This window comes from Dermacentor andersoni, chromosome 8 (genome assembly GCF_023375885.2).
Source record: "Dermacentor andersoni chromosome 8, qqDerAnde1_hic_scaffold, whole genome shotgun sequence".
In the NCBI taxonomy this organism is placed as follows: Eukaryota; Metazoa; Arthropoda; class Arachnida; order Ixodida; family Ixodidae; genus Dermacentor; species Dermacentor andersoni.
In genome coordinates, this window is record NC_092821.1 from 57,909,403 (window position 1) to 57,981,491 (window position 72,089).

At 46.6% G+C, this 72,089-nt stretch overlaps 3 long non-coding RNA genes across 6 annotated transcripts in view; 1 reads left to right on the forward strand and 2 right to left on the reverse strand.

Annotated features, from left to right (window-relative positions):
* Positions 1 to 22,919: 22,919 nt before the first annotated feature.
* Positions 22,920 to 38,233, reverse strand: LOC140212869 (uncharacterized). The gene is made up of 3 exons (XR_011889834.1): positions 37,861 to 38,233; positions 35,227 to 37,205; positions 22,920 to 24,421 (listed from the first exon to the last, which is right to left on the reverse strand). It is a non-coding gene; the product is annotated as an uncharacterized lncRNA (long non-coding RNA).
* Positions 38,234 to 49,634: 11,401 nt separating this feature from the next.
* On the reverse strand, positions 49,635 to 51,086 carry LOC140219802 (uncharacterized). Its single transcript, XR_011896001.1, has 2 exons — positions 50,751 to 51,086; positions 49,635 to 49,831 (listed from the first exon to the last, which is right to left on the reverse strand). It is a non-coding gene; the product is annotated as an uncharacterized lncRNA (long non-coding RNA).
* The window catches only part of LOC126526341 (uncharacterized), a 23,053-nt gene continuing 832 nt past the window's right edge, over positions 49,869 to 72,089 (forward strand). The window contains exons 1-3 of one of the 4 annotated variants that reach the window (XR_011896000.1): positions 49,869 to 50,556; positions 64,474 to 64,515; positions 71,053 to 71,105. This is a non-coding gene — a long non-coding RNA (uncharacterized lncRNA). The remainder of the gene's footprint in view (positions 50,557 to 64,473; positions 64,516 to 71,052; positions 71,106 to 72,089) is intronic. The other 3 variants (XR_011895999.1, XR_011895998.1, XR_011895997.1) reach the window with 3 other exon arrangements.

A 72,089-nucleotide genomic window follows, 5' to 3' on the forward strand; every position in this document is an offset into this window, starting at 1 on the left:
AAGTCGCGTCATGTTCGGCCAATGAGAGAGTCCGTGCCGCGGTGCCACACCAGGCGGCTCCCTGCGGTCTTGCCTTCTGACTTGCAATGCGCTCTTCAAAGGCGGAGAAGGGGCCCCATTGTCCGAGAGCTCACCTACTCCCGGCGGTACGGCCCCGCTGTGTAGCAAATGCCTTCTTCAAAGGCGAAGAAGGGGGACGATTGGGCTCCATTGTCCGAGGGCCCACCTGCTCCCGGTGGTACGGCCCCGCTGTGGTAGCAAATGCCTTCTTCAAAGGCGAAGAAGGGGGACCCACTTTGCTTCCAACAGTGCCGGGCTATCCCCTCGCTTTCTGGAAGAGGCAAGCAGAGAATAGCTACCGGCGGCGTACGAACTTGTTGGCACGTGAACTTGTTGGCTCGAGCGCTCCTCTGGAATGTGCTGCGATTCGATGTGGTCCGGGGGAACTCGAAGTAGGCGCAGGAAACAGCTCCATATCTAACAGCTCGTCCTCGCCCCGGTTGTTCTGAATGGCCGGTGAACTCAATTCGCTGGCCATGAGGAACGCTGAAAGAGCCTGCAGGGTATTGGTGTCGAGCCTCGATTGACGAACTTCGGGATCCTGGGCCCTGGAGAACAGACGTCAAACAAACAAAACAACACAGCGCTGCACCACGTGCAAGCGCAGGCTCTTCACCCCAGACTCGCCAGGCTATTACTGAGTCAAAATGAACCCTGATCTTTTATTTCCCTAATTTCGACAAAACAGTTACAACCACCTTTCCAAACCGCTATCCATTTCTCCCCGAATGCCGACAAGACCAGAGTACTATTGTTGTTGCAAAACAAAGGGTCGTTGACGGTGCAAACAACAAATGAAAACAGCCGAACATAACTTAAGTGGCCTAACTACACGAACAGCATGTTTCCAATCTATCGCAGTGGCGTACTTATCGCACGTATTGGTGCCACTGAACAATCTGGTCAACCTCACAAGTACGTAATCACAAGCGCACTAGCCTTGTGGTCACTAAACAGAACGCGTACTTGCGTTGTAGGCAAACTTTTCATTTACACTTACTCACGTTTCTTCCTTTAGTCCCTCTAGGACACGTGACTTAAACGAACAATTAAACTCGCGGGACTTACACACTCCGCAGAACTATTAAAATGATGCGTCTTCTACTAACTCTTTCCACGCACGCTCACTAAAGAAGTCAGAATACGGCTGCCCTCAACACACAAGCAACCCAGTCATAAATCTGCTTCCTTCCGTCCACACAGAACACGCGCTAATGGAACTAAGAACGCTTCTCGGTGCAAATCATGCACTCACTGAAAACCCACGCGGTTAACCTTAGAAAAATAAAAAAACACATAAAATAAGAAGGTTAACTAAAACACACGCGCGTTATGATAGGCCTCTCACCGATAACCTTGACCCTCAGGTTACTCACACAGACAAAAAAGAAAGCCTATTTACTCATTAACTAACACTCGCGAGATTAGATGTATTAAGAAAAAAACCGCCTCTTTCAAATCTTGAGCTTCTCAATCGAAAACACAAACAAAGCTCAAACCTTACACATTCAAAGAAATCCTAGTCTCAATTCGCGAAAACTTTCCGACGCTCAAAATAAAAAAAACCAAACACTTCATTTCTACGGAAGTGCTCTTGGCCTCCCTTTCCAAACGCTTATGTCTGACTCATACTTTGAGCCGTACCCGAGGTGGTCGCGGTTTGAAAGCTACTCTGGTTGCCGAGGAACAACAAAAGGGCTGACTCACTATCAGCTCCCCCGAGACGTTACAGTCTCCCGCCAATTTGCGTCCTCGCGCCCCTCTTTCCTCACAAACTCGATTGACCGCGTCGCTACTCGCCACCTGGTTTCGTCTTGCCACCTTGCGCTTCTTTGTACTACACGCTGAGCTTCGAAGAGAACGACGGAACGACGAGGAATTTAACTGCCCCGTGCCCTTTGTCCGCGTCCGTGCAGAACATGCTTCGCGGTCCCCCTTTGACCGGTGGTTCGAACGTTTTGGATGCGTCAACATCGTCCGTGACGACCGCACCTTTTTCCTCGCGCCCTGCCCTTTTGGGTTTCTCGCCATCTTTGGCGGCGCTACATTAGTTACCGTCTTTCGGTCTTTACCGCGCTTCTTTTTACGGCGCTTTCTCTTTGCACTCGCTTTCATGTCGCCTTCTCGTGCCTCGTGCTGGCCGGTACACATTTCGTCGGCCCGGATCGGTCTCTTACCCGCACAGTCTGAGTGATCTACATTTAAATCTACTCTCACTTTGCCTCGACTGGCGGACAGCCCAACCGACTCTGGCACAATGCAGCAGCCTTTACTCGAGTTGTGCAACTCGCACTCTTGCGAACTGCCCTCTACTGCATTGCCCAGCTGATGCTGTGCATCGGCACACAGCCCGTCGGTATCGATCGCTGTCTCACGCGCACAGTCCGAATGATTAACAACTGAATCATCCCTATCTAGGCTATCTAGACTGGCGGAGAGCCGCACCGATCCCTGAACAATGCAGTTGTTCACTCGTGAACTACGGAGCTCGCCATCCCGAGAACTACTCTCAACTACATCGTCCAGTTCGCACTCCACTTCTGCACGCACATCTGGCTCTACATGGGTGTTCGCGTCTGTCGGGTCAGCAGTACCCTTTTCTTCGCTAGCAACCTCGCTAACATTACCAGCGACGCACACGCGCGGTAACTGTGCCAATTTGTTCGCAGCTGGCCTAGCTGTCTCTACAGACATCTGTTGGCACAGCACCTCGTCGCTCTCCTTGCGGCCTTTAACGGCCTCTGTTGCCACTAAGGCATCGTTAGCGGCTAGCCTTTTCCCTTCACTTATCAATCGGCAGCCAATCGCACAGGCACTACTGTTCTCGCCGGCTTTTGGCGAAAATACGCTCGATGCTGCCTCATTCTTTCGCTCTGTACTACTTACAGAATTCTCAGACAGCCGTTGTCTTTGTGCCATTAACTGATCACAATACTGTATCTCTTTGATCAGTGCTGCTTTCTCTCTCTCATACTTTTGCTCACGCTCACGCTTACGTTCCTGATACTCACGTTCGCGTTCATTCTCACGTTCGTGACGCTCACACTTAAGAGTAAGTTCTTGAAGCTCATGCTTCCGTTCATTCTTGCGTTCTTCACGCTTACGCTCACTCTTACGTTCACGACGCTCACGCACACGTTCACGACGCTCACGCTCCCGTGGTTCCTGTATCACTTCCCAAGCAAGCTCAATGCTTTTATCATCATTGCCACTATCGTTAATCGCCTTTATGATAGCTGGCGTTTTCATCCGTTCGTCCGCCTCAACTCCCAAGTCGTCGCACACCAACAGCAAGTCTAACCTCGTCAACCTTCTAAGATCCATAGCAGCTGCCCCGACAGGTGGTTAGAACTGTTTTCCTTAATTAATTTGTGCAAATACACAATGCATCAAACTCCCGATTCCCAGAACTATCAAAATGAACACACAACATTTGAGTCTGGCGAATCAAAAGGAAAAAAAAACCCCGCGCTCACTTACGGTTGCAGCACTCTGCCATCCGGTTCATTTGTCCGCTGTTCCCGGTTCCTCCGGACTCCCTGGGTCGAAGGCTCGCTCTTCTTCGCTACTCCCAGTTTCTTCGGACCTCTTTCGACGAAGGCTCTCTCTTCTTCGCTCTTCCCGGTTCCTTAGGATCTTTCTCGACGAAGGTTGATCCGTAGCGCTGCCACCAGCTGTTGCATTCGGAGGCGATCTCACCGCTGCCAACCAGTTGTAGGGGTTGAGGGAGATTCTACCGCTGGCACCAGTTGTAGGAGGTTGAGGACGGACTTTGCGACGAAAACAAACTTGGGAGTATTTATTTTACATTATTTACAGTGAGACGTCAATGAACAGTCGTACAGTCATTACGGGCCGGCAGCAACTCAGACGCTGCGGCCCGCGGCAAGAAGTTCGAGAGAGGTCAATCAGGGAATGCTCTGGTCTCTCTGGAATGCTTCTTTTAAACCCTTCGAGGACTGGAAGTCGCGTCATGTTCGGCCAATGAGAGAGTCCGTGCCGCGGTGCCACACCAGGCGGCTCCCTGCGGTCTTGCCTTCTGACTTGCAATGCGCTCTTCAAAGGCGGTGAAGGGGCCCCATTGTTCGAGAGCTCACCTACTTCCGGCGGTACGGCCCCGCTGTGGTAGCAAATGCCTTCTTCAAAGGCGAAGAAGGGGGACGATTGGGCTCCATTGTCCGAGGGCCCACCTACTCCCAGCGGTACGGCCCCGCTGTGGTAGCAAATGCCTTCTTCAAAGGCGAAGAAGGGGGACCCACTTTGCTTCCAACAGTGCCGGGCTATCCCCTCGCTTTCTGGAAGAGTCAAGCAGAGAATAGCTACCGGCGCCGTACGAGCTTGTTGGCACGTGAACTTGTTGGCTCGAGCGCTCCTCTGGAATGTGCTGCGATTCGATGTGGTCCGGGGGAACTCGAAGTAGGCGCAGGAAACGGCTCCATATCTAACAGCCCCTACACAATTCTCTCCTGCAATGCCGCTTCTGCGCAGAGCACGGGTCCCTCAGGCCCACAGAAGGCGGTTGCAGAGAGGCAACATTAAATCCTCCGAACCCTAACCACACCAACGAGCTTTGGGAGAGAGCCTTGGCCAGCTCCGACCTCGAGGATCAGCAACGGCTGATTGCGAGGGCCCAGGACGCGGCCCGAGCTCAATGCATTCTGGAATGAGGGCGCCTCTCCAATGCTGCATTTACGTAATAAAAATGTTTATTCTCTCTCTCTCTCTCTCTCTCTCTTTCTTGAGGTAATTACGGCACTGCAACAGTTTTTAATGCGATTTGCTTTCTTGGGATACATCACGAACATTGCTCTATGTAAGGGCCTAGCCATCTTTCTTTCAAACCGACTTAATGTCACTCGGTATGTTCGACTGCATACCATCTGTCCCAGCTAATGTTTAGCAAGGTGTTAGAAAAAAAGATTGAAAAAGAAAACATGGTGCAAGATACGTTTTCAACGACTAAGGGGTTCCGGCGTCAGAATTCTGCCGAGTGAACGCCGTAGGTCTAGAAATCGTATCTTGGACTTCGTTTTCTTTGTAATTTTTTTTCTTCGTTGAACAGCTTGAATAAATTTAGCCGGGACACCCTGTATATTTCATATAACGTCCGTGCTTCTTTTTCACTTACGACTAGCGTTGCCATTATTATGATGTAGGTATTTGTGATGGACCTTTTATTTTCTTGAACGTACCTCAGTAGCGGTGTTACAGAGGCTACCCGTTTATCTTCAATGGCTCTTGGTTGACATGGCACAATGTTCAAAGGAATGCCGTTTTCACCACACCGCTGTGACACACTGTCTTCAATATGTCTCTTCGTCGGCTTGTTTTGACGAGCATGTATGGTGCGGATAGAAAGGAAGCTTCGAATCCGGTGATCGCCTTTGCACCGGCGCATGACCTTCCCCTTCAATGACAGATGGTCCGGTTGAACTCTTTTCTTTTTTACACCACTATAACATTTCGCAGATGAGATGGTACTTGCCACGCAGGCGTGTAGAGCATACATATTATGCAGAGAACTTCCTCTTACTGCGTTAGAATTCCTGAGCATTCCGTTTCCAGGATTATTCAAGCCTTCGTCTTCGAAACAAAAAATTTGGAGCCGTTCCACTCTGGAGGTGGATGACCAGCGAAGCTGTAGCACATCGCACAGGTTGGACAAGGGTACATGCACTTATTTTGATAATTTTTACTCATTTTCATTTTATTGTATCCTCAAGACCGAAGTATTACATAGGGGAGTGGGTAAAAGCATACACATAGGTAAGTAACAAAGCAGCAAGAGGTGGTTAGTTATTACAGCAAGACTGATTACTTAATTTTATTCGGGAGGGATGATCTCGGATAAGGCCGAAGGAAACTGAGTTGTCCTTGATTGCGACAACTGTGTCCGGAAGGTGGTTTGATTCCTGAGAGGTCGTAGGAATAAATTATTTGTTAGATGGTCTGGTTTGGCATTGAATTATTCCAACCTTATGGCTATGATCAATGTGAAAGGAAATGTGGGTAGGAGATAATATAAGATTATCGCGCAGGTAGGAATTGTGGAAATATAGTTTATAATACTACGCAAGGCGAAAACACTTACGTCGGGCTGAGAGAGGCGCAAGTAGCAAAGAGTTTTTCAGTTTTTCAGCAGTTACGCTTGATGTGCGGTTATAATTGCTATGAATGAAACGCGCGGCATTGTTTTGGATTAGTTTAAGAGATTCAATAAGGGTTTCCAGGTGCGGGTCCTATATGGATGAGGAGTATTCCATTATGCTCCTAATAAGCGTTTTGTATAAGATTGATTTTAATTATGCAGGAGCAGAAGAAAAATTTCGGCGTAGGCAACCTAGCATGCGATTAGTATTGTTAATTACCTTATCGATGCGCAACGACCAGGATAGTGACGATGTTATGTGGACGCCTAGGTATTTACAGGAGGTTACGACCTCTAGGGAAGGATCATTCAGGTAATAGTTCGGCGGAGGAATAGTGCTGCGAGTTACACGCATACATTTACATTTATTTACGTTAAGTTGCATTAACCATAGGTAACACCAGTTAGAAATAGCGTTTATATCGTGAAAGACAAGGATAATCGTCCTAATGGTTGCAATGGCCGTGGCTATAGTTTGGGGATTATAGATACATTGATTGTTTCGGTTAAAACCTTGGAGAGATTAAATCTATACATGACCGTTGTTGAGTAGTTGAATCACTTGGATTTGTGTGGCACTTTGTACCGATCTCTTCTAGCGCTAACTGAGCGCGAACTGAGTGAACCGTTTCGTGTCTGGTTTTGAAACGTCCGCATTAAAGTCTCCAACGACAATCACAGGGGTAGTGTCATCACGGCTTACGCATGCAAAGTGCGTGGTCATCAAATTCTCGATATCGCACTTGGGTATTGCTGGAGATACATACACTGTGGATATCACAATTCAGTCTCGTTTTTACAGCACAAATATTTTTACAATCGGAGGCATTGTCCTCTTGCGAGACAAGGGTGTATGGTTGTACGTACATTGTGTTCTTTGCGTATATGGCAACGCCTCCTGCTTGTGAGTCCACGTGCTGTTCACAAACATTTCCAGCATAGCTATAGACTAGAAGCAATGCATCTTGATGTAATATTTTAAATTATTATTATTTAATATTACTATTATCAGGGGCAGAGTGCTTGGAGCCTGCTTCATATCCGCCGCGGGTCAGCTCGGAATTGCACTCCACGTTCAGTCTGCGCTCACCTTTTTTATTGTTGACGCACAAACACAAAGGACACATGCTTCCCTAGCCACATAAAGCTTCACTGTAAAATGCTGGCGCTTGTACATTATATGTGCACCTCGTCACGCCAGGAAATATTTATCCTCTAATTTTTCAGGTCCGACCACGCTGAGATAAAGTGCAACATTATATCAGTAATCGGGAGTGCTTTCACGCGCATCTTATTTCCTTTGTAATCGAACACCACGGCAGTTCGTTTGTCGAGTATCCTGGTCCTTCTATGATAGCTGTATACCTTGATGGGATTCCCACAAATGATTTGATGTGACAAAATTAGATTTTCAGTCATTATGGTTACTCAAGTCCTGCATCAATCAAAACGTGAATTCGCCGTTAATCTTCTAACATAGCATAAAACAAGCGCGTTGCCGAAATTGCCAAATTAATAGTCTCTTGTGGTGCCTTCGGGTGGGACTGAACATCCTCCTTTGCGCGTTTGTCCTTTGTCTAGCCACCTTCTTCCGACTTCAGACTCTTCGGTTGTCGACCCCACTTTGGCGTAACATTAAATACCGTTATGAGAGGAATAGTTACGGTCACCTGCTCTGCCAAAGGAAGTGCCTCGCTGACTGACGCCTGCGGGCTGGCTGTGCCAAGATAGTGAGTTTACGCACACGTTCATCAAGGAGTCCAGGTGTTGCTCTACATTTGCATGAGGTCTGGCAAGGACCTAGCGTTGGGCGTACTTCGTCGTCCCGCGGATTATTAATGGCACAAGTGGAATATCCTGGAAGGTCAGTGTCGGCAAGTAACAGAAACCGGTGCTTCTCATGGAAGCAATCGATGACTGTTCTTCTTCGATGGTTAAAGAACATAACTGTGTCCCATATTTCGATGGCGGCCGGAGCGTTCGCATCAAGACCTCTTGCAAAGTTAACTCAATGGCTCTCCAGCGTGCGTCAGGAGGTCCAATTCATTATTTTTCTTTTGCATTGCCAGCTAGGTACGGGGGCATATGCATCACATGTAGCATATGGCGCATATGTAGCATGCGTTACTAACGCATTTTATAAGGTAAGCCATTCACTGCTAGTACATAAACTAAGCGTGCTTAAAATTGATGCCGTCATAATTACCTACATACGCGCTTTCCTTACGTCTCGTGTTCAGTTCGCCTTTGCTAACAATGTATGCTGCCGTTGTTCTTTGAGAAATTATTCTTTGAGAATCTCGCCTCATCCATAAGCACAAGACATTGCAACCAATAGGCATAAACGTTTCAAAGGGGGCTTTAGAATGTTTTCGCTATGCTAAATTTCGAACTATAGCCAACGGCACTTCGTTATTATTCATTTGTCTTTTTTCTTTGTTATTAGTTACTGAATTATACTGCGGCCTCCTCACTTCCCTTTTCCGTTCTTTTATTTATATATTTAGTCATTTTTTTTCAACGAGCGCCACTTTCTGCCGCTACTTTTATTCTCTCTTTCAGAGAGGTGATAGTTCACTGACTTCCAGCGGAGCAGATAATCCCCACGCCCCCATCGTCCAGGCCGTTAAACAATGGTAGCATTAGTTACCTGAAGGGGCCACGAGTCAACAACTGCATCGATATATCCTTTGTGACAACGTCTGTTGTTCAAAGGTTTAGCTGTTGCACTGACTTCGCGAAGAGTGGCAGCTACCACTATCTGATTCCGGTATCGACTTCCGGTTTTCAGACGCCTTGTCTTAAAGTAAAAATAAAATGCACAGATTGGGATGCTTGTACAGGTACCTCTAGCCGAGGTATTAAAGCTGCAACTCGAGACAGCGAACTGGTGCCGACAATAGCGCATTGCCTGATGACAACATCGTGTCCTGCACCTTGATGCTCCTGGCCGCGATGAAAAGGAGCACCTTCGCGCTATCCGAGGACGTACGGAGCGAAAAGCCCTGCGTGCTAAGGATCTTGACGATTTAAAAAAATTAAATTATGGGGTTTTACGTGCCAAAACCACTCTCTGATTATGAGGCACGCCGTAGTGGGGGACTCCGGAAATTCCGACCACCTGGGGTTCTTTAACGTGCACCTAAATCTAAGTACACGGGTGTTTTCGCATTTCGCCCCCATCGAAATGCGGCCGCCATGGCCGGGATTCGATCCCGCGACCTCGTGCTCAGCAGCCTAACACCATAGCCACTGAGCAACCACGGCGGGTGATCTTGACGATTTGCGTGCCTCTCGACGAGCACAGCGCCCAATTAGACGCTATCTGACTAAATTATGTCGAGAACAGTGGAGGCATTCCTACGCGACGCTGGATGTTCATAAACCTGTGGCTAATATCTGGCATGTCATCAGATGATTGCGGATGAAAGCCCAGAAGTTATACCTTTTCATCGTTTTTTTTTTTTTCATTACACAAAGGACTATCCCTGAAGCAAACTGCAGAATAATACTGTAGGCTTATTTCTGGATGTGGGCGTCGCGGAATACGCAGCGTGTCTTCGGTTGGCAGACAACCTCCGCAAAAGTCTATGGATGACCTGGACCTACCCTTCACCATGGAAGAACTTTCAGCGGAGATAGCTGATACTAACAAATAATAAGTCTTTTCCCAGCATCGACGAAGCCAGCTATCAATCTATAGCGCACCTTTTCTGCCACTTCCGTCTCCAACTGCTGCAAATGCGCAAGAGTACCTGGACAAGTGCTGCAGTGAAAGCTGAATGGAAACTCGGAATGGAATTCGGAATGGAATGGAAACGTACGATCAAGCCTTGGAAACAGCCCACAGGCTACGCATCTTTCCTACCTAATGCTCTGTTCATCTGTGTTGGAAAAATAACGGGAAAATTATTAATACGCGAATAACGTAACTTCATGAAAAGCGAGGCATCTATACAAAAGAAATGAATGGGTTTCGGCAGAATAGATCAGCATTCGATCGGCATTATGATATCCCTGATTTCCTCTTTAGAAGAGCATCTAAGCACTGGGTCTATTGCAGTCATCTTTCTTGACATCAAAGCAGCCTTCTATTTTCTTTTACATCATTCATTTCTTGAGACCACTGAAGGCGTAGGCCTTGCATGACGCCTTTATATATGGCTGCCCAGCTATCTCGAAGGTCAACAACTTCGCATGGCAACTCCTGAAGGACTGACATCTTGCTATGTTCTCTAAAACGGAGTTCCACAACGGGAAATCTTTAGCCTTCTACTATTCAACATCCCTCTCGTTAACATGAAATATAGCCTACCAACTGGGGTCCATATTGACACGTGTACTTGTTTGTCTTAATCGGGCGACACGTTTCACCGCCGGACAAATGTTATCGCACAGCGCAGGACGCACTTGCATATGTCGGAAATTGCTGGAATGTTATCGATGGTTCCATCCGCTGTCTGTTGTCGCCGAATTGTGAAATCTGATGAGCGGGTCAAGCGCGTGGGCTTTTATACATTGTAAGATTTGGCAGTCGTAGCTGTAGGAAGGAGCTGGACCCTTCGTCGGGACTTAGGAGAGCAGGATTTATTTACATGTTATTTACAGTTGAACATGAGATACATCGACAGTCTAGCGTGACTCCCAAATGGCGCCCGCAAGATGACGCATACAGCAAACAGCTTACGAGCACACAGCTCACGAGTACATTTCGAGCACGACAACGAGCACCCTCTAGCAGCCGACCATCGCTGCTTATAAGCACTCCGCTCGGCGCCATAGTTCGACGTTACCGTTCGACGTCACCGTAGACGGTTTACACACGCACGCACACACAAGTTTCAGTGCCCCCTCCGAAGGCAGATGACCTTTGCACCGCGGCCGACGTCAGAGGGGCTTCGTAGAACTCTGAGCCGCACCGGGTAGCGTGGCCGGGTGGCACATTGTCTTGCGTCTTGGTCGGCGCGTGGGAAGGAACCCTCGTCGGCGTTTCCGCGGCAACACCCCCACTCATAGCAGAACAGGGCGGCGTTGTCGTGTTGCGCACAAAGCCTGCTTCGTCGAACTCGGAGCCGACCCGGGTGGCGCGCCCGGGTAGCACATTGTCTGGTGTCTCGAAAAGCGCATGGGGAGGTTCCGCCAATTACCTCCCCTCGAGAACTCCCCTGAGCTGATCCCTCGCCACGTGGCTGCCGGTTATCCGCAGTTCTCTGAAGTGCGCCACCGTCCCGGTTGGATCGGAACACGTGCAGCGGGCTGAAATAGCTGCAGGCCGATCCTAACAACATCAGTCGTCGAATGCTCCAGAGTAATCGCTGGGACCCGCGTGTCTTCCACAAAGTTCTACACTATTCACGTCGCGCATACATGCAATCAGATCACACAATTCGGCGAAAACAGACAGCAGATGGAACCATCGATAACATTCCAGAAATTTCCGACACATGCAAGTGCGTCCTGCGCTGTGCGATAACATTTGTCAGGCGGTGAAACGTGTCGCCCGATAAAGATCATCATCATCAGCAGCAGCAGCAGCAGCCTGGTTACGCCCACTGCAGGGCAAAGGCCTCTCCCATACTTCTCCAACTACCCTGGTCATGTACTAATTGTGGCCATGTTGACCCTCCAACAGCGCAGCGGTAGCGTAGAGGTAGAACACCCGCCTCGCGTGCAAGAGGTCCGTGGTGCGAATCCCGGTGCCGCGCAATTTTCCACCGGATTAAAAAAAAATCCGCGTGTTGATAAAATTGCATAAACAGGCCTCGAGTGTGGCCTGATCCCGGTGACCAGAACCGGCAACGCACTCCCTCACCAAAGCAGGATTGGCCACCCTGGTGCAGTACTTGGCCACGACCTCCTATATGAACACAACAATCAGACAAACAAGTATACGTGTCAATGTGGCGCTGTGCGTTGCTGACATCTGCATATGGAGTGTGCCGCGATCTATTCGAGTAACTCAACAGCGAGTGCTTCTCAATATGTCATCGTATCTTACATCGCGAGGGCTACAACTATCCCCAGACACTAGCGTTGCTATGCTCTTTACTCGCAAGCGCACGGAAGTAGCATGGACCCATTGTTACTTGGTGGTCGAGCCCTTTCCTACGTACGGACACAGCGACTTCTTGGTATCTTAACCGACCGTAACCTCACTTGGACGCCGGCTTCCCCGGCACAAGCCGCCTATATTCTTCGTAGTCGATCGCATCACAAGCACCCACTTCCTCGCCGACACCGTAGCCGAGCTGTCTAGCGTTCCCGCCACGAGCAGAGATGGCCAACGTGGCAAGTCTCCACCCACGCTTCACGCAGTGAACAACACTGCCATCGCGTCGCATTGGCTGCGCTCACTAACGGTAGACCGTTATCGATGGGCTGCGCTGACGTCAGCTTTTCCATACTGGGAGCGGACCTCCTCAGCCATTTCAACCTACGTGTGAGTGTTCGCGATCGGCGCCTGAAAGATAACGTAAAATCCCTCGATGTACTTTGCCTGCAGTGCAACCTTACCTCATCTGGCTTCCGTACGTTTCCGCCGGTCTTACGTAGGACAAGATACTTGCTGAGTACCCACAGCTCACGAAGCCCCGAAACGATGATCTGCCCGTGAAACACAAGGTGGCGCATCAGAGCACCACCACTGGCCCACCTGTCACCGCTTTGGCCACGGAATCTCGCTGGACGGTGGTTGGAAGTCGTCCGCCGTGAGTTCGAACACATGCTTCAGCTCGGCGTCATTCTTCCTTCCTCCAGCAATTGGTCTTAGCCTTTCAATGTGGTTCCAAACCAAGACAGTGGCGACTGGCGTCCTTGTGGTGATTACCGAGCCTTCAATGCCGTCACTACTACGGATCAATGTCCCCTTCCGCACATTATTGACCTCGGCGCCCGTCTCACTGGAATTTGATGAGCGCGTACCACCAAATACTTGTTGAGCCCAGCGACACTCCGAACACAGACATCACTACTCCATTTGGCCCATTTGGGATTGTCTATATGCCTTACGTTTTGAAGAATGCAGCTCAAGCTTTTCAAAGGTTCATGGGCAAGGTTAGCGCGGACTCCCGTTTATCTTCATCTACCTTGAGGACATTCTCGTTGCAAGTCGCACATACATACAGCCCAAAGAGTATCTTCGTCTTCTAACTGAGTAACTGGATGAACCCAGCCTGGTCCTAAAGCCCCAGAAACACATTTTCGGAGTTGAAGCCCTGCATTTTTTCGCGATCGCATTTGACCTCAAGGAATCAAGTCATTGGAATTACGGGTGCGGGCAATCAAGGACTTCTACTCTCCAGCCTTCTTCCGAAAATTGCGCGAGTTTCTGGGGCTCATAATTTTTTACAGGCGCCTCATACCATCATGTGCGGAAGTTCTTCAGCTGCTTACCGACCTGCTGCGTCGTGACTCAAAAAAAAAAACGCCTACCATCCACTGGTCCTCGGAGCATGAACACTCCTTCAAGGAAGCCAAAACGTGGTTGGTTACTGTAGTGCTGGTGATTCATCCCTTGCCCGACGAGCCAACTCGCCTCATGGTGGACGCGTCGACCACCGCAATGGGTGCAGTACTGCAGCAGCACGATGGCACAGACCGGAGGCCACTGCGCTTCTTCTAGAAGCGTCTTAAATATGCAGAAGCTCGCTACAGCACCTTCGGGAGGGAGATGCTGGCCCTCTATTGCGCTGTCAAACATTTCCGTTTTTTCTTGACTTTTACGTTCTTACCGACCACAAGCCGTTAATATTCGTTTTCAAGAGCAACAGTTCGTCGTACTCAGAACGTAAGCTTCGGCAACTTTCTTTTATCTCCTAATATTCCACGGACATCCGCCATATCTCTGGGAACGAAAATCACGCAGCTAAAGCACCGTGGCGGATCGGCGCTGTGCCTGCTGGCCCTGTGGATTTCCAAGCTCTAGCCTCCGCCCAGCAAAACAACCCCGAGCTGCGCGAATTCCTGGAAAAAGGCTCGTCGCTTCAGCTTGCGTTCTTTAGGTGCCGCTACCCTACACAATATTGGCCACGTGCGATACATCGCAGGCAACTCCTCGCCCGTTCGTGCCCCATCAGTTTCGGCAGCCAATATTCGATTCACTGCATGGGCTAAGCGATCCCGGCATCACAGTGACACAAAGGCTTATCACTGACCGATTCGTCTGGCCAAGGATCACAAAAGATGTTCGAAAGTGGGCAAGAAGCTGCCCAGTAGTACTGAAATCCATGAAAGTGACCCGGCACATGCGTTCAGCGGTGCAGCCTTTCCGACCACCAGAGAGTCATTTTGATCACGTACGTTTAGACTTGGTGGGGCCTCTTCCGCCCTGCCAAGGTTTCAGGTATCTCCTCACGTGTGTAGAAAGGAACTCAAGGTGGCCTGAGGCTAAGCCTCAACAAGGTATTGCGGCCGAAACAGTGGCGGAAGCATTTGTTGGTACGTGGGGGTCACGGTACGGTTGCCCTTTGCGCTTAACTACTGACTGGGGCCGGGAATCGGAAAGCTCGCTTTTTTTTTCTGCTATGGCGAGACTGCTCGGCATTCGCCTTCATAACGCCACGGCTTGCTACATACAGAGTGACAGCATGATTGAGCGTCTCCACCGATAACTGAAGACGTCATTGACCACCACGCTTGACAGACAGCACCGGGTGGAAACTCTACCCCTAGTACTACTGGGCTCCGAACAACAATCAAGAATGATCTCGGAGTCAGCGCAGCTGAGATGCTCTATGGGACAGCAATCCGTGTTCCAGGCCAGTTTTTCGGCACCCAGGAAAGCACCCCGCCCGCGGCCGCGCAGCACTTAGGCTACATTCATGGCTCGACGACTTCCGACCTACACCCCCACGTATCACCCGCGGGCAGCCTGTGTTTGGTTTCCCCGCAATGGACACAACCACGCACGTCTTTCTGCAGCGCTACTCTATCAAGCCACCATTGACTCGTTCCTATGAATGCCCCTTTCCTGTGGTTTCGCGTTGCGAAAACCTTGACAATTGAGGTTCGCGGCAAAGAAGAGAGAGTGTCGTGCGACTACGTGAAGCAGCCTATCTTGAACATTAACTCTTCACTACTTCCACCGTTCACACCTAAGCCTTCGGCATTCAAAGGGAGGGGGGGGGGGGCGCTTGTAGCGACCGTCCGTCACTTCGTTGTCCCCGCCAGGAGGGGGCGGGGTCATTGCCCCTTGCTCCAGAAATCCAGTTTGCCTCGCCGTGGAGGTCATTGCCCCCTGCTCTTCCTGGAAGCTAAGCGGCAGCCCGACTGGGGCGCTACCACTGCCACTCGGCAAACCTGCGTATACTTTTGAATAAAGCCAGTCTATTCTCCGTTCTCAAGTTGTCTAAACACGTATTCCTTGACTCTGTCAAACTGAGCTCCCAACAGAACTTCCGACCACGACGATCTTCTCGACGGCCACGTAGCCACCGCCTTGGTGCACACATGGGCCGACTACTCCGTCATGAGTGGAACCTTGGCCACCCAGTTGAAGAAAGTTAAGAATGCATGGGGAGGTACTCAAATCCGGACCGAGGGAAGACGCCTGAAAACTCCGACGGGTATCTACACGGCAAGAATTACCGCTCATGACGAAGCCTACCCTGCTACCTTCGTTATCCTCCAACATTGTTCACGAGACGTAATTCTCTGCATGGGCTTCCTGAACCAACACGGTGCAATCATCGACCTGAAATAAAAGTCGATAACGCTATCCAAAGAGCAAGCGATACCGCCGGAGAGTTCTCGAAGTCACCATGCCGTGATTGTGCTTGAACATCAAGTCAGCATCCCACTTCGTTCCAGCATCGTCATTTCCATCGGCACCGAAATGCGCGCAGACGTACAAGGATTCATAGAGGGTGCCCAGCATCTATTGGGCGAGCGCGAAATTTGTGTCGCAAGATGTATCACTCGACTGCATGCAGGAAAACAGAAGTGATGCTGACAAACTTGACCCAGAAGTTCAGGGATATCAACAGGGGCATGGAAATGGCTTACATCGAGGAAATTGTGGGAAAAGAACACTGTGTTGGCCCTTTCGGATTCTGTCGGGTCTACCTCAGCGGTAATAGTTCGAGAACCAGTCTTCCACATAAATCTTACCCTCCTTATGAGTAAGCAACAACAACTCAAAAGTCTTCTCCGACTATACAAAGACTGCTTTTCTGCGTCATCGAGGACTCGGCAAACGCCAGTTGCACAGCATCGCAATATAACCAAATACTCCGCTCGACCACTCTACCAGAGCCCTTACCGAGTGTCAATGCGAGAACGAGAAGCTATAAGGCAACAAGTCGACGAAATGCTGCGCGACGGCATCATCCAGCCGTCGAAAAGCCTGCGGGCGTCTCCTGTGGTCGTAATGAAGAACGAAGATGGAACTCTACTCTTTTGTGTCGATTATCGCTGCTTGAACAAAATAACGAAGATGGACGTATACCCCCTCCCACGGAGAGACGGCGCATTAGACCGGCTCTGCAATCCTAAGTACTTTTCGTCGATAGATCTCATGACTCGTTATTAGCAAATTGCAGTCGACGAAAGGGATTGAGAGAAGACCGCGTTTATCACGCTAGACGGCCTTTTCGAGTTCAAGGTCACACAGTTCAGACTTTGCTCTGCACCTGCAACGTGAGAGTGAGAGACTTGTCTCGTCTGCATGGATGACGTTGTAGTACTTGCCACGAAGTTCGAAGATGGCCTGAGGCGGCTTGAGACAGTATTAGAGGCTATCAAGTCATATGGATTAACCCTGAAGCCGGAAAAGTGTCGTTTCGCTTACGAAGAACTTCAGTTCCTAGGCCACGTCATCAGCAAGTCTGGAGTCCGTCACTACCCATAGAAGGCAACTGTCATCGCTAAATTCCCGCGGCCCATCGACAAGAAGGCAGTGCACAGATTCTTTGGCCTACGTGCCTATTAAAAGTGCTTTTTAAAGGCTTTTCAAGCATTGCGGAGCCGTTAACACATCTCGCGGAATTCGACATCGACATCAAATGGGAAACACGGCATGACAACGCATTTACGGAGATGACACGACGACAGCTGCAGTCACCGCCGGTGCTTGCACACTGTGACGAAGACACCGAGACAGAAATCCACACCGACGCAAATCGAGTAGGCCTCGGTGGCGTGCTAGTCCAAAGGAAGGACGGAGTTGAAATCGTAATAGCTTACGCTAGCCTGTGACTGTCGAATGCAAAAGCGAATCGTCCTACGATGGAGAAAGAGTGCCTTGGCAGGACGATTATTTGAGTGGCGGCGAAATTTTGGCTTTACGTATACGGCAGGCGCTTGAAAGTGGTAAGCGACCACCATGCCTTGTGTTGGCTTACAAACTTAAAGTATCCTTCCAGTTACTAAGCACGATCGAACCTGAGACTCCAGGAATTCGACATCGGTGTGGTATATAAGTCCGGCTGGAAGCATTCTTCTGCCGACTGCACCTAGCGCGCCCCTCTTGACCCGCCACTGCAAGGCGAACTAGAATATGATGCCTTCCTGATAACAATAAGCGCAGATGACTTTAGTGAACGGCAGCGAGCGGACAAGGAGCTAAGAAGCCTTGCTGAGTACTTTCGGGGTATTTGGGCGAGGATTGCGTTGTTTTCCTTACGAAACGACGTCCTGTCCTGTTAAAAGAACTTTTCCCCAGCCCCCGCAAACTATCTCCTCGTTGTGCCCACAGCACTACGGCCACAAGTCCTGCACATCCTGCATGACGATCAGACAGCCGGGCACCACGAGCTTTCCCATACACTCGCAAGGATGCCAGAGGAGCAGTATGTAGACCGCGCCTGACCAGCGACGTCACCCATCACGTCAAGATTTGCCGTGGCTGCCAGCGACGCAAGACCACCGACAAGGTCGGCGGGATTATTACAGCCGATCGAGCCTCGTTGCCGACCGTTTCAGCAAACTGGGATGGATTTGTTGGGACCCTTTCCGACGTCAACAACCGGAAATATGTGTACTGTCGTGGCGACGGACTACGTTGCCCAGTTCGCTGAAACGAAGCCTCTGCCGAAAGGTAGTGCAGCCGAAGTAGCAGAATTCTTCGTTGAGAACGTCCTGCTGCGACATGGTGCCCAGAAGTCCTCTTCACCGATAGTGTAATGGCCTTTACTGCAGAGTTCACCCAAGCCATTCTGCAATACAGCCAGACAAGCCACAGACGGACAACTGCCTGCCACCCGCAGACGAATGGTCTTTCGGAGCGGCTGAACAAGACCCTCGCCGACATACTTGTAATGCACGTCGACGTCGAGCAAACGACATGGGATACGGTTCTACCGGACGTAAACTTCGCTTACAACACGGCAGTGCAAGAAACAACGCAGGCCACACCGTTCAAGCTAGTTTACGGAATGAGCCCAACGACGACTTTCGGTGCCACGCTGCCGCACGTCACCGCGGAAGAGAATCTCGATGTCGCCACCTGTCTCCAGTGCGCCGAGAAAGCCCGACAACTCACCCACCTGCGTATCAAGAACCAGCAGAGGACGGACAGCCGACATACGATTTTCGACGACGCTACGCGGAGTACCAGCCTGGCGACCGCGTTTGGGTCTGGAACGCAATACGCCGACGAGGACTTAGCGAGGAACTTTTGCGACGCTATTTCAAACCGTACAATGCTATCCGACTTATTGGCGCAGTGGACTATGAGGTCGTGCCAGGTGGCATTTCGCAATTACTGCGGCGCCACTGACGGCCTGAAATAATCCATGTTGTGCTCCGTAAACCATTTCACCAGCGTTAACAAGCTCAGACACCTCTTTGCTTGATATTTTGGAGCTCAACACCCGTCTCTGCGGAGAGCGTCGGCGTCGGTGGCCTAACCGAGAGAACGAGCACAGCGAAAGATGGATGCGAACGCGGAGAGTAGCGGGGCATGAAAGACGCTAGGAGGAAAGCGGAGTGAAGGGTGCAGCGGCACCACTAGGCGGAAGCGGAGGCTGGTATGACAAGTGTGAGAAGAAAAGCGTAGTGCGGCTGAGAGGAGGGTGCAGCGCAACCATGAAGTGGAAGGCCAAAGCGTGAGAAGAAAAGCGTAGTACGGCGACGACGGCTACGAGATGGCACCAGAATAGCGCGCGTCGTCTCCAGCTTATCCGGGCAGTCGCGCCGCACTTCGCTCCATTTGCAACGTAAGGCACGAAACAAATTGTCCGTGCCAGCCAATATACCGCGAAATGAAAATACGCTTATGCAGCTGCGCTCAAATTTCGCATTAGACAGTACCGTTATCGCCGGTGAATTTTTTTCTTTCAACGTGTGCTTTTTTCTTGCTCTCGTGTTTGTTGCATCGCGACAATGTTTTTTTAAGGGAGCATTCATACGTGTACTTATTTACCTTTTTCACGGTGACTGCATTTCAACCGTTAACCACTTAAAGTTATCGCTGAGCGCAAGACGCACCTGCATAATTTGGAACTTACGCGAATGTTACCCCGTTGATTCTATCTGTTGTGTAGGTCCTCGCAGAACCTTGTTTAATCCTATTGCATGCGCGACACAAATTGAGTAGTTTCTGGAAACCATGCGGGCACGAGTGATTGCACTGAAACCTTCGACGAGTGATGCATAGAGAACGACTATGAGTGATGTATAAAAGCCGACGCCCTTGACCTGCTGAACGATCGCCCACTGTGTTCGCCGCTATCGTGCTTCGAGTGCCACTTGTTTAAAGTCGGACAACTTTAGAGCCGGGAAAATAGCGCGGTGAGATTTTGACACTATATACACCTGTCTATAAGGCACCTGCAGAACATCATCAAACGTTTTGGCTATGTTTTTGGCTACTTTTCGCTCTCGAAAAATTTAGGTCTATTTTTGAGCTACATTACGAAATCATTTGGCTATTTTTTGTTGGAACCATCTAGAAACCCTGTCCGCTTTCTCACACGCTCAGTTCGCGCGTTTTCTCTGAACGTGGTAGTTGTGTCGTGTGTTCATGAGTTCCAGCTTGAACGTTTCTCAGTTCCAGGTGAACGTTTTCGTCGTGCGCTTTGGAGCTCAATTTCCGCGGCGCCTGTTCGTCATACGCCTATCAAGAGTAAATGAAAGTTCATGAAGTCAGTGTTTTTCTATTAGCAGCCTTGCAACCTTTTCGACTAAAGTGTCGTTGTGTCTGCGCGTAATCGAATGACGCGCATTGTAAATCCCTATAGTTTGCGGCGACGGTAACATCAATCGGCAATAGACCATCCGTTGTGCTGCGCTCGGTCTCATCATACTGCTTTCTGCAAACTTCCGAGCTTGCTCTATACTGTATTTCTGCGCAGCACCGAGATCGGCCAAAGATTAATTTCTGAATGAGAAACTTCAGAGCCGCTAACTCCGCAGGATGGGTCCGCGAGATTTATCGTTGTGTGTTTCCTGAACAGTGGCGAATAATAACAAAATTAATATTAATAATAATAACTATTCCCAACGCACAGTGGGCCTCTTTGATTTTCCACTTCTGGCTACCCGCGGGCTGTCCGAGCCAGCCAGAGCGTCTTCGTTTTTCTCGGGTTGCTCTACCCACCACGCCACGCACTTGCTCCTGGCGTTCTTTTACTCGGGCTGGAAGGTTCTGGATATCCGGGGACTGCCAGAACCCGCCAGGACGATTTTGGTCTGGCTGCAAGTTCTCTGGCTAGCAGACGACTAAAAGAGGCAATGGCGTGGATGAAGGAAAGAAGAGGAGGGAGCATACCGCATAGGCAATGGGCGCTCGCCGCCACCTCTGTGGGGACTTGCCGGATTGCCACGCGGGCGCTTCAGGACTTAAGTTTACCTCGCTCAGCCAACTGTCTACGGTAATTTTCGGATTTTGTTACTTCTATAGCGTTATCCTTTTAGGTACTAACGCACCGTTCCGCATGGCGAAGTGGTTAGATACGAGCGGCGGGGAACCGAATGAAGCGTTTGTTTGTGTTGATACGATCTCGACCGAGTGAAGTAGGTTTTCACCGCAAGAATCAGGAACCGACATCGAAGGCGGGCATCGTGATGATGAAAAAAAGTAGAAAAGGTTGTATTCACTTCATTGGTACACGGATGTGTCTCTTATCCGAGTATCGAGCGGTTCTGATTAAACGGAGACCAAGACGGCCTTAAAAAGCACCTGGTGGTCTTGTGGTCGTCGACGTCATCTTCGGGAGCCTGTGGAAGTATTCGCGCTTTCGTCACCTTCTATACCATTGAGCTTCTGACCTTAGGTTTGTCTTTTCTACGTCAATCATTTTGTGTCAGCTCGGGAAAAAAGGGGTGACGCCGTTTCGGAGAAGAGGGCAATGATGTCGACATGGGGACGCCCGCTTGAACGCTTCTCACACTTGACAGGTCAACCATACAGGGGCTAAGCCGGCCTTAATTACCCCTTGCGGTCATGTGGTTGCAGATGTCTTCCCGGGAAGCCTGTGGAAGCATTAGTGCATTCGTCAGGCCCTGCCGTCGACGGCCTCCCGCCCTTCGGTTTGTCGTCCCTTCATCCATCCGTTTGTGTCAGCTCGGGGAATAAAAGGGGAGGCCGTTTCGGAGAATAGGGCAGTCATGTTGACGTGGGGACGCCCGCTTGAACGCTTCTCATACTTGACAGGTCGAGGGTTAGGCTTACTGTCACAGCCTTTTCTGGGACGAGGCAAATCATGCTGCTATGAGAAAGTAAGCCTGAATGTCTCTCACTCTTGACATGTCGGTCGTAATAACCCAGATACGTCCATTGATCATCATCATCATCATCAGCCTGGTTACGCCCACTGCAGGGCAAAGGCCTCTCCCATACTTCTCCAACCCCGGTCATGTACTAATTGTGGCCATGTCATCCCTGGAAACTTCTTAATCTCATCCGCCCACCTAACTTTCTGCCGCCCCCTGCTACGCTTCCCTTCCCTTGGAATCCAGTCCGTAACCCTTAATGACCATCGGTTATCTTCCCTCCTCATTACATGTCCTGCCCATGCTCATTTCTCTTTCTTGATTTCAACTAAGATGTTATTAACTCGCGTTTGTTTACCTTTATCCTTTAACCTTTATCCCCAATTCTTCCCAATCCAGGTCTCTGAATACCTCCTGTAAACACGCTGTGAATAGCATTGGAGAGATCGTATCTGCCTGCCTGACGCCTTTCTTTATTGGGATATTGTTGCTTTCTTTATGGAGGACTACGGTGGCTGTGGAGCCGCTATAGATATCTTTCAGTATTTTTACATACGGCTCGCCTACACCCCGATTCCGTAATGCGTCCATTACGTCCATTAGATGCGCATAATATGGTGCACCTTGGACATTCAGTGCATCCATTAGACATCCAGATTTATCCAGAAAACATTGGATGGATGTACTATGGATAATCGCAAATGCATCCAGGACATTCAAGTGTTACGTTGTGGGTATGTCAGGGCTGGATATATGCAACATGTAATAGACGCCCATAATATCCACAGGACATCCATTGCACTACATATGGCTGTATCTGCAACGTCTAAGATGTATCCACTGGAAGTACCTTGTACTATTTTTGGCTGTTTCTTTTATTCATCATGCATGCATGCACTGCGCCTCTTCAATTTGTTGTTCCAGACTGCCCCAAACTGCTCGAGACGCTACTACAGCCAGTTATTATTGGCGTACGTAGCTTTTCAGACAGTCCTGGACTGTTTGGGACAACAAATCAAAGTTCCACTGTTACTAAGCGAAGAAAAACTTGGTTGTCACCATCAGCATTTTTATTGTGAAACTTCTTACTGGTATCAAGCGTTTGACAAGTACGTAATGATGTACACAATATTTGCAGTGAAATACAATGGCAGACCGCAGCTGTCTCATGAAAATAAAGCGAACGGTAAAAATACAACATAATGCTATCTCTTGGTTTCTAAAAGGCACAGTGAGCACTTAACGCACGAACCAATACAAGAATACCACATATGCAGAAGAGCTAAGCATAAGCATACTAAATATAAATAAAATGAGACATTAAAAGCAACACTTGCAAAAGAACACCTCTCACAGTGCAGTGTTACAGTGTTAGTTGCATTCTCTCCAGTAAAATAAAACACGAATGGCACATTCTCAGACTTAATTCTTATGAACAAAAACAAAATTCACATATGGAAACATCAAAGCACTATTTGACTAGCCTTGTATTAAGCAAAAGAAAAAATTGAAACAATGTAGTGAAACATAAAAAGAGCATTAGCTGAAGGCCCAAAAGAGCAATATATCCTATAGGAACAACAATCTGAAAACCACGAATACGTTAGCACAATGATAAATTCTGTAAGAGAAGCAGGCAACCCCCTGCAGCAAAAGGGTGCCAAATTAGCTTCTCCATAAAGGAGAAAAATTTGGAATACAGCTGCTGCATAAAACAAAATAGTTTTAACATATTGTTCTCACTCTTAGACATGAAGACTTATAATGAGGAAGTCATTTTCTTCGATAAGTAAGCATGCAGTATAAGTACAAGGATGGTACGCTCTATAAATTATTTGAGTAGAATAACTATACCATATTTCCATGTGAGTGAGACTACAGCCAATTCGTGTGTAGATTCATGGATCATAAGGAATGTCAATGCAGTTGCAGTTAGTGGTTACCTGGTACCACAGCACACTTGGCATGCACTAGTCAACCAAATGCAATGGTACTAGGCCACACCATGCTGCTGAGTGCTGAGCCACTTGTAGCAGAATCAAATCAGCCCTTTCCTTTTAAACTCTTTCACTGCTTTCCGTACACTCAGCCTGATATCACGTAAAAGAATTCTATATTTGTCACATTTTTTAAAACGTACAGCACTACTTGAAATGCAGTCAGGTGCCACGAAAGGCCAAATCATTGATTCAGCTGATGCTGGAGACGAGCTGCTACATCTGCATCTCTGTAACATTATCTGGTTGGTGTTCATACACTGGGCTCAACATAGCAGCAGCAGTTAATTGCATTGGCCCTCGCAGCAGTAATACCAAGGAAACATGTCGCAGTGAGTGCTCATCTTAAGGTTGGCGCTTCGAAGGGGAATATTATTTTTGGGCGCTGAAGATAGTCAGGTTTAGCCTTGTAGTCATTACCGTGACTAAAAGTTAGACCGCTACCAGTTTCAAAAGAGGAAGAAAATTTGTCGGCACTCCAACACGGTACGATGCTTTGTGGGGCTGGAGGGCGAACCGTACTTGATAGATCACTCTCTTGCTGGCTCGCTTGAGCATCCTAAACCTGAAACAGAGGACGGAATCTTTACAACTATGCAAACACATCGCTCATTACTTACCCGCATTTAAATATTCCCCCTTACATGAAGCCCATGCTTGACTTCCACTATAACGACCGGTGCGAACGTGCCCAAGACACTCACTGTCTCTTCTTGGACGCGTTTGCGTCTGGCTTTATCTTGACGAAATGAAGCATGAGCTTCAAGTTAAGGCACATTTCTGAATGCGTGGGTAAGACATACACGGTAGCTTAAGGCACCTAAAGTAACAGTTCTTAAGCTTCTCTAAATTCAGTGATTAAGTTAAAATCACAGAGTATAAATCCACACCTATAGCATCTTTATCATGTAGGACAGATTTAAGGCATCTGCTTAAATAGTACCACTGACAATAAAATTGTCCTTGCAAGCAGTATAGCACAGCAAACCTTTATACAATGTGCAAAAAGGTCGACTGTTCAAGAACACGTGAAAGTACATGGCTTGTGCCTACAAATGATATACTGCACGCTATACGCAGGAGCTATGTAAATGTACAAGGGAGCAACAAAGCGTGCAAAATATCACGTAGCTCTACAGACTGCCCTTATTACAAAATACCTCCAAAGCAATACATGAACGGTGACTACCTCACAACATCGAGTACCACTATCGAAGACGCGTGCCAGAACCACTGAAACCATCGTGTCGTTGTGCACAAAACCTGCGGACCGCGAGAAGCACGTACAGTACATGAAAGACTAGGAAGAGTATGAGAAGAACTTTCAGTTCATCTTCTCATGGGACAAAAGGAGACAAACAAGAACGTCTCTTCTCTATCGCCATTTGTTTCGGGTTGCACTTCTTAGCTATGTACCAATTGGCTCAGTTTAATAGTATTGCGAGAAGAAACACCACCAACATGCCTTGAAATGTACTGCCAAAACCGCTGGGCGTTTGCGTTGCGCATGAGCTCTTCCGGCTCATGCTAAGCACTCATTACCGGCATAAAAGAGAACATAGTACAAAAACAAACCACCGACATACCTTGAAAACCATGTACCTGCTGACGACCGAACACCACTGCAGTCATAGCGAGAATAAGAAATGAAGTGTCGCAGCGTCAGCACCGCAACCTAAAAGTGGTTCGTTGTGTGAACGGAAAGGTTGGCGCTACCTCCTGCAGCCCTTCAGGGAGCACAGCATAGAGCAGCACGGCTCAGCCGTAGAGAAAGCTCAGCGCCAGCACTGGAACACAAGCTCACATATGCGTCCGACGCTTGCTTGCTGCGCCATTGCAATGGGTGCGTTTGTGGTGACGTAGGACAGGCTGTAGGAGTTGGGGATAATCCCACCGCTGGCGCCAGTTGTAGGAGTTGAGGAGGACTGCGTGATGAAAAAACTTGGGAGGTTTATTTACATTATTTACAGTGAGAGTCAATTAAAAGTCGTAGAGTCATTACGGGCCGGCAGCAACTCGGACGCTGCGGCCCGTCGCAAGAAGTTCGAAAGAGATGAATCCCGGAATGCTCTGGAATCCTCCTGGAATGCTCCTCTGCTGCTCCCGGGCTGCGTCTTTTAAGCCCTTCGGTGTCGATCAGACACGTCACGTTCGGCCAATGGGAGAGCCCGCTCAGGTGACGCCATTCTCGGCCAATCGGCGAGCCCGCCCGGGTGTCGTCACCCTCGGCCAATGGTAGGCGCCCGTGGGATGGAGTCACACCCGGTGAAGAGAGTCGCCGCTTGGTCCCCCTGCGGTCTTGCCTTGCTGACTTACAACTCGCCGTCACAATAGCCAGGTGGGGGCGACGGCGGACCAAGGCGGGCAAAATTTCACGGTGTCTTACTTCTCCCTGCGGTCTTGCCTCGCTGGCTTGCAACTGCCCTCTTCAAAGGGGGACGGGGGCGACGCTGCTAGGTTGTCACGGCGCATTACAGCCGTCAGGTTGTCACGGCGCATTACAGCCGTCAGGTTGTCACGGCGCATTACAGCCGTCTTGCTTCTGGACCCACTTTATTTGCAACAGTGCCGGGCTATCCCCTCGCTTTCTGGAAGAGTCAAGCATTGAATAGCTCCACCGGCGGCGTACGAAGTGGGGTCCACCAACTTGTTTGCACGTGCCATGCCTCAGGAATGTGGCATCTGCTTCTGCATTCCTTACTTAGCAGTGGTACGATTCGATGTGGTCTGGGGAACTCGAAGTAGGCTCAGGAAACGGCCCCAGATCTAACAGCTCGTCTTCGCCCCGGAAGTTCGGAATGGCCGGTGAACTCAATTCGCTGGCCATGAGGAACGCTGAAAGAACCTGCAGGGTACTGGTGTCGAGCCTCGTTTGACAACCTTCGGTATCCTGGGCCCTGGAGAACATACGTCAAACAAACAAAACAACACAGCGCTGCACCACGTGTAAGCGCAGGCTCTTCACCCCTGACTCGCCAGGCTATTACAGAGTCAAAATGAACCCTGATCTTTTATTTCCCTAATTTCGACAAAGCAGTTACAACCAGCTTTCCAAACCGCTATCCATTTCTCCCCAATGCCGACAAGACCAGAGTACTATTGTTGTTGCAAAACAAAGGGTCGTGGTCGTTGCAAACAAACAATGAAAACAGCCGAACATAACTTAAGTGGCCTAACTACACGAACAGCATGTTTCCAAACCTAACACAGTGGCGGTCTTATCTCACGTATTGGTGCCACTGAACCGTCTGGTCAACTTCACAAGTACGTAGTCACAAGCGCGCTAGCCTTGTGGTCACTAATCAGAACGCGTACTTGCGTCGTAGGCAAACTTTTCATTGCGCCTACACACGTGTCTTTCTTTAGTCCCTACAGGACACGTAACCTAAACGAGAACTTAATTTGCGTAACTTACGCACTCCGCAAAACCCTTTGTAAAAAAATGCGTCTCCTAATTACTCGTTCCACGCACGCTCACTAAAGAAGTCAGAACAAGGCTGCTCTCAACACACACGAGCAACCCAGTCATAAATCTGCTTCCTTCCGTCCACACAGGACACGCGCTAATGGAACTAAGAACTCTTCTCAGTGCAAATCATGCACTCACTGAAAACTACGCGGTTAACCTTAGAAAATAAGAAATACGCTTATAAAAAAAGAAGGTTAACTAAAACACACGCGCGTTATGATAGGCTTCTCACCGACAACCTTGACATTCAGGTTACTCACACACACACAAAAAGAAAGCCTATCTACTTATTAAAGAACACCTCGCGATACTACATGTTTACAAAAAAACGCGTCTTTCAAATCTCCGAGCTTCTCAAACAAAACACAAACAAAGCTCAAACCTTACACATTTAAAGAAATCCTAGTCTCAAATCGCGAAAATTATCCGATGCTCAAAAAAATAAAACAAAACAGAACGTTTTACTTCTACGGAAGCTCTGTTGGCCTCCCGTTTCAAATGCTTACGTCTGACTCATATTTTGAGCCGTACCCGAGGTGGTCGCGGTTTGAAAGCTATTCTGGCTGCCGAGGAACAACAAAAGGGCTGACTCACTATCAGCTCCCCCAAGACGTTACAGTCCCCTGCCAATTTGCGTCCTGGCGCCCCGCTTTCAACACGAACTCGATTGACCGCGTCGCTACTCCCCACCTGGTCTCGTCTTGCCACCTTGCGCTTCTTCGTACCACACGTTGAGCTTCGAAGAGAACGACGGAACGACGAGGAATTTAACTGCCGCGTGCCCTTTGTCCGCGTCCGTGCAGAACATGCTTCTCGGTCCCCCTTTGACCGGTGGCTCGAACGATTAGGATGCGTCAACATCGTCAGTGACGACCGCACCTTTCTTTTCCTCGCGCCCTGCCTTTTTGGGTCTCTCGCCGTCTTTGGCGGCGCTAGATTAGTCACCGCATTCCTATCTTTAGGGCGCTTCTTTCTGCGGCGCTTTCTCTTTGAATTCTCTTGCATGTCGCCTTCTGGCGCCTCGTGCTGGCCGTTACACTTTTCGTCGGCCCGGATCGGTCTCTTACCCGAACAGTCTGAGTGATTTACATTTAAATCTACTCTCACATTGCCTCGACTGGCGGACAGCTCAACCGACTCTTGAACAATGCAGCAGGCTTTACTCTAGTTATGCAACTCGCACTTTTGCGAACTGCCCTCTACTGCATTGCCCAGCTCACGCTGTGCATCGACACACAGCCCGTCGGTATCGATCGCTGTCTCACGCGCACAGTCCGAATGATTAATAACTGAATCATCCCTATCTAGGCTATCTAGACTGGCTGAGAGCTACACCGATCCCTGAACAATGCAGTTGTTCTCTCGTGAGCTACGGAGCTCGCCACCCCGAGAGCTATTCTCAACTGCATCGTCCAGCGCGCACATCACTTCGGCACGCAGATCTGACCTGACATGGGTGCTCGCGTCCGTCGGGTGCCCTTTTCTTCGCTAGCAACCTCGCTAACATTACAAGCGACGCACACGCGCTGTAAGTGTGCCAATTTGTTCGCAGCTGGCCTAGCTGTCCCTACAGTCATCTGTTGGCACAGCACCTCGTCGCTCTCCCTGCGGCCTTTAACGGCCTCTGTTGCCATTAAGGCATTCTTAGCAGCTAGCCTTTTCCCTTCACTTATGAATGTGCAGCCAATCTCACAGGCACTACTCTTCTCGTCGGATTTTGGCGAAAATCCGCTAGACACTTTGTCATTCTTGTGCTCTGTACTGCCTACAGAATTTTCAGACAGGCGTTGTCTCTGTGCCATTAACTCATCACAATACTGTATCTCTTTTAACAATGCTGCCTTCTCTCTCTCATACTTTTGCTCACGCTCACGCTTACGTTCCTGATACTCACGTTCGCGTTCATTCTCACGTTCTTGACGCTCAGGCTGACGTTCTTGACGCTCACACCTAAGAGTGAGTTCTTGAAGCTCACGCTTCCGTTCATTCTTGCGTTCTTCACGCTTACGCTCACTCTTACGTTCACGACGCTCTCGCTCACGTTCACGACGCTCTCGCTCACGTTCACGACGCTCACGCTCCCGTGGTTCTTGTATCACCTCCCAAGCAAGCTCAATGGTTTTACCATCATTGCCACTATCTTGAATCGCCTTTATGATAGCTGGCGTTTTCATCTGTTCGTCCGCCTCAACTCCCAAGTCGTCGCACACCAACAACAAGTATAACCTGGTCAACCTTCTAAGATCCATGGCAGCTGCCCCGACTGGTGGTTAGAACTCTTTTCCTTAATTAATTTGTGCAAACACACAATGCAACAAATTCCCGATTCCCAGAACTATCAAAATGAACACACAACATTTGAGTCTGGCGAATCAAAAGCAAAAAAACCACGCGCTCACTTACGGTTGCAGCACCCTGCCATCCGGTTCATTGGTCCGCTGTTCCCGGTTCCACAGGACTCCCTGGGTCGAAGGCTCGCTCTTCTTCGCTACTCCCAGTTTCTTAGGACCTCTTTCGACGAAGGCTCTCTCTTCTTCGCTCTTCCTGGTTCCTCGCGACTCCTTTGGACGAAGGCTCTTTTTCACTGTTCCGGGTTCCTCAGGATTTCTCTCGATGAAGATTGATCCGTAGCGCTGCCACCAGCTGTTGCATTTGGGGGCGATCCCACCGCTAGCAACCAGTTGTAGGAGTTGGAGGAAATCCCACCGCTGGCGCCAGTTGTAGGAGTTGAGGAGGACTGCGTGATGAAAAAACTTGGGAGGTTTATTTACATTATTTACAGTGAGAGTCAATTAAAAGTCGTAGACTCATTACGGGCCGGCAGCAACTCGGACGCTACGGCCCGTCGCAAGAAGTTCGAAAGAGATGAATCCCGGAATGCTCTGGAATCCTCCTGGAATGCTCCTCTGCTGCTCCCGGGCTGCGTCTTTTAAGCCCTTCGGTGTCGATCAGACACGTCACGTTCGGCCAATGGGAGAGCCCGCTTAGGTGACACCATTCTCGGCCAATCGGTGAGCCCGCCCGGGTGTCGTCACCCTCGGCCAATGGTAGGCGCCCGTGGGATGGAGTCACACCCGGTGAAGAGAGTCGCCGCTTGGTCCCCCTGCGGTCTTGCCTTGCTGACTTACAACTCGCCGTCGCAATAGCCAGGTGGGGGCGACGGCGGACCTAGGCGGGCAAAATTTCACGGTGTCTTACTTCTCCCTGCGGTCTTGCCTCGCTGGCTTGCAACTGCCCTGTTCAAAGGGGGACGGGGGCGACGCTGGTAGGTTGTCACGGCGCATTACAGCCGTCAGGTTGTCACGGCGCATTACAGCCGTCTTGCTTCGGGACCCACTTTACTTGCAACAGTGCCGGGCTATCCCCTCGCTTTCTGGAAGAGTCAAGCATTGAATAGCTCCACCGGCGGCGTACGAAGTGGGGTCCGCCAACTTGTTTGCACGTGCCATGCCTCAGGAATGTGGCATCTGCTTCTGCATTCCTTACTTAGCAGTGGCGCGATTCGATGTGGTCTGGGGAACTCGAAGTAGGCTCACGAAACGGCCCCATATCTAACAAGGCATACGACTGCGAGAATAATTGATAATTGGACAGTAATGTTGCGTAAAATCTCTTTAAATCATTTAACTTTTCTGACGTCATTAAGCAGTATTTTTCATTTAGTGCAAAATTTGTGGCGTGCTTCCGGCTCCTTGCTTTCGAGCATGCTTTCGACGCACATGGCCTCCGAGATGGAGTGTCAAGTGTCGGAGGCCACGCAATCATTCCGCACGGGAAGTTTGCCACAGTTTAATAAAGTTTGGTGGTGCTCAACAAAAGCAGAGTGCCATGATATAATTTTCCTGCAGTTTCTTCTACTATATATGTCAGTTCATTCCCAAACATACTGTACCTTGTTTTTCAGTTACTTTTCCAAAGTCGGAAATAAAAAAGTAATTAATCGCAAAAGAAGGGGACGTCTATGGACATCCATTACATGATCACTGATGATACCACGCGACCTTTGCACTAAATTATAGGCGCCAACTGCGCAACATCGTCCACGTCAATATCATAGAAGCGCGAGTAGACAATGAGAAAAAAAAAGGCTTTGCGGGACCTACAATGTACGTCTAAAGTACAAACTTTATGGACGTTACATGGACATCCAAAATATTGTCTGCTGTACGTCTGATGAACGAACTAAATGGATGTTCATCGGCCATCTAAAACTTTGATGACATTGTACGCCCCTTAGATGTATGTACGTGCAAAGGTTGTGCATAGGACATCTCATATTTTGCTGGATGTTTGGATCAATCCGGTGCATCTATCGGATGTTTGTGGCTATCTGGGTTTCGGGGATACAATCACTTACGCGCGATCTCGCGTAAGTGATTGGGATACAATCGCGATCTCGCGTAAGTGAATGGTTTCGGGGATACAATCACGCGCGATCTCGCGTCTTGGCATCGGGCGCTACGGAGGCCGTCAGATCTGTTGCGCTGTGCAAGGTGAGCTTGGCCTAGTGCGCATCCTGTGCCAAGTCGTGCGAAATCTCGCGAAAGTGATCGTATCCCTGAATGAAACTATATAGATTTTCACGCTGGCAACGCATGAAGGGGCCGGCAATGCCAAGAGTGCGACGGCCTCGCCTGGCGCTGCCATGCTGGTAGCACGTTTACACTTGTCCAGTTGTCCCGGCGTTAGATTTTGCAAACTTCCAGCAGCTTCGGGTTGTCTTGAGATCCCAGCCCACGTGACTTCCTATCAGGACCGGAACTAGCTGGCTGCCGTCTGGCTGCCAGCAAGCTGTCAGAACTTCGAAAATCGAAGAGGCGCACTGTCCGGAATAGCCTTGCTTGAGTTTCGTTTGCATTTTCTTTGCGTAACCACGATTGCGAGCGCAATCATACAGCTGCGCAAGGTGTAAATCGCTGAAATTTTGTACGCGTTTGTAGCACGGTGGGGTCACATGCTGCGCATTATGGCCGGCAACGCTGCTGAATTTTAACGCGCCTGTCTTTAGGAATGCTACTGGGGGCGAGCTCCATCACTGGAAAAACTGGCGCCACCGTCGTCGTGACGTGGCAGGAGGGATCACGTGGACACAGCTGCCGCGTCGGCTGCTTCGGAAGCGCCGAAGCGAGCTGAAAACGAAAGTTTAAAGTCCCACCTGCACCACGATTCTGATTAAGTGGTGAGGCTTTACCGCCTTTGGTGTTTGCTTGACAACGTTTGAAAGTACTATAATAGGTAGTGGCTGCCTTTGGAGGCGTGCAGCATGGTAGGCTACTGCTCGGTGCCGCAGTGCTGGACGTACGCAACGAGCCCGCTGTCAGCCTTATTCACACGTAGCCGCAGGGCAAGGAGCTGCGTGAAGCTTCGCTGGCGAAACTTAGAACCGGCAGACAGATATCGGCTACAACTCGGTTATGCAGCAGGCACAGACGCGAGGAAGATTTCTGCTACGGCACCGGGACTGCGCGATGTTCGGTGAGCAGCAGAAAACGCGCACTGAGACGCTCGCCCGCGCCCGCTGCACGGCTAATGTCGTGACGGTTTGGTATATGAACCTGTTGATGCTAGATACTGGCAAGTTCACCGGAGCGGAAAGGGAGCGGTAAGACACACATTAAAAAAGAAGGCATGACATATGGTCATGTTTGTGTTATGGATTAATACACTGGATTACGAAAAAGAAGCAGAGGGAAATCGCACTCAGAGAAAATCGATAAACGTACAGTGCGACGCAACTTGAGAAATAATATTGAAATGTCCAAGCATTTACTCGACCGAAAAAGATTGAATCGTCGCGACGGCACATCACAGTCGCCGCATGCGTCTAGTCTCTATAACGAAATTATTTTGAACAGTCATGATAGCGTCCACGCAGCAATGGTTGTTAGTGTACTGTCACATGCTCATATGCTGCGGCCTAAAGCTCACGGCACGGTGCAAAAACGCGCTCAAAGCGAAAGCGAAACATTGTGCGCGGACATGCATGCAGACGCGCAATCGGTCGCCGTGAACCCGTGCGATCGCTGCACTGAGGCTTCATTCTGTTATGCCCCATTTGGTTATACAGACAGCTCGCTATAACAACATATTTCACATAGTTTACTCTCAGCGGTTGCCTACCTTTCACGCAAGAAGCCGGTTCGGGAGACTCCATCGCGGCGACCGCACGCAGTGGCGTTCACTGTACCTATTCGGTAAATAGATAGCGTCTGTAAACGATTCTGTGCTTTCATTTTGCCCAAGTTTAGTATATCGACAGTCAAAAACTTCCCTTGTTTTAAGAGTGCCTACATGAATGTCCAGGAGGGCTGCCGCGTGTTTTTATTCAGCGCCGTAAGCGAAACCTATGAGGAGCGCGCCGCGTGATCGCTCATACTACGCAAGGGCGGCGCTTCCGACAGATGGCGACTCCGTAACTCCTCGCCCCTAATATTTTTCTTGTCAAAGAGTGCCATGCACGTTTCTTGGAATAAAGAAACTTTTGGGCAAGTTAGACATCTGCCTACTTATACGTGATCGGAGGCTATAGTACGGTAATGACATCAAGGGAAGTTTACTCTTTAGCTGTATGTGACGAACGAAACGTTTGCACCGACTTAATTGGTCATTAGCATGTGGTCGCATTTTTTAGTACCTAAAAGCGAAACTTTTTCTCAATTGACGGTTTCTTTCGCGCGCTCATAACCACGAAACACGAAAGCAGCTATTTGATGTCTAAAAGATGTCGTGCACGGCTAATTCAAAAGTCTAGTAGCTGTCTTAATCAAGACATTTTGTAGCCGTGGACGTCTAGAAGTACTTCAGTAAGCCCTGCTAACGTTACGCTAAAAGTTGGCTAATGGACAGCTCCACAAGAACAACTGAAGACTTCTTTTAGACATGCTCTCAAATTTTTGCGGCAGCTGTTACAGTAATACGAGGTTTGCTCACAGTTACAATTTATTTTAAATGAAGCACGGACATCAGAAAAAAAGTTTATATTGTCGGATAGAGTAATGCACAAGTAGTTTTTCCAGATGTGAAGCATGGGAATAGTGTAGTACAGCCTCATTGGTCAATTAGTACTTTTTACTTAGACTAATCAATTGAATGCCACCTGTCAGAATTGTTTTGAAAATAAAACAAGATCTGTATTGTATGCTGATATCATGCCAAGAATGAATATGAATGATATGATATGAAGATATGAATGATATCATATCATGCTAAACAAGAACATCTCTACATGAAACATGTCATTATTGACAAAACTTCACCCTGCTGGGTCTCCACCAAATTGAAATAGTTTCTAGCAGGGAAACATTCTGTCAGTCATGCTGCAGTTCAGGCAAAGATTACATTCTGGTTTCAGCTACAGAGGGCACAATAGCCTGACACCAGTATACGAAACAGAATATTGTGCTGCAATGAATTGTTAAGAAATAAAGGATAGTACACAGCTGGAAAAACGCTCTGCGAACCAGTCTAACTGGCAGTATAAATAAACTTCTTTCTGATGTCCACGCTTCATTTAAAAGTAAATTGTAAATTACTTTGTGGGTGCCCCTTTTAAGATAATGCCACAGGCTTGCACAGCATCACGCAGAAATACAGGCCAGTTCTTCGTCATACCATCCATTAGTGAATTCCTTTCACGTTGCATGGTACCGGAGCAGAACGATAAATCAGAATATGCTGTTATTTTTTTCATACACTGTACGATGAGCTTTACATTCATAAAAGATGATTGCAAGCAAAAATTCAGCAAGGCATCTACTTCACATCATGTCACATAGTCATACATTATTATCTAATAAATTAGAAAAGATGCAGAAAGGGCAATTAACATCTACTTCACACAATGTCACATTGTCATAGTTTATTGCCTAATTAATTAGAAAAGATGCAGAAAGTGTAATTACCAAGAGTGACAAATAGCAGCAAAAGTGATCATGGATAAATCTTGAAGATGAATGCCGCCGCTGCCAGAGCAAGCCAGCCTTCGTAGGAGAGCGCTGGCTGCCCACAAAAGTTTGCTGCCACAGGCCACGCGTGAAGGTTCTTGTAGACATAGGCAAGCAATACCTGCACAGAAGAGGGAAAAAAGTCCAGGGAGGAAATGGGAATGTTGAAATTAGAACTTCAATTAGCAACATGTGCTAAGTAAGGAGTTTGGCTCACATTTAAAATAAATTTAAGCAGTTCCTTCTATTAAATTACGGGTATATTAAGGTATGTATGTGATGTTTAAAATGACTAGTATATTTCCTGCCATATAAGTTACTAAATTGCAGAGCAGAGTCAAAGTCAGCCTTGAAATTAATATATGGTGTTTTGTGGCTAAAAAGCCACTTATCAACCTGTCAAACAAGTCTGAGAAGCTTCCTGCAAAAAATAATCAGTTTAAAACAGTAATCCACTGCGCAGGTAAATGATGTACTAACTTAATTAAAAAGGTATATAGTGTTTTAAATTGTTAAACTAAAAGCAAGTTTGGCATTTGGCACTGCCTAGCTGTTGCCTTTTTTTCAAACTTAAATATGACACAGGACAGAGTAAGCCGGTAGCATGCAAAGGAAGGAGGACTGGTGATAAACTACCGTTCCGAAGCAACGCTCCTAGCCGGATCAATCACTTTTGTTGATATATTTTCATGTGACCCTAACTGGCTTAGGGGAATACCTCACACAAATGATGTATCACTTTGGATGATGCATCATACAAAATTGAAAGTATCTCATGATGTGATCAAGCGATAACATTGCCCACAGTCTTGGAAGTGTTAACATGCTATTTGTGCGAGAAAGTGCAAAGTGATTCGTATAGGTAGCAAATTCATCAGTGCATCTATAGCCTGAGGTGATTATGAGCATCTACTTTGACTCGCATTTGAGAAGCCACTGTTCACAAAAAGGTGTATTCAAGTAATGGGCCATGCTGAATAATTGCCCACCTAGTGAAAAGTCCTGTGTGGAAGGCTAACGGGCCAGGGCAAATAAATTGCTAAATTCTGATAGCATCTCCAATGATATTATTGAAATAGGTGACAAAAAACAGCACCGGTAAAATTATAGTTATGACAAAATTTTGAAAGCACCGCTGCAGAACTGCAGGAACTTTCAGCATCATGCCTATTCTACACGCACATATGTTGCAGCACAATCTCAATCTCAGACGCAGGCGCCTCCACACATTGCTGTGTGATCGCCTCCCAATAAAGTTAAGAAACAGTATAGCACAAGATACCTGATGTGATTCATTTCGCAAGCGCCAGCCAAGTGCTGACGGTGGTACAGCGACATTGAAGTTCGTCCTTGTATGGAAGCCTCAGCCCATGTTTTATCATTTGTAGCGGCAAAGCGTACCTTTTACAGCACACATAAATCTTAAATTAGACTGCTTGCTGATTCTGTACAGTAAATTCCTGTAAAGAAACTAAATCACACAGAAAACATTTAGAAAACAGAATTAATCACATACTGGCTTGAATACATTTGTGCATTAGGGAAGCAAGATGTAATGTACACTGTTGTAGCAAATTCTTACTCTTGTATGGAATACTCTTACGACACAACATAGTTAATTTGTGAGTTCTTACATAGCACTGACTACCTATAGGTAAATTTTGTAAGGCTTAGGGAAACTAATTATTCGGAGAACTGTGTATTTACACTGGCACTGAGAAATTGGTTATAATATTGGCAGCTTATAAGGGACCAGTGAAAAAAATGCCCGTTTGTGAGACACCAGCTAGCTATTTTACCACGAAGCGCTCCATGGCCTTAACCCATATACAAAGCACTGGGAGGACCAGAGAGGGTACAGTACATTGGCTTACACTGATCGTGATGAGGCCCCGTCATCCAGCTAGCGTCAAGGTACAAGAAGGATGTCCAGCCGTCTATGGAGTGACGGGAGCAAAATAAGAGAACATGAAGTCAGTTGAAAGGCAGATTTGCAATTACAAATAAGGTGACCCAGTCACAATCATTCATTAATAAATGCCAAGCAGTCGTGATTGCACTCCCAGATGAAGCACCCAATCGGCCAAAAGTTTTGCTGCTTATTTAGAACAAAACACAAGTAAAATTTGTACATCAGCAAACGATTGCATTTGGAATTGTATACATGAAGTAAACATTGCAGTTATATTTTTGTTTTGCTGTAAAGTGGGAACGCTACAAGCTGCATAGTCACTGACACGCGCGCGCACGCAACGCTGTAACCCATGCAAGAACAAAAGGACATAACAGAGGGCGAGTTCAGACTGGTTCAGGATTACAGCCAGCGCGTCCTCTTCAAATGCATTCCCTTTGGTTGGTTCGTACTAGGTTAGCCACAAAGACTAGCAAGCAGGTCAAAGTTCTGACTGGTGTTGCGGAAGTCGTGGACCGCGGTAGTGCTGAACTGCTGAACACAAGCAGAACCCTCGTATAAAGGTAAAGATGACGAAAACCCGCAGGGCAGAAAAGCCCATACATCAATAATTGTCACAGGTAACACTTAAAAATATTCACATTATTGACGAAAAACGAAGTGCAATGTATTTCACTTACCGGAAAAAGTGTTATCCGAACATGCGACGTACAAAGACGGACCGAGACACGAAGGCGGCGAACGCAGATCCCGCCATTGTGGTAGTAAGTCGTCGCCAAAAAGACGCAATACAGTCGATGTCACGAAGCACCGATGCAAAACACACGGCAAACAGCATCAGCACAGCTAAATGACGCCAGTTAATATCCAGTATAAATGTACCTAACGGCTTAGAATGACGCACAACTGGCATAACGAACCCACGACCGAGACATTGCGGACGGCAGTGGCTGTTTTTTTCAAACTTCCTGCATCCCAGTGTTTCCAGCATGGAATGAGATGTCTGACAAATTTGTAGCGTGCCTGCTTGACTGCCGCCGAAGTGATCGCAGCGCGGTGGCTCCGTGACAGCGCTCTGCAACACCGGCGTTTCGCACCTGCTGCTGTCGGTACCTGTGCTGCGCGAACATTGAAGAATGGTTTCCAGGCGTTATGTGCGCGCCCCGTATGGAAAACAATAACACGCCCTTGATTGTTAAAGTTATTTAACATTAAAGCCAACTTATTATGTTGCTTCCAGCTAGTTAGATTTGTCTGTGGCGTCTTTTATTCGTTAACGCCAACGGCATACGGTAACCGCACATTTAACACGTCGTTTGGCATTTTATGCACTTTCAGACCGATTTGGCCACGTTGCTAAGTCCTGCCATAGCCAATTGCGATGCAAGATCTGTGCGGGAGCGCATGATTATAAAGCCTGCACCTCTAGAAGTCAACCCAAGTGCGCCAACTGCAACGGAGACCACACAGCTTCATACGCTAGATGTCCCAAGCATCAAGCGGCTTCATTACTCAAGAGACAAGAAATATTACATGGTCGGACCCCGAAGCAAGGCTCGCCTCCTCCGAACTTAGATGCTGTCAACCAAGTGAAAGCAGCTCCTCCGTCACAATCGGCAGAGCGCAAGAAAACGTATGCAATGGTGCCTAATGGTGTACAGGAGATGAAAGGCAAACTAAGCAGGAAAGAGAGCCAAGGAAAGACGTCGTCAAGTGTTGTCGACCACCAACATGTCTCAAGGCATTCATTCCTTTGAGAACACAAGCACCTGCGCATGTCTCACGTGAAGCGGAATCATCTCAGCAGCATATGGTGATGTCTATGCTCTTTGTTGCGTTAAAAGCAATTCTGCGGGCGTTTCCTATGGCAAACAACCCTCCAGAGGTGAGCGCTGTTCTTTCGTTAGAACCGCTGGTACTACAATGGCTCGCCAGATGGATAACTGCTTTCGAAACACAAATGTATTTCAATCGAGTGCAAATGGTATTCGATCTAAGAGTGCAGACTTCAGAAAGCTTGTTTCGCAATACAGGTTTCTCGTTGTGTGTCTCAACGAAGCCGGTGTAGAACATAATTTCCGTCTTTCGAACTACGTAATATATTCATCTTCACGAATCCGAACCCTAGCCGAGCTAAGTTAAGTGTCAGACGTGATCTACCTTCCTGTCTTCTCTTCTCCTCAGACTCTGATGTGCCTGAGTTCGTTCCCTGTAAAGTTCAGTTTAAAAAGCTGCTAGTGACCATTGTTTGCGTTTACATGCAACCAGCACCGCGCATTACTTAGTAAACTTTCTCGCATTTCTTTCAAAGGATTCAAGGACCAGTCCTATTCTGCGGTGACTTCATTGCGCATAACGTTACCTGGGGCAGTAGCCCCACTGATTCTAGAGGCAGGTCTTTAGAAAAGGCTATAGACTCATGCGGCCTTGTTGTGCTCAATGATGAATCGATCACCTTTTTAAGAGGCTAAATTACGCTAGTTGTCTTGTTCTTACTATAGCCTCCCCTGACCTTACGCGCGATATGAGATGGGGCACAGATTATGAGACACGGCATATTAACACCTCCCAATCTTCATAGCGCATCCCCTTATGCATCCGGCAAGATCTCCCAGAGTAACTAAACTTACTAATTGGCAACTGTTTCGAGAATATAATGCTGCGGTACTGAACCAAGTAAATGACCTGGACACATTCATGTCATCGGTACTAAGTAATTACTCCAGGGCTACGCGGTACACAATTGTTCCGGAGGGACAAAACAGTGGACGCAGGCTATGAACGACTCAGAGCCGTTAGACGGAGAGCAGAGCGTCGGTTTCGTCGTTCCGAACGGCTTGAAGATTATCAAGAAAGTCAGTTTGCACACAGAAAATCTAACCGGGACATGCAAAAACTGGGAGAGCAACGGTGGCGTGAGTTCTGTACGTCACTTACCCCCTTCACAACCTTGCCGAAAATTTGGGGATTAATAAACGCCCTTTGCCATCCGATACCACAACGTAGTCCTTTCAAAAATCTTGCTACAGCTCTTGGCATATATCTGAACGCGAAATTGCAAACACGTTCTGCGCAACACTAGTAAATTTCGCAAATCCTGTATCAATTCAAGATCAATCTATATTTTCGGTGCCGCAACAGATTGAAAACGCTTGCAATTTACCTCATACACAGTTGGATATTCTGTTCTCTCTAAAAGAACTGCAGCACGCTTTCGAAGACGCACCAAAGAACAGCGACTGGTCCTGGCGACATCTCTTATTGTACCTTGAAAAACCTTGGCCCAGCAGGCACGTCCACTCTCCTACACATCTTCAACAAGATGTGGGAGGAAGCACATGTTCCTATGAGTTGGAGGATCGTTAACGTAGTCCCATTGCTAAAACCTGGCAAAACGCCACTGTCTCTTGACTCCTTCCGTCCTGTTAGTTTAACGAGCTGTGTTTCAAAGGTGATGGAAAAGATTATCAATATTAGACTACAATGGTGGATAATGCAGCAGTTGTCTACCAGACCAAATGGCTGGCTTCAGAAAACGCAGATGTACAATGGACTGCATCTTTGACTTGGTAACGTTTGTTGACCACGAGATTAGCTGTGGGAACATTGCTGTTGCTGTGTTTATTGATATTAAGAAGGCGTTTGACTCGGTCAGTCACCTTCACGTTCAGCTTGGACTCTCAACTCTCGGAGTGCATGGCCGAGTTCTCAAATTGATCGCTAACTTCTCGAAAAACAGAAAGATATATATAAATACAAATGACGTGCAAAGGGACGCATACACCATAAACAAAGGAATTCCGCAAGGAAGTGTATTAAGTCCACTTCTCTTCAATGCAGCAATAGCAGGTTTACCAGCAGTACTTCCAGCAGACATAAACATATCTATGTATGCTGAGGACATTTGCATATGCACATCAAATAAGTCTCTAGAAATTGTCAATTATCGGCTGCAGGTAGCTTTGAACGCAAAAGGTGATCATTTTAGACAACGGGGCATGGAGTTATGCCAAATCAGCGGTTCTGCCTTTCACAAGAAAAAAGGTTATAAATTTTGGTCTTTCAGCAGATGGCCATCAGATCGAGCTGGTTCGGAAACATCGTTTTCTCGGCGTGATTTTAGACCACCAGCTTCGATGGACTCATCATTTGAAAGCCCTGGAGTACCAAATTAGTTGTGTTATAACTGTTCACCGCGGAATCGCAGGCACGAAGTGGAATGGAACAACTGCATCCCTGCTTCACGTCCACTCTGCACTTGTGCGTCAGAGAATTGCTTACTCCGCCCCTATATTGGACAAATTATCTGCGACGTCCCTCCATCGGCTACAGCTATTGCGGGCTCGGAGTTTACGAGTGTGCCTAGGAGTCCTGCAAGCTACGTCCAGTCATCTCACTATTGCAGAAGCGCGGGAACCGCATTTCACGGTGATTCGCAGCCTGGAAACATGCCGACATCTCTTCAGAATTTCTACTCAGCATTCTGCACATCCCCTTCCCTCTCTCATAGATAACCGTCCGGGTTCACAGATACACGCGTTGGTTCAAGAGCATAAATCACGACTCCCACGATCACTTTTTTGTCACTCAGACCTGCGCGCGGCTACCCACCATGGCTTCTGGAAATGCCGCAAATAGAAACGTCAATCGGAGGGCTTAAAAATAAAAGCAACGTTTCCACATTAGCAGCAAAACAATTAGCGTTACATCACCTATTTGACAAGTACCAAGAATCTATTCACGTCTGCACGGACGGTTCTATAATCAGAGAAAGTGCGACTGCAGCTTATGTTATACCATCCTTAGAGGTAGAGTACGCTTGTCGACTATAGGACACACGTCGTCACCAACAATAGCGGAATTAGTGGCGATTCTCCAAGCCACTCATTTGACCAAAAGATATGAGACACCAACAAAGTGGGTAATTTGCACGGACTCCTTATCGGTTTTAGCATGTCTTGAAATATTGATGAAAGCCAACCACACGCACGAATAACATACGCAGTACTGAACAGTTTAACTCAGGCTAATGAAAGGAAACATGAAGTGATATTACAGTGGGTCCCCGGCCATGCTGGTATAGCAGGCAATGATCTAGCGCACTCATTGGCAAAATCGGCCTATAAGCATGCAGAAATTGAACTCATTCATTTATCACCAATGGACACAAAACGAACACTGAGAGTACTAAAGAAAGACTTGTGTATGTCAACATGGTTTAATGAAAACACTAAGGAATCAATCCTTTACGAAGTAGACCCCCAACTCGAATACCAGCTGGTTGTACAACCTTCTCAAAGTACCGAGACACCAATTCACCGACTGTGCCTTGGGACAGCATACACCAAACATTTCCTACATCGCATCAAATGGGCTCCTTCCCCGGCTTGTTCCTGTGGCCACGACGATGAGGAAGTTCGCCATCAAACTCCTCGAAGGCCTCATATACGAGATGCAAAGACAGCAGCTAGAACAAGAGCTACGCTCCATTGATCCTCGGCGGCCTTTCTCACTCGCAAAATTGCTGGGCCCATGGCCATCGAAAATAGCACAGCGAAAAGCATTGAACGCACTTGAACATCTTTATGAAGACACAGGCATCCTTAACAAATACTAGGTATTGCACTGAATAATCACACGATTTCACTATAACGTTCTTCTATTATTTGTAATTATTAGTGCTTGTATATTACGCGTTATACATCATTTCTTGTGCGTGAATTATTTTAACACAGTGTAATTCCTCATCTGTGTTTATGCTCATCGAACTCTACATCACGGCCGTTTGTGTGTGTTTGTGACTTTGTTTACGAACTCATTGTGGTGCAACTTGTATTTGAATTTCTAGTGTTATGTTCATGGACGTATAGGACTGTGCTGTGGATTTCTCACTGTATGAAGTAGTTTCTTTTCATTTTCCTACATATTTTTTATATTGTTTCCGCTGTGAGAAAAGGAGTAGCCGTCACCATTATAAGGTGACTACGTCTCTTTTATTTTCATTTCAATAAAAAAAAAAAACACAGCTCAGATGTCGATCCTTCTGAAGCTAGGCTTTGTTTGCATCACTAAGTTTAATCCCGTGAGGAGACGCATGGTTGTATCCAAACATTCTTTATTAAAATTCAAGCATCGATCAGACTGCAGTAATCGTTACAGACGTTACTCTATAGATATGCAATAGATAGATACAATACTTAAGGCAATACAACCACCATAAGAATGCACTAGAATACAGATGAAAATTACCAACTGTAACTACAAAACATTGCTTGAAAATATTTTCGTTAAAGGTAAGACAAGCAAGGACGACATCAAATAAACGTGGCGCCATCAAAAGCAACAAAAATACAGTTCTTTATAAGCACGCTAAATATCACAAGAAGAAAAAAACAAGAGACGAACAACGAAGATTTGCATATCTTGAATTACCCTGCTCAGCGTTTCATTGGCAACATGGAGGCTGGGAGGCGACACAACGAACTTATTGGAACTATTCATGTATTGCGCAAACAGACCGCTTTTAAAATGGCATCTTTCGCGCCTTCGCGTTGGCGAAATCAGATATAGTCTGTTCGAAGGATAGATCGCGGAGGAGGCCACTTTCAATGGGCATGACAGCAAGCGAGTTCACCTTGTCGTCAAGGAGGCTCGAACGAAGGCGATTTTTTGTCAGCCACAACTTGGAAAACGATTGTTCGGTCTCACAGTTTGCCACGGGTATGCTTAGGTACAGTCGCAAGGCAATAGAAAGGTTCGGAAACGTCAATAAGCTTTCTTTCGTGCAGCAACTTCATTATTACCAGGGGAATTGTGTCCTGACACACAAGAGTTGTGCAGAAAGTTCGCAAACTGAACGATTTCTGCGGAAAATGCTGGCTCCAAATAATTTTTGTAGGTTGTCACCAACTTCTCAGCCTTCTTTGCCAGAGAAACCTCGCTCCCAACTTCTGTCAGCAATTTTGAGTATCCGAACCTTTCACAGAGTTCAGTGCAGGCAGCCTTTCGCACTCGCAAAGCAGAGCCTAGACGGTCAAGTACAACATTGTAGGTCTCTACGATAGACTTTTTGCTACCTTGTAGCGCGTTATCGCTTTTTCCATCCGGGTGCTTACTCAAAACGATGCGTTTGCCCTCATCCTGATAACATTGATTGGTACTGAGCGTGCGTGCTCTCTCTTCGAAGGTATTAAAGAAAGGTCGCAAAGGATTAACAAAGCCTTCTAGAGAGCTCAGCAGGTCTACAGCAGTTGAAATGTCTAAGGATGGTATAACATAAGCTGCAGTCGCACTTTCTCTTATTATAGAACCGTCCGTGTAGACGTGAATAGATTCTTGGTACTTGTCAAATAGGTGATGTAACGCTAATTGTTTTGCTGCTAATGTAGAAACGTCGCTTTTATTTTTAAGCCCTTGGATTGACGTTTCTATTTTCGGCATTTCCAGAAGCCATGGTGGGTAGCCGCGCGCAGGTCTGAGTGACAAAAAAGTGATCGTGGGAGTCGTGATTTATGCTCTTGAACCAAGGCGTGTATCTGTGAACCCGGACGGTTCTCTATGAGAGAGGGAAGGGGATGTGCAGAATGCTGAGTAGAAATTCTGAAGAGATGTCGGCATGTTTCCAGGCTGCGAATCACCGTGAAATGCGGTTCCCGCGCTTCTGCAATAGTGAGGTGACTGGACGTAGCTTGCGGGACTCCTAGGTACACTCGTAAACTCCGAGCCCGCAATAGCTGTAGCCGATGGAGGGACGTCGCAGATAATTTGTCCAATATAGGGGCGGAGTAAGCAATTCTCTGACGCACAAGTGCAGAGTGGACGTGAAGCAGGGATGCAGTTGTTCCATCCAACTTCGTGCCTGCAATTCCGCGGTGAACAATTATAACACAACTAATTTGGTACTCCAGGGCTTTCAAATGATGAGTCCATCGAAGCTGGTGGTCTAAAATCACGCCGAGAAAACGATGTTTCCGAACCAGCTCGATCTGATGGCCATCTGCTGAAAGACCAAAATTTATAACCTTTTTTCTTGTGAAAGGCAGAACCGCTGATTTGGCATATCTCCATGCCCCGTTGTCTAAAATGATCACCTCTCGCGTTCAAAGCTACCTGCAGCCGATAATTGACAATTTCTAGAGACTTATTTGATGTCCATATGCAAATGTCCTCAGCATACATAGATATGTTTATGTCTGCTGGAAGTACTGCTGGTAAACCTGCTATTGCCGCATGGAAGAGAAGTGGACTTAATACACTTCCTTGCGGAACTCCTTTGTTTATGGTGTATGCGTCCCTTTGCCCGTCATTTGTATTTATATTTATCTTTCTGTCTTTCGAGAAGTTAGCGATCCATTTGAGAACTCGGCCATGCACTCCGAGAGTTGAGAGTCCAAGCTGAACGTGAAGGTGACTGACCGAGTCAAACGCCTTCTTAATATCAATAAACACAGCAACAGCAATGTTCCCACAGCTAATCTCGTGGTCAACAAACGTTACCAAGTCAAAGATGCAGTCCATTGTACATCTGCGTTTTCTGAAGCCAGCCATTTGGTCTGGTAGACAACTGCTGCACTATCCACCATTGTAGTCTAATATTGATCATCTTCTCCATCACCTTTGAAACACAGCTCGTTAAACTAACAGGACGGAAGCAGTCAAGAGACAGTGGCGTTTTGCCAGGTTTTAGGAATGGGACTACGTTAGTGATCCTCCAACTCATAGGAACATGTGCTTCCTGCCACATCTTGTTGAAGATGTGTAGGAGAGTGGACGTGCCTGCTGGGCCAAGCTTTTTCAAGGTACAATAAGAGGTGTCGCCAGGACCAGTCGCTGTTCTTTGGCGCGTCTTCGAAAGCGTGCTGCAGTTCTTTTAGAGAGAACAGAATATCCAACTGTGTATGAGGTAAACTGCAAGCATTTTCAATCTGTTGCGGCACCGAAAGATAGATTGATCTTGAATTGATACAGGATTTGCGAAATTTACTAGTGTTGCGCAGAACGTGTTTGCAATTTCGCGCTCAGATATATGCCAAGAGATGTAGCAAGACTTTTGAAAGGACTACGTTGTGGTATCGGATGGCAAAGGGCGTTTATTAATCCCCAAATTTTCGGCAAGGTTGTGACGGGGGTAAGTGACGTACAGAACTCACGCCACCGTTGCTCTCCCAGTTTTTGCATGTCCCGGTTAGATTTTCTGTGTGCAGATTGACTTTCTTGATAATCTTCAAGCCGTTCGGAACGACGAAACCGACGCTCTGCTCTCCGTCGAACGGCTCGGAGTCGTTCATAGTATGCGTCCACTCTGTTTTGTCCCTCCGGAACAGTTGTGTACCGCGTAGCCCTGGAGTAATTACTTAGTACCGATGACATGAATGTGTCCAGGTCATTTACTTGGTTCAGTACCGCAGAATTATATTCTCGAAACAGTTGCCAATTAGTAAGTTTAGTTACTCTGGGAGATCTTGCCGGATGCATAAGGGGATGCGCTATGAAGATTGGGTAGTGGTTAATATGCCGTGTCTCATAATCTGTGCCCCATCTCATATCGCGCGTAAGGTCAGGAGAGGCTATAGTAAGATCAAGACAACTAGCGTAATTTAGCCTCTTAAAAAGGAGATCGATCCATCATTGAGCACATCAAGGCCGCATGAGTCTATAGCCTTTTCTAAAGACCTGCTTCTAGAATAAGTGGGGCTACTGCCCCAGGTAACGTTATGCGCATTGAAGTCACCGCAGAATAGGACTGGTCCTTGAATCCTTTGAAAGAAATGCAAGAAAGTTGACTCAGTAATGGGCGATGCTGGTTGCCTGTAAACGCAAACAATGGTCACTAGCAGCTTTTTAAACTGAACTTTACAGGGAATGAACTCAGGCACATCAGAGTCCGAGGAGAAGAGAAGACAGGAAGGTAGATCACGTCTGACACTTAACTTAGCTCGGCTAGGGTTCGGATTCGTGAAGATGAATATATTACGTAGTTCGAAAGACGGAAATTATGTTCTACACCGGCTTCGTTGAGACACACAACGAGAAACCTGTATTGCGAAACAAGCTTTCTGAAGTCTGCACTCTTAGATCGAATACCATTTGCACTCGATTGAAATACATTTGTGTTTCGAAAGCAGTTATCCATCTGGCGAGCCATTGTAGTACCAGCGGTTCTAACGAAAGAACAGCGCTCACCTCTGGAAGGTTGTTTGCCATAGGAAACGCCCGCAGAATTGCTTTTAACGCAACAAAGAGCATAGACATCACCATATGCTGCTGAGATGATTCCGCTTCACGTGAGACATGCGCAGCAGCTTGTGTTCTCAAAGGGATGAATGCCTGCAGAGACATGTTGGCGGTCGACAACACTTGGCTCTCTTTCCTGCTTGGTTTGCCTTTCATCTCCTGTAAACCATTAGCCACCATCGCATACGTTTTCTTGCGCTCTGCTGATTGTAACGGAGGAGCTTCTTTCACTTGTTTGACAGCATCTAAGTTCAGAGGAGGCGAGCCTTGCTTCGGGGTCCGACCATGTAATATTTCTTGTCTCTTGAGTAATGAAGCCGCTTTATGCTTGGGACATCTAGCGTATGAAGTAGTGTGGTCTCCGTTGCAGTTGGCGCACTTGGCCTAATTTCTAGAGGTGCAGGCTTTATAATCATGCGCTCCCGCACAGATCTTGCATCGCAACTGGCTACGGCAGGACTTAGCAACGTGGCCAAATCGCTGGCAATTGTAGCACCGAGTTGCAGGTTCTAAATATTCTTCGACTGGATGACTCGTGAATCCAAGTAGGACGCGTGTTGGCAATGGTTTGTAAGGCAAGAATTGTAGGATGACGCTCTGAAGTGCATGTGGTTCCACTGTTCAATCTTTTCGCCGGGGCCATTTGGTCTGCCTCTTAACGGAAATGACGCCGCAATCTTGTAGGTACTCAAGTAGTAGGTACTCAATTTTTCGTGCACGATGGTGGCACGTATGGTTCCACTGCAAGGCCAGCAACATGAATTAACTCAAATAGTCTCGTAGCTAGAGGCAGCGAGAGAAGACACATTGACGGAAAAGTTACCTTCCCTCATTACACGAAATGATTGTACCTTCTCTCTTGCCGTGGCAATAATCTCACTGGACAACTTGTTTGGATTGACTTTCCAAAACGACGCTTCCGGGTCGGTAAGCTTGAAAATCGCTGGTATTCCCGCTTGGCGTGATTTCTTGTACGTCACCGTGGTGAAAGATGTCTTGCGCTTCCATGTCGGCGGTTTCAACTATTGTGGCATCGCTGTACGGCTCATGATCGTCACTACGTGCGCTCTTGGGAGAGTTCGCCTCGAGGTCAGCATCCGTTGTTGCCCTTGGGTTGAAGTGGTCACTGCCAGCCGGTTGCACAGCGGGCGCTTGTTGTACTGCGGTAGCATTCATCTCTCCACTTGCATCAGGCAAGCGCTGGGAAGAACGGGGTCCCTTCTTTGTCAACACCTTCGGTTGCCGTGGAAGCCGCTGGTACGGCTTGGAGGCCAAAAAGTCCTCCTGCCTGGTGAGGCGGGACATCGTCGACCGAATTTTGGCTAGTGAGTGTTGAGGTCAAGCGAGGAAACTCACAAATTAATGCGAAAAAGTGGGTCCCTGAGGAGCTCACGTCCGCTGGTGGCACACATCGTCGTCTTCTCTCTGAGCTGTGTTGTCTTTTCTACGTTCTTGTTCGTCTCGAGTGCACTAAACTTTTCCTTAAAGCCTAGATTTTGCTGAAAACAGAATGCAGATTAATCACAAAGTGAACATATGTGTTGGTGTTTACAACAGCACGCGTTTCAAGCAAGTTTTCTTGTTTTCGTTATAATAATAGAAATAATAATAATCCCGTTGATCGCACTTCGTTCTATTTAATTTGGTGGAATTAAAATGAAACATGGCATATTTCCAGTAGAGTAGCAGACGACAGTGGGGGGGGGGGGGGGGGATCAGTATAGCGAAAGGGGGCCTGCATGCTAATCCGGCCCTGCCTATGAACGTCGATTCGCACGCATGGGACGATCCCCTGGACATGCAAGGATGATCCACAGGCTTACATATGCCCTAGGGGCGTTCGAATGTCCCGTTTTGAGTATCTGCAGTTGGACATCTGTAGGACGTTGGTGGTCCAATGGGTCATCTTCAAACAACCTGTGGGCGTCCGAATATCCGATTTTGATGTACGACGGATGTTTTTTAGATGTGCTTTTCTTTTGCGTCGGACGATCCTGCAAACATCCGTAGTACATCATTTGGACTTCTGTGGACATCCGACGGACGTTAAAATATCCGTTGTAGGATTACATTTGCACGTTCACTAGAGATCTGTGGTCCAATGGGAATTTACATGTTTTTCCGTTTGTGCTTCGCAAGACCGAAAACTACATACGTGAAAATACACACAGCAGGTACATGCTGCACGAAGAACAAGAAAAACACTTGTTCACCGAAGACAGACAGACAAAGAACTTTAATTACAAGGTCCCGAGAAGCTTTGCCCTAGGGCAGAGCTGCGGGCCGCTCCCACGTGGGGACGGGTAGGCCGAGCCTAACCGCCGCATCGTCGGCTCTCTGCACAGCCCAGGTTTGACGTGAAAGTTCTGAGCTCTGGATGGCAGAGCTCCATTCTTCTTCTGTGATGCGATTGGGTCCCTGTAACGAGGGGCATCGCCAGAGCATGCGTGTGAGATTGCTAACAGCCCCACAGTCGGGGCAAGTAGAGCTAAAAGCCTCTGGAGTGATAAGTGTACAATAACACGGTAGAATGAAAGCCAGCACTGCGGCCCAATGCACGTGCAACCATCGAGCGGCACTAAAAAACAAAACAAAATGAAGTAAAGAAGAGAAAGAAAGGCATCTATTCCTAAGGCACAAATACATGTCATATGCAATTATAAACACCGTTTGACCGGTCAGAAAGCATATATCAGCGCGCAAAGTAGCACGAATGACGCGTCTCAGAAGTATTGCCAGCAGTTTCCAACGGCGCGACCTTGTGCAGCCCGATCGCAGCGCCGCCACAGTATTTTTGGTCGTCGCGTGTCTCACTGCAAAGCATGCGCCGCCCAGCCGCTTTGCCCCACTCAACAGTAATTTAGTACACGAAACATTCACGTCCTCCGTGCATCTTCTGAACTTGTCTTCTCTGCGCTAATATCGTTGAAGCTGCACTATTAAGAAAGATTTAGCTTCCGAGCATTTCTCACAGCACGATGAACCAGCACCTACAACAGGCGAGGCGTTCAGTCTACGTTGCGGAAAGTGGCGCCGTGTTTGATCGCAGTTTGTGCGCGTGAATATCGGGCGCGAGTCTGATACCCTACATTTGCTCGCAGGTTGACGAAACTTTGCACCATGAAAGGAGTGAGAAAGCTGCGGTAAGTCGTTCGTCTATACCTAGCGTTATCTACCGAAAGATTTGAGCACGTAGTGACACTTTAGGGACTGATCGTTCCATGTACTGCGGCCTCGGGTGCATCCATATATCGTGTATCGTCTGGATTCTATCATTTTCTTTCCGTACTTTCGATCGCCTACGTGTGCAACCGCACGCGCTGGTGAAGTATCTTACACCAACCACCTTGCTCTTCAGCCTGTCGTGCTTTCACTCGTGTGATCTGCGGATGGGCGGGCAGGGACGCGCGTGCCAGCTGCGCTTTGCACCGCCGATCTTGTTTTCCTTGCTCGTTGGTGCCGAACACAACGCGACTTCATTTGCAGCGCTCGGAAGTATCTTCTCATTCGATGAATGTCAGCTGAAGTGCTTTGTTCAATGAGTTACGCGCTTAATTTTGTTTGATTGCAATAAGATAGAATGCTGGGCAAGTTGGTGTGCGTTCATGATTGGTAGCGCAAAAGGAGACACACACGCAGGAGGAGTGACACGACGCATGCGCTTACAGACAGCTCTTCCACAGAACACCTATACAAACTTAGAGAAGGGAAACTGTACCTTCCACAGTGCTACGGAAATAAACGTAGCGGTGGCGTCGTGAACTAAAGTATGTGACCACGGGTGGCGCTGTACAACAGGAAACAAAAGAGTAAAAGAGTAAATTCACAATGTCAAGAGCATCTTTGGTTATCAGGTACAATGAGTGGGAAAGAAACTTGGCTTGGAGTTACGTATTTGTGGACCGGAATAAATTGCACAGAGAAGAATAAAGAGTTAGTGGAATGCATAAGCGCTGATATTAGGGGTTTCGGGAATGGTGCTGAGATAGTCCTATTAGGTGACATGAATGCCCACATACAGGATTTAGATGGCTATACCGACAATAACGGGAAGTCAATGCTAGACCTTTGCGAGCAACATAACCTCGTGATCGTGAATACAGGGCCTAAGTGTGAAGGACAGATCACGTGGGAAGTGGGAAACCGGCAATCGACCATTGATTACTGTCTGATGACAGAAGGAATTCATGATAAGTTGAGAGAAATGGTCATCGATGAGGAAGGGTTTAGCAGCATAGGGAGTGACCATAAACGCATCATTTTGAAAATGGGATATGTAGTTGGGAAAGAGAGCAACGAAAGCAAAATGGCCAGTCCAAATTTGAACGCTGAACAAATAGCAAAAATAGTCACTAGAGTGGAGGAAGAAATTGGCAAGTCGCCAAGTAAGGGGTGGGAATATGGTGAGCTTCTAAGTGTAGTAACGACAGAAATGCGGAAAGAGAAACAACATGTTCATTGGAAAGGAAAAAAGAAACCGAAAAGCTGGTGGAACAAGGAGATACGAGAAGCCATCGCCGAACGACAGAAAGCATCTCGAGAGCACAGGCAGGCAAAGAAGGCGCAGTTGCCACAGGATGAAGTAACCAGTAAATGGGAAATGTACCGGGAGAAAAAGTCTATGGTTCAAATACTGGTGCAAGCAAAATTAAAAGGTGAAAGTGAACGTTGGTTGTCAGAAATACGTGAGAAAAAGAAGGCCGCACCTAGAATATTTTGGAATCACATAAAATTATTAGGCAGGAAGGCAACAACAATACAACAACATATCCTAGACGAAGATGAAAACAGACTGGAAGGAGAAGCAGCAATAAATTACATCCAAAAAGTAACAGCCGAATCTTTCCAAGGCAAGGACAAGGTTGCATTTGAGAAAAAAAAAGAGCATGAAAGAGACCCAAGGGGGAAAGGAGCTAGTGCTTACAAATTTAAACTGGAAGAAAGCGGAAGAGAAAATTCCTAAGCGCACAGCCACAGGGCTAGACGAGGTTCCCGTTAGGCTGATAAATGAACTGGGACCAAAAAGTAAGGAAGCTCTCGTGAAAGCAGTTGAAAAAACTTTAAAAGATAGACGAATACCAGACAGTTGGCGACAAAGCAGAATGAATTTAATTTATAAAGGTAAGGGGGAGCAAGACAGAATTCACTCGTATAGACCGTTGACCATTACATCGGTAATATACAGGCTAGCAATGCAGGCAATCAAATTAAAGCTTCAAGCATGGGCAGAAAATAATGGCATTTTGGGAGAGCTTCAGAATGGCTTTAGAATAGGTAGGCGTTTGGATGATAACTTGTTTGTTCTTACTCAGTGTATTGAAATATCAAAAGCAGAAAGCAGACCGTTGTATGTGGCCTTTTTGGACATTACAGGAGCATACGACAACGTAGACCGCAGCATTTTGTGGGATATTCTGGAAGGGGAAGGCTTAGGTAACGATTGTATACAGCTTTTGAGAGAGATTTACCTAGAAAATACTGTTTGCGTTGAATGGGAAGGGATGAGGAGCGCGGAGAAAGTTCATATCAACAAGGGACTGAGGCAGGGGTGCCCTTTATCCCCGCTGCTGTTTATGATGTACATGGTGAGGATGGAGAGGGCGCTAGAAGGAAGTAATATCGGGTTTAATCTCTCATACAAACAGGCAGGTACAGTAATAGAGCAGCAACTCCCAGGTTTATTTTATGCGGACGACATTGTGTTGCTCGCAAATAAGCAAAGTGATTTGCAACGTCTGGCTAATATCTGTGGACAGGAAGGCAACAATTTAGGTTTGAAATTTAGTGTTAGAAAATCAGGTGTTATTGTATTCAATGAAAACAGTGAACAGACAGTGGAGATACAGGGCCAAGAAATACCTCGGGTAACAGAATATAAATACCTTGGTATATGGATAAACGAAGGCAACAGATATATGGAAACACAGGAAAAAACCATAACAGTCAAGGGGAAGAGAAATGCAGCCATAATGAAGCACAGAGCGCTATGGGGATACAATAGGTACGAGATCCTCCGAGGTATGTGGAAAGGGGTAATGGTTCCAGGACTTACTTTTGGAAATGCGGTTGTTTGCTTTAAATCAGGGGTACAATCAGGACTCGACGGGAACCAAAGGTCAGTGGGTCGCCTCGCATTGGGCGCGCACGGGAAGACTACAAATGAAGCTGTGCAAGGGGATATGGGCTGGACTAGTTTTGAAGTGAGGGAAGCTCGCAGTAAAATTGAGTATGAAGAACGGCTGAGGAATATGGAGGAAAGTGAATGGGCTGGGAGAGTGTTCAGGTATCGGTACAGGCAAAACATTGATTCACAGTGGAGGAAAAGAACTAGGAAGCTTACCAGCAAGTATGTGGCCTGTGGGGTGGGCAACACAGTAACAAAGGTCAAACGGAAAGTCAGAGAGGCTGAATTAATCTCATGGGTGGCGGCAATGGAAAAGAAACCTGCCATGAGTAACTACTTAGGGGGAAAAAACGAAATTAGGAAAGAAACCATTTATGATAACTCAAAGGGAAGCTCATTACTTTTCGAAGCGAGATCGGGATGCCTTAGAACACGCACCTATAAAGCGAGATATAAGAAGGAAGAAGAAGCATGTGCTTGCTGCGGTAAAGCTAGGGAAACGACGGAGCATATTTTATTAGAATGTGAAGACGTCTATCCAGCGGTCGATTTAGGCACTGGCCTCCTTGAAGCCCTTGGGTTCAGCGGGAGCAGTGGTAAAGCAAACAGGTCCGCAATAGACATCAGTAAGAGGCGATTGGAGGATTGGTGGAAGAAAAGTAGGGAAACGACAAAAGACGGAGACGTACAAAAGCACAGTTCGCAATAGGGTATCAGAAAATTTGGACGTGGTAGTTCATAGTGAGGTTTTTTTGTTTTTTCATTGGTTAACCTGGGTAGGATATTAAGCAGCATAGTAGCAAGAGCTTGGTGGCGCAAGCCACCGCCCCGTTCCAAAGGGGACGCTCATAACATCCATTCATCCATCCGGAAACGGGGTTTTGCACACGCTTCACCAGGTTTGCACACGCTTTACCAGGTGTTCTGTGGCTTTACTGGGTTTCTGGCTGCTGCGCCTCGATCGTGCTCCCGCCAGTTTAGTTGCTGTGTAGCAAACGTAGCGCCTACATTATGTTGGCGCTACGCTTGCCACACAGCAATAAACTGGCGGGAGCACGATCGAGGCGCAGCAGAATACATGTAGCGCTGAGTCATATCGAGTTAAGGCACACTCTGAACTGACTTTTAAGGGCATCCCGAGCGGTTTTTTCGTTTATTACGCCGCCGTTACGCCGAGTTGTGCCGCCGCGCTCCAGCTGTTGCATTTCGTGTAGGGCTACTGACAGAATGCGGTTTCCAGGTGGCACGATGGCCTCGACTGGAATAAACGCACACGACACCAAAGATTGAGTAAGCCTGAAAATATTTTATTTGCATTTTACAAGTACAACAAAAAGCACACGTCTACGCATCCACACAAACACGGTTACATAGTCAAGAACATAGTAAAGAAATGGCTCATTAATAAGGGTAGCACAAACGCACAAGAAAGAAGACCTAAGCTACAAAACGTACGGTCGGCTCCTAAGTATATTAATTTCCCTGTCACCGCGTGTCACTTTTATACAGCATCTTTACAGCACTACCAGGCCGGGTAGTTTGGCGGAAAGAACGCAACAGCTTATACGGCCATCAGCTGCCTCTTCCTTACGGGTGTCATAATTATCCTAATCTCCGCATCAACGTCGTACAAGTTCGCATACAGGTATCTGTATCTGAACCACATGTGCCAGCTTAATACACGTGTAGTGAAATTATGATAACCACTGCGTCTTATCAAACGTATTGGTTTTGCAAATGCGCATTACAGCTGACGGAACGACATACTGTAAGTGAAGCACAAGAGAACAAGGACAAAAGGAGGATACACCACTTGAAGAAATGAAGAATTAGTAGGCATACAGCAAACAAGCGATGACGGAGAACACACAATGATGCATCGGGTGTTCTGCGACATCGGTTTGCGTACTTACGGTGTTATGGAGATCAACGGCATAAAAACGTACCTTCAAGCGTACTCCCTCAACCTCCGCCGCATTCATTATGATAGTCAACGCCTAAACAAAATGAGGCACTACTCTTTGCCAAGAGTAGACCTTCTTACAGCAAGTCTATGTAATGACTCGCAGACGAAACCAGCATGCTTTCGAAAATGTTTTACCGCCGTAGTATTCGAACGCCAACGGCCAGGAAACACATCGATACCAATAGGCTGTCGGCTGTCGGTGGTTAATCGAGCACAAAAACCTTGACGCTATGACTAAAAAGCAGCTTCAACAATCAAATTAAAAGAAAATCAACTGCCTATTTGCCTGAGGTAAAAAAGCATCCTTAGACACCTCGATTGTGCATGTCAATGGTTTGTGTAAATTAAAAAATTCAGCACGTTCAGCGCCCCTAGCAGAGAAAGCACAAATTAAACTATTCGACCAAATTACAGTAGCTCCACTTGCGCGCTTATGCTGAAACACGCCTCGATTGATTTTTCGCCCTCTGTGGCCATTTGTTGAACTTGAGAGTGTGCGGGGCCTGGCTCTTTGGTCATTCCAGCGACGCAGGCGGCACCACGCAGCCCTCCTCCGAAGCAGTCACCCGGTGTTAGAAATCTGCGACGCACTTCGGCGGTTCCGTCTGGCGGTAGGCATGGACGCGCCGATAAGGGGAAGAAAATGGAATAGTAATCATATGTGCATTTGTGCAGCGTGCCGCAGTTCTCAAACGGTGCCGTAGCGAGTGTTCACTGCTACGGTATCATTAAAATGTACTTCAAGGCAGGCGTAACAACCTGAGGCACTGGAACCAGTTACGAAGCTTGTACTACATTTGCATGACACTGAATCGCGTACAGAGGTGATACCACTTGTCTACGGTGATCGAGCCTAGCTCTGCGCAAGGAAGAAACCAATTTTAAGGGAGGTACCACGTTATGAAGAAACAACTCGAAATGCAAGTGGAAAAACGTGAAACTCATGCAGGCACAAGTACTTCGTCCTTAGTGAAACAGCTACGCTAAAGTTCAGTTCATTTGCTCTGCCATACGCTGCTCGAGGCTCTGGACGAGCGTGACCACCCCTGTAGGTTATGAGCTTGCTAAATGTTTGTATTATACAGCCATTCGTATTTTAGATTATATTTCGAAACACAGGAGCGAGCACAGTGAACACAGAGTGAACACAGGAGCGCTTGATAACTACTAACGTCTGTTACCGGTATGTGCTTGCGTTTACTAAGTGTTTGCGAGAACCCAAATACCATGTTTACTCGCATAATGATTGCACCCCTGAATTTTGTCGTCAAAATTCGATTTTTTTATCTCCCGTGTATTGATCGCACCACAAACTTGCCGCAGCAATATGTTGTGTGCCAAGTCTAGCTAATAATGACTGCACTTACCATCTGTCGAATGCTATGCGAACGGCTCTTCAAGACAAACCAAGCACTCTGCACGCACCAAACATTCTTAAGTAGATGCCTCACTCCATTACTTTCATCACTGTCTGCACTTCCATGGCAAAGGAGGTACAACCAAACTTGCCTTTGTTATTTGTCGGCATCATAATGGTTTTGGTCAACAACATCATAAAGGGCGTCTTTCAATTCTACTCGTCTGCACTCGTGGGCACGCAACAAATCGCGAGCGGCAATGATAGTAGCCGCATTAACACTGATACTTTAGAAGTGTAGCCTATTCATACGCTGGCGGCTTGCTCCACAAGCCGCCATTTTCGTTTTGGTGTCCCGCACCAACTTGGGACACCCACATGCGACACCCGCAGCAACCGCGGGATGAAATAAAATGTTTTTCTTTTCGCGAGAAATTTAACCCGTGTAATGATCGCACCCCTGAATTTGCATCAATTTTTCTGACAAAAAAGTGCGATCATTATGCGAGTAAATACGGTATATGGTTTCATCCCCGGGGGCATTTTCAAGGCCATAGTGACCTACTGACCTTTACAGAGCCTGTACCTTCATGTACTGCAGTGTTAATGTAGTATGGCGGGCCCTTGATTGCACTCGTCTGCAGGCAGAGCGATTAGACGCTGACCTCAGTGTCTCTAATGGAATAGTAAGCTATTGGGCTAGTTGGTTTGGCATGATTTTTGCAAAGGGGAGCGCAGAAGAGTTGGGGAAAAAGGAGACGTGGGCAGGAAAGACGCTCACCTGCAACTAAGTACATTTTCGGAGACAAAACGATTTCACGCATCCTCAAAAAGATCGGAAAGAAATGCAGCGTTGACCTCGCCTTCACAGCTCTTCTCAAGCTCTCTCGGTTGTGCGCCCTTGCAAAACGGTCATAAGAAGAACAAGACCTGTGGAAAGAAACACATGAAACCGCTCGCCTCCTGGGTCACCGAAATGAAATATAAGATACCACTCGATTGTGGTATAGTTTACATTGGGTAGCCGGGGCACTGTCTAAATGACAGGCTAAGAGAGAACATTCTTCGTTTTAAAGGCCCTGAGCAACTCCGCGCACCTTCTTGCGAACTGCAGGGATTGTGTCTGTAAACCCCCTTTTCGATAGAGTTGAGATAAAAAGCAGATCCAAAGGCAGTCTCGAAAGGGAAATCCTTGAGGCAGGTCAGATTCACATTCATGCTTACCTTTGTATTGGTACCCTCTCAATTCATCTGATGGATAAGGAATTTAGGTTCTTCGCCCTTGGCTGAAGTTTCTACGCCCCCCTCCTCTGTCACTCTTTCCCTGCCCCCTCCAAAGGTTTTTTTTTTAATGACTTCTGTCAGGCCACTTGTACGTGCCATTGTTGCTATCACCTACACTATAGCTGTTATTATTGATGTAGTGATGCATGCCCCGTTGTTAGGCAAATTTTATATATATAGAAAGTGTAAAAATTTTTTTTTTTTACAATTCTTGATGACAGGGCGTGCGCAATAACGTTCCTGGTGGTTTGTCTCTGAATATATATTTAGCCGCAAGTGAGCGTCTTTCCCGTCCCCGTCTCCTTTTTCTGCAACGCTTCTGTGCTCCCCTTTGCAAAAATCGTCTCTAATGAACTTGATGCCGCAGCATATGAAGAGACTTGCATTGAATGTAGCTTCGCTTTCATTTACACACCTTTGCGTCTCTTTAGTGAGAGAGAAAGCATGGTTTGCAGCTAAACTAGAGGGCCTGACGTGCTTTGCTGCTTGAGATGCACACGCTTGCGAGATTGCCTTATCACCATCTCGGCAGCCATTTTGGCCTACCGTCACGCCACCTATAGTCGCTGGAATGACTAAATTATCCACACACACACACTCACGCACACACGAAAAAAGTCTAAATGTGTATACCCCCCCCCCCAAACAAAAAAGGCCACACGTATACTGCGCACGTGCATAGTAGGATCCTGCATGCTGTTCATGGCTTCACAGAATTATTTATTTATTTATTTATTTATCTATCTATAATACTCTCGGGGCCCACAGGGTATTGTAGAGAGGAGTAGGAAAACATGGTATGATTGTGGCACACTTTCTTAAAGTTGGTACTGTTGGTGATACAGGGATGAACACAGTGAGGTGTTCTGTTGTGTACTGGTGCGCGGAACGAAGGAGTTGCGGTAAGCACTCGAGCAGCAAATCGGCGCTCTAACCTTGGACTGATGGTCAACACGTGAAAAAATTTACAGGACGCTTACACTTCACCTTTAAGAGTGGAACGCTATAGCGTTCAAGGACCCCTTACTTCTTTTCATGCTTCCCGGCAACTGCAGCTTGTGTAACCATCACGTTTACGTGAAACGCTGGCTGCAAACGCTATGCACGAAGACGAGCTTTCTGGTGGAAACGTGGCCTCTTGCGTGGGTCGATCTCCTATTATTGTTTCACACTTTTAATATTTCACTCTGAGAAGAGCTAACATAAAGGAAATGCACTGTCGGTGTTTCTTTCTTTTTCATTACATTTGTTTGTAGGCTGCTGTTCTCAATATTCCGAGGAATAACTTTGTAAAGAATGAAAGACAAGGTATGAGCAGCTTTGGTGGTATAGAAGTGGTTGTGCATGCGTGGTTCTGAATTCGCTTCGAAATTCTTTTTGCCGAGGTGACGCCAGACAGCGGATTCTCTGCGACACGGGCTCCTTAACGCAGTCGCATTATTATAAGCTGGACGAAGTGGAAGTTGGCTCATAAAGTTGGGATTTGTATTAAATTTTATTAAATAAACATAGACATGAATTCTTGCACCACAAGTTGAGATCAGAAGACAAGGGTTGCATTCACGGAGGAGACACTAGCATGACGAGACTGATTGGACTCAAGAATCTTTGTCTCAAGAATGGAATCCAGAAAGTACTATCTCACAGTGAAGCATGAGTCAAAGTTGGTAAGCTCGCTATGCACAAGTGATAAAGAGGGCTGGTTTACACACCTGCTATTTTGTGAGATGAAATATGCTTGTGCAATCTCGTGTGCAAACTGATCGCAATGGCACGATGGCTGTAGAAAACTTTTGTATCTGAAAATTTTGTGCTGCAGCCACACTCTTGGAAATGAGCAGAAAGACTGAAATTCAGTGTTCCTTTTAATTCTTGTGCATCCTGGGCCACTCATTGAAGCAGCAAACAGTTTGTTGTAAGTGCTGCCACAGTTCAGAGGTATATCGTAGGCGTTACTCTGTTTGGACAAGAAGAACCGGCTGGTGTATGTCATATGTTTGAATGCTTTATTTAGACAATACATTGTCTGGGATGTAGAGGCTAAAGGCAGATGCAACTGCCTGACAAAGGCCCCCCTACCCGTACCTTGCTCAGGGGGTGGAACATCAAGAAAAGGAACAAAGTGTATGCGGCAAGCAATCAAGTATACAAAAAAAAGTAAGATTGTTACACTTTATACATAATATGTCACCAGTAATGCGCAAGAACAAGGAAATATTTAAACCAGTGTATAATACTGATCAGTGTTACAAAACATTATATAGGAAATAGGAGAAAAAAATGTAAGAGATAAAACAACTAAAATAAAAAGCTATCGAGACTGCAAGGACTGTTAAGTACCATTAGGAGCTTAGCAAAAGATAATTCCTAACCTTTTTTTTTTAGACTAAGCAGACCTGCATTGCTGAATCATATTAGCGATGCCTCGATTATTGTATAGGCAATGAGGTACTAGGTAGGCGAGTGCCTGAGTACCATATTTGGTTCTAAACATAGGTGTTCCAAGTAGGTTATGCCTAAGGTGTTATTGTGAGTTGTCGGATGACGAAGATGTGGACAGGGTATTTGGGTCATGCAGAATTTCGCTATGTGTGTATTGGAATAGATGATCTATTGTAAGTATGTTTAGCTTGGAAAAGTATGGTGCAGTGTGGTCACTTCGTTTAAGGTTCTATATGCAACGCACAGCTCTTTTTTGTAGGATTACCATAATTAATCGTATCTAGGCCAACCCTGATTCTAAGCCGACCCGCTAAAGTCCGAAGCCAACAAAAAATATATATTACCTCGAATGTAGGCCAAACAAAAAAAGCGAGGACAGCGTTCTCAAAATGCAAACAGCATTTATTGAATCTGAACGTGCAGAGCTCATTCAACGTTGTCGTCGCTGCTAGACTTGTCGCTGTGTTCCTTGTCACTGTCACCCAAACAGTGCACTATCTTCGGTATCGTCAAGCACATTAGATATGCTGCACTTTTTAAAGGCACACACGATCAAAATACCTGGGATGTCGTCCCATGCTACAGTTACCCAGCCCGCCAGCTGTGATAGCGATGCACGTTTGATGCGGCCCATTGCCGTTAGCATGGGGTCTTCGTCAGTCAACCAGTCTGTGTAATATTTCAGCAGATGATCCTTGAAAGGTTTGTTGATGCAGACATCAAGTGGCTGCAACTGGCCTGTTATGCTGCCCGGTATGACAGCGAGGTCCGTGTTCGTATGGGCGAGCGCAGCCTTCACGTTGTTGGTCAAGTGCCCACAGTAAGAGTCGACGACAGGGAGCGCACACCGATACGGCCAACACAACACAGGTCAAAATGGCGACCTCGCTTTTGCACGGTTGGCTACTGCCACGGCTAGTAGTGGCTGCGATACTGACTTTTCTAGATGGCGCTAGCTATGCACCATATTTAGCAGTTTCAATCAAAAACTAGTGCGTTTTTTAAAATCCCCGAATCTAAGCCGACCCTAGAGCTCGGAATATGATTATTTGGAAAAAACTATCGGCCTAGATTCGAATAAATACAGTATTAACCTATCTAAATTTGTCTTAGTAGTTGTACCCCAGATTAGTAGACAGTAGTGTGTATGTGAATGAACAAGGGCATGGTATAACTAGTTTTAACTACTTTTGCATCAAGCTTCTGTTATTATACAATATAGGAATTGACCTGCACATATTTGCATGTTATATGAAGAACTCATGTGGTTTCCAGTAGTTGCCCGTTTCCTTCCGACTGCTTACTGCGGTACACACCTTGCTCAGTGTGTTCTTGGCTGTGAACACCATCTGGATGCCAAGCCCAGAAGCAACCTTCTTCAAGTTGTATGAAATGCAGTGCATGTAAAAAAGCGGCACCACTGACGACCTGTCACCTTCTCTTGCTTATCTTCAAAGATACTTTCAGTTGTTTTGCCAACTTCTCAGAGGTGGATTCCAAAACATGTTTTGGAATCCAGTTTTGGAAAACCATGCTACTTGGAACGCAACCTTCTTGGGATTTATTTATAAGTGATTACTGACAAGATACTATCCACCAGGATTGTTCTGAGAATTTGTGAAATGATTTTCACTGCTGAAACTTTATTTATTTATTTATTTAAGATACCTTACAGGCCCATTTAAGGGCATTGGGTAAGGGAGGACACAAAGTATTTCAACAGGAGTAAACAATATAAATATCCATACAGGCAGTCACAAGATAAGTAAAGCAAAGTTCAAAAAATGTTTGTCTAGGCTAAGCTTTAGACAGCGTAAACATAGTAATATACTCATACACACAAAAAATACAAATACACAAGTGTGAAAAACAGGGAAGGAAAGCAAGTCAATAACATCCTTATACCATGTTTCTACAGGAAGCTTTGCGATTCTTCGCGAAAGGCGTCACGATTTGTTAAGCACGCAATGTTATCAGGAAGACTGTTCCATACGGTTATCGCATGTGGCAGTGCTGATGCGTTAAATGACTGTGTATTGCCGAATATGCGCATGAAACTGGCTATTCTTAAGGCGACGTGACGTACGCGCTGGTACTTCAAGCAGCAACACATGAGGTCGATTACCATGAACCATGGTAATCGAGAATGGAAAAGGCAGAGAAGACTTATCGTGCAATGAGTTTCAAGTGGCTGGAGCGAAATATCTGCTTTAATCTTAGTTACGCTGCAAGTTGTGTCATAGTTGCTTGTGATGAAGCGCGATGTTCTGTTTTGAATTGATTCTAGCATATCAACTAAATAATTTTGATGTGGTGACCATTCTGATGGTGCAAATTCTAACTGTGGGCGAACAAATGTCTGATATGCTAATTTACGAAGTGTAGCAGGGGAATTACACAAGTTCAGTCGAATATAACCCAGAGTTTTTGAAGCTCTTGCGCAGATAGCTGTTATGTGAGTACTCCAGGAAAGATGACTTGTAAGTTCAATGCCAAGGTACTTGTAGGACGATGTCGGAGGTATGGCGGTGTTATTTAGGACGTAAGAAAAGCGAGTTTGAATGTTTCCTCGAGAAGGACATAACTTTACATTTGTCTGAGTTCAGGGTCATCTACCATGTACTGCACCAGGAACTGACAAGGTTAAGGTCGTTCTGCAGTACTAAATGGTCATCAGATGTTTTTATCGTGCGGTATAAAATGCAATCGTCTGCGAAAAGCCTTATGTGCGATGATATGTTGTGTAGAAAGTCATTGATGAAAATTAAGAAAAGAAGAGGACCAAGGACACTGCCTTGCGGTACGCCAGAAGTAACGTCATAAATAAGCGATGAGTGGTTACTAACAACAGTGAACTGTTGCCGCAAGGAGAAAAAGTTTCGGAGCCAAGATAAAGTTAATGAATCCAGTCAAAGCGTGGATATTTTTGAGATGAGGTGACAATGAGCGACATGATCAAATGCTTTCTAAAAATCTAAGAATACACAGTCAGTCTGTTGTTTGTTATTCATGCTGGAGTGTAATTCTGTTGTAAATTCGAGCAACTGAGTTTCACAAGATAAGCCTTTTCTGAATCCATGCTGGTTAGAATGAAAAAGAAGTCGTTTGATTCTAAATGGCGGTAGATATGCAATGCTATGATATGTTGCAGTAGTTTACAGCAGATGCATGTTAATGAGCTGGGACGGTAATTTCGTGGAGAGTACTTGTTATCCCCCTTGAATACAGGGATAACCTTTGCAATTTTCCAGTCCAGGGGGAGTTCGCCAGATGACAAGGATTTCCTAAAAATATGACACAAAATTTGGCTTGAAAAAAATAAATAATCAAATTATCAAATTAACAAAATTTTATATTTAAAGACGTTTTTCGTTTCAAGTACAAGTTCGTTATATCGAGGTTCCCTTGTAAACCAATTCCAGGACGCGGAACTGCACTTGAATGTATTTAAATTTATTGATGTTGCTGTAGTCTTCAAACTTTTACTCGTGACTGTACATGGAGCAAGCCAAACAGTCATGCGCATTGTCAGTGCTGAAGTGTGGGTGTCAGCTGTCCCAGTAAATGTTTCATTGGAGAGCATTTTTGGCACATCCGAGACAAGGCTTGATCGCAGAACACCTATGATACGTAGAGAAGGGAAACTTTACCTTCCACAGTGCAACGGAAATAGTAGTAGTGGTGACGTGGTGAACTAACCTATGAGACCGAGAGATGGTGCTGGCAGAATCAAAACTAATATCATCATTACGTAGTGAGCAATATGGTCCGTGGGGTGGGTCGCATTGCTTGCTGGCTGGTTTTGGCCATTTTGTTGCTGCTGTTGGAGTGGTATTTGTGGATACGGTACTGTAACATTAATACAGATATCTTTATTATGTCGCCAGGTGACCTAGAGGCCTCTACTGGCAAAAAAACTCTTCAAACAAGTAAGCTTACATTGTTCTTTGTCAATGGGGAATGAAGCGGTACGTGCCCCCAAATTTCGTACCGGTCAGGTGGACCTAATGCTGTCAGTCACTGAGCTTACAACGTACAGAAACACAGATAGCGATCTGTTTAATGGTATTGAAAGGTGAAATCAAACAAAGTTGTCTCATTGTATTCATCAAAGCAAGGAACGTTATGGAGACAAGCAGGCTTACAAGGACTTCTGGAAATATTCTGTGAACAAACATATAAACAAGCCTAATTCTCAGAGACTCGTGGAAGACTCGATTTACGGTTTCACGTTGAAAAACAAGAAATCTTGGTCTATTTCTTCAAACAAGGCAAAGCGGTTGCGAGGAGATGAACACTTAAATCGAGTAACAGAGGTAAACAAGGGAAGCCTCAGCCTGGAGCCAACACATCAACAAGTAAATGTATTTTTGAGGACTGAGATGAAAACAAGTTCCCACACTGAGGCTCCCTTGCTCATCCACTGTTGATTGGCTGAATGTTAAGCCAAACCTAATATTCTGTGAGTAAACTTTAAAAGCTTTCTGGGAACACACTAACCTCAAGTTGGTCATCTGCTGTTTGAAGAGAAAAAAAAAAAATTCTTTTTAGTAATTTCTCGTGTCTGTAAAATGTGGAGAAGGCTGTTTGTGTGAGCTAGCCTTTTATAGCATCTGTTATCTTACTGTGCAGGGCTAGATTAGTTATTAATTTCATGCTAACTGTTCATGAAAAATGCAAGAGTGGCTGCTAGAGATTCAGTCACGATGGAGTGTCATTTCCTCAATATTGCATTGAGTGCTTTTGATCATTTTAAGATTCCTTGCATTTTCGTGTAACAAATTATCGTTGTAAGGGAACGTGATACTTGGTCATATTGCCCGCCAAGCTGACTTGCAAAGAGCAAATGACAGAGTTTATGCATTTGCAAGCGTAAGCTGAATTGCTACCGTGCTTCTGTTCTGGTTGTCATGGCTATAATGACTAGGAAAGAAACAAGTCGGGAGTCAACATGTTACTTCTCGGTTTGTCATAAAACGCCCTTAAAAGCAAGTAAGTTTGTATGTCAGATTTTAGCATTCCCTATCGAAATGATACAAAACTGTAGACTGCTGCTTCCTGATACGGCTCACACTCCTTGATGTGGTACACTTGCAAATATTTCATGGTGAGGCACATAGTTCAAGAGAACCTGTACTTGTTAAGGTGACTGTTGAGCTTAGCGTGGACAGCCTGCAGACCAATAATCTCTCTTTTGTCCACCTTCCTGAAAAGAGAAATGATGAAGCCATGACAAACACGCAAGCAAAAAATAGTGAAGCAAAAGTTAATCACTACAATAAGTGAACAAATCACAGTTCTAGGTGAAGTGTTCAGAAGCATACCTTGCAAGGATTCTGGCCCTTCATGTCACTTCCAGTGGTGACACATTCAATGTTCACTAGTACGTTCAGAGTCCAAAGGGGTGAACAAATGTGAGCAGCGTCTTGGAGGCAGGAGTTGAAAGAAAGAAGAGCCTCAATTACTATGGTGGTAGTGTGGGTGAGTTTGTGATTCATGCATGACTAAGAACAGTGCATAAGATGCTCCAGGACAGATAAGCACACACACACACACCACTGTTTTGCGTGTGCATTTCTTTCAATATTGTCCTTGTGCGGGCTGTGCTTAGTCAAGCCTGGATTAGATCATTGTTTCTGCGAGGTACTAGTAATAAACGCAGTCATTTCACTATGTCTCAAATGCAGTCTAACTATATCAATGGAAGTACCTTTGCCACTAATGTGTAGTGAATTTATCGTGGTGTATCATTTATCCAGAAGCAGCCAAAACTATTTATTATTTATGATTTACTCCACGTTAGGAAATTTAGAAACATGAATAAATAAAAGCCTGATTTGAATTGCCTCTGAAGAGCAATAACTATGTTATTGTTGTTTTTCACTGTTAACCCTTTAAATGTTTCGGAGCAGAACTTTTCCCACCAGAATAGCTTCTGCTCTTGCCAGTTCAGGACAAGAAGCGCTCGTCTACGGCTTAGATCGCGTGTCGCCCAACAGATGGAAGCACGTACTTGACAATTTTGTTTTCTCCTGCAGTAGGAGCATGGTTTTTATGTGAAAACATGGCGTCCAGTTGTGGCGACACATGCATAGCTGGCCCGTCAACCTGAAAAAGAAGGTTTTCATCTGAGTTATCTTCTTCCAATGAAAATGACTCGGATACCAATATTTACCTTGTGTCTGGATGTGAAGAAGACAGCTACGCTGCCGAATTCAATCTTTCTGGTGATGATAAGACCATCTCAGAAGTGAACATTGCGAGTGCTCATCAGAGAGTGCAGCTTGATGTTGACAGTTCTGGCGCGAAGCCTCAATTTCCATTTTTGGTCATTGCAGCCAAGACTTTCAATATGATGTCGCCAGATGATTTTTGGTCGTTGCAGCCAAGACTTTCAATATGATGTCGCCAGTTGACCATCTGGAGTACATACAGCAGTTTCTCTACTGTTTTCATTGTGTGGTTTGCATGTTTTATTAGCAGCGGGCAGCTGGTTTCCTTTGTAATGTTCAGAAATAAACTGTAATGTACTATCTGGTGCAAATATTTTTTCAACATCAAGTATAGTTCCTTCTTAGTGCAATACGATTCAACACCAGCAATAAAAAAAATAGGCACATTTGGTTAGGAAATTTTCAGAAAAAGCAACACTTTTAGAGTTCAGAAATGACTACAGGAATCTGTTTTATCCGCCCCGCACACAAAGAAATTCAAAGTTGAAAATGCAAAGCACTGCTTTGTTACTCACCTGTGCACACGCCCAGAAGCTGCAAGGTTAATCTGCTTTTGTAGGTAGTCTTCAAGCAGGCTGTGCTCAGTTCCAGCGATGAATTTTCACGCTGGGTAGCAAATTTCTTTTCAAGCAACACGTCATTATGCAGCCAGGCTTGGCAGATTGCTAATGAAGGAAGCTGTGCAGCCGTTATGCCAGTGAAACGTTGCAGTTTATAAATTCACTGCTTTAAGCATGTTGAATATTGGATGCATAAACTGGTGGAGATATTATTGTTATTTAATTAAAATAAACCTTCGTGATGCTGCTGCTCAAAAGTAATGAGCAGCCCCCTTCGCAAATGCTATTTCCACAGAATTTGCACAGGCTGCAATCGGTACCAATGGGCTGCAGCTTATCGCATGTCAGTGAAGGCTCAAAACCTTTATTCAAGCAATAAAGTACAAACTTTAAATACAGAACTCCAATAAAAACAACTGTCTGCTTATTAAGTAAACAAATGATATGTTATGATATGTTTGTTGGTTATTATGTGGACTTTTATAAATAGAATATTTTGCTGTGTTGAGTGCCCTTAGCAGAAAAAATACTAAGTATATATGACCAAATTACACTAGCTCCACTTATGCGCTTCATGCTTAAGAGCGCTGTGGTGCATTTTTCACCGTCTGTGGCGATCACTGGAATTTGAGAGTGTGTGGGGCCTCACTTGACCATGAACTGGGCTACATTGAATGGGGCATCAGGCTTTTATGTGAGAGGTACTACCAGTTCTTCTAATGGATAAAGGTGACCTCCGGCTTGGTGCTCGGCTCTGTGAAGGGAATTCTTATCTAGAATAATGGTCTGTAGTCCCTTTGGCAGATGTTGTGCATGTTTGCTTCCCAGTCTCTGGGTACACATCTATCTTAAATTTGGGGCGGCTGTACTGAAAATCATCCGCCATTGCATGGGAGGCATTGTAACTGTTAGACTGTAACTGTCCACAGCATACCTACCAGTAAAATAGGTACTAGTACTGAGCTCAGTATGAACTACAACATGCGAGCACATGGCAAAGTGCTCTCCTGAATTGGATAGTTGTGCCGATGGGCTCCATGTTAGTGACTTGAAGGGAGAGGGTTATACTCTTCCTACATCCAGCATCACCCTTTCCTGCAGTTACATGCACAATATTTTGGTCTCATAAAAATTAAAAGAACCGACGGTGGCCACCTTCAGTGTGAGTTCTGCATCAGTCATTGTTCCACGCACTTCAGCCAATGAAATATTGCAGATAAAAGACAGCGAGTTCCCAGCAACATTTATATTGTATATATTGCGATTGCATGGAGAAATAGAGAAGGGGAAACTGTAGGCATTGAGCGGTAATGCAGAAAACTGAGTGACGACACATCGAGGGGCAACAAACCGAGCTTAAAATTCTGAGGTGACGGCAGATTTAATTTCCAGAAACATGAATGACACTCAGATAATGCAAAAAGGGGCCACCACTCTCTTCTGATTCTTTTCAAGAAACAGATTTTGTCCTTAGGCTGAGAAGAGAAAGCGAAAGCAGGCATAAAGGGGCGACATCCAAAACAACAGCGGCATCCTCTCCCTCGGGAGCAGGGCATCAATTGGTGCCACTATCCAACCTAAGGCTGAGAGCAATAGTACAAGCATGCTCCTGGCCAGGTACCCTGACACTCGTGGCAGCTTCTCCTGCAGCCTCATCTGCCTGTATATCACAAAAGGTCGTGGATGGAGCAGCCGCTGTAGCTTGCGGTAGGCTACGGCTGATAGGCCACCCACCACTAAATGCCACCGATGTACTCCTGCGTGGTATTCAGCCGTAAGAAAGGCAATTGCATCTTGAAGAGAGGCCTGCACTGGCTGTCTCTGGGTGAGCACACCAATTGAAGTACAGCTGCTGCGGGTTCCCCGTGCCTAGCCGAGTCAAGTCATAGGTTGAGCATTCGATGCGGCTGTGGGCGACACTCCCTAACAAAATTCACCGTTACATAGATGTAAAATAAATACATGTGCTCTCTCTGCCCTGGTCTCTGGTCACCATATAGGTACTATCGGGGACAGGACTGCCCAGGACGCGGCTCCAACGGCCGAAGCGGGAGAAAACTATATTGCTGCCCGTCTAGGGATGGTTCGCCTGGTTCAAGATCAAGAATGAGCGCATGCGCATCCTAACTTGCCAGCAAGCATGTACTGGCTGGCGCCTTCACATGAGTTGCTCTTTGCCTTTGGACCTTACGTGAGGTGCCGCTATGACGGCATCGGTTCAAAGCGTCTGCTGCACGTACTGCAGCGCTGGTGACAAAGCACTTGTCATGGCTTTCACCAGCAGGCACAAGCGGGCACCACCAGGCATCCTTTTAACTGCAGCAGTGGCTTAGTGGTAGAGCATCCCCCATGTATGCAAATGGTACTGGGTTCAAATCTCGGTGTTGCAGGAAACCAGCCTATTCTTCAGATGCGCAGAGATGTCCCGTGGCCTGACGCTTGGCCATTGCGGGATATCAACACTTGGAGTAGGCCGTTCTTCCCAAACTAGAGGGCGTCCACGCCTAATAGTTGCTTTGGGATGCGACATGGGAAATTACTACTATGGGAACACCCCAGAAGCCCTTATTTGTGGCCACAGGGTTCACTCAGATTTACGCTGTACAGGCTCCTTCCCTACAAAAGGTCATCTCTAAAGAAAGGCAAGCGTAACGAAGAGGGATTGTTGCACTCATTTGAATAATGTGTGGTAGCACGATTTTAAAGTTGCAGCTGAAACTGCCACTCGACCACAGCACCACAACTAATGCCCAGTCACGGATACTGGATAAAAACACGCGTCATGTTTTCATTGAGCAGCTCTTATTGGACTGACTGGACAAGAAAGTTTTGCCTTTTCCTTTCCTGTTCTTTGCAGCAGCCACCATTCCCATTGAGATACTCTTGGTATATATTAGGTATACACTGTATTTTCCAGACTGTAGTGTGCACCCAGTGTACAGACCACAGCAACCAATATAGCTCTTAAATAAATAGTTTTCTTTTAGATAGCCTGCACCTGCTGTATAGTCCACAGGGACTACTAACCGGTATACAGCAGAGAAGCAAGCTTTGGCCAAGCTGGTGTCCTGCACAACCGTGCCTCCTCCCATGCTGGAATTTTCCTTAGATGTTCCAGGAAAGCAGCGCACATCCATACACCTTTTTCATTGACATCAAAGGTTTTTGCCACTGCTCGATTGGGCTTTAGTTCTTGTGCTCTCTCGACGACACTGATCTTGAATGATGCTGTGAAGGCTTTGCATCTTTTTGCTGTCGTCACAAGTGTTCTATCTTTTGCGCATAAATCCGTGGCACATTTTGTACTGAGATTTCGTGCGTGTGCTCACAAGTCAAAGTACTCAAAAGCAGCCACTTTACAGATTGTGAGCAGCATTCACTTGCGCATCACAAGCTGCCTTTATGGGCTGTAAATATTGCTCGGGTGCAGCGACACTGATTATGCAGCCGATTTCTCTGTGTTTTAGCACGAGAAAAATTTGTCGGCACAGTGTGTACTTGTTTTCTACATATATGCTTCCAACCATTATAAAAGAAATCTTGTATATTCCCCACTCCGTCAAATTTTAACCTTTAGACTTGCATAATTTGCAAACTATGGTCCAGAAAGTACAGCATATATTCTTTGCATTTTTGTGGACTGCAGGTTCATTAATATTCTTTTTTTCTGTAGCTCTTGCCTGCTGCTATGGTATTGAAATTCAATGCACAGCTTGTATCGCACTGGTAAGAGAAAGGTAGTTTCTGTTATTTCACATAAATTTTTGTGCAAGTTGCTGGACGACCTTAAAAAAGACACGGTCACAACTCTGTCAGTGTTTGTGCATGCGTAAATAATCAAGGTGCAGCAGCTGCATAATTGTTCAAAGAAAATGCATTATTGCTCTGTACGATAAAAACGAAATAATTACACTGGCAAAATGCGAACATAAAAAGGAAGCGAGTGCTGCATCTCGGAAAGAGTGGTGGCTGCTGCAAAGAAGAGCAAACGAGAGAGAGAGACGAATCGTAAGTCTCGTCCAGTCCCATCTTGGCCGCGCCATGAAAGCCCTTCGATGGCAAACTCGCTGAAATGGTCAATGCTCGCACTTCAACATTCCCAATGCATGCGACTGTTCTGATTCAGTCTAAAGCGAAGAGAGAAAGGGACACCGCACCATTTTCTGGTGATGCTAAGTGCAGGGCTGCCTCGTCCTGCGCTGAAGCAACACCGAGCATGCGTCTGCTCTTCTTTCCCAGCCATGGCTCCACATGGCGATCGATACGAGTGCATGCATATGGAGCCCCTGCTCCCTATCTTGCAGGTAATCTACAGTGGGCTGAGCAAGTGGAGATGGCTTGTTACTTTGTGTGGGCTGTGTTCTCGGGTGCCTAGTGTTAGAGGTCAGATAATCTCAAGTTTCTGTGACACGGTAAAGCCAGAGGCAGCGTGAAAGGTTGCCTCCCCCCTACTGCCGTTCTTTACCACGCCAGCATTGTGGCAGCGCGTGTACACAGTCGTTGAGTGAGATCTGTTAGCCTATGTTCGCATGACTCCACGCTTGTTGATTTAATTGATGAAACAGCGCAGAATGTGATGTTGCAAACATTGCAAGTGGACTCCCCCCCCCTGCTTCGTGCCAAATGACAAATGCATACGCTGAGTAGACGTGGTACACTTAACATGTTTCTCAGGTGGCAGGTTCCTGATATTAATGCTATTTGTGCCTT